Genomic DNA, 70,457 nt, shown 5'->3' with positions numbered 1-70,457 from the left:
GCCTACATAAATAATGTGGAGAGATCTCACACTAGTGACTTAACAGCACATCTGAAAGCTCTAGAACAAAAGGAATCAAACTCACCCTGTAGATGACAGGAAATAATCAAAATGAGGGCTAAAATCAATAAAATAGAAACAAAGAGAACAATACAAAGAATCAATGAAACAAAGAGTTGGTTTTTTGAGAAAATCAACAAGCCCTTATCCAAACTATCCAAAAGGCAGAGAGAGAATATCCAAATCAACAAAATCAGAAATGAAAACAGGGGGCATAACAGACACTGAAGAAATCCAGAGAATCATTTGATCATACTTCAAAAACATGTACTGCACAAAATTGGAAAATATGAAAGAAAGAAATGGACAATTTTCTGGATAGAAATTTACCACATACCAAAATTAAATCAAGACAAGATAAACAATTTAAATATACCTATAACCTCTAAGGAAATAGAATCAGTCATCAAAAGTCTCCCAACAAAAAAAAAATTCCCAGTACCAGATGGTTTCAGCTCAGAATTCTACCATAATTTCAAAGAAATCTAATATCAGTACTCCTCAAGTTGTTCCACACTATAGAAACAGAAGGAACATTGCCAAACTCTTTTTATGAGGCTACAGTTACCCTGATGCTCAAACCACTAAAAGAAACAACTAAGAAAGAGAATTACAGACTAATCTCCCTCATGAACATTGACACAAAAATACTCAATAAAACACTGGCAAACTGAATCCAAGAACACATTAGAAAAATCATCCACCATGATCAAGTAGGCTTCATCCCAGAAATGCAGGGATGGTTCAACATACAAAAATCTGTAAATGTGGGGCTGGAGAGATGGCTCAGAGGCTAAGAGCACTGACTGCTCTTCCAAAGGTCCTGAGTTCAATTCCCAGCAACCACATGGTGGCTCACAACCATCTGTAGTGAAATCTGGTGCCCTCTTCTGGCCTGCAGGGATATGTGCAGACAGAACACTGTATACATAATAAATAAATAAATCTTTAAAAAAAAAAATCTGTAAATGCAATCCACCATATAGATAAACTGAAAGAAAAAAAACCACATGATCATCTCATTAGATGCTGAAAAAAGCCTTCAACAAAACCCAACCCCTTCATGATAAAAGTCTTGGAAAGATGAGGGATACAAGGAACACACTGAAACATAATAAAGTCAATATACAGCAAGCCAACAGCCAACATCAAACTTAATGGAAAAAAAACTCAAAGTGATTCCACTAAAATCAGGAACAAGACAAGGCTGTCTGCTCTCTCCATATCTATTCAATATAATATTCATAGTTCTAGGTAGAGCAATAGGACAACAAAAAGAGATCAAGGGGATACAAATTGGAAAGGAAGAAGTCAAACTTTTGCTAATTGCAGATGATATGATAGTATATATATAAATGACCACAAAAATTCTAACAGGGAACTCCTACAGATGATAAACACCTTCAGTAATGTGGTGGTATACAAGATTAACTCAAAAAAATCAGTAGCCCTCCTATGTACAAATGATAAACGGGCTGAGAAAGAAATCAGAGAAACATCATACATTACAACAGCCATAAACAACATAAAATACCTTGGGGTAACTCTAAATAAGCAAGTAAAAGACCTGTATGACAAGAACTTCAAGTCTTTCAAGAAAGAAATTGAAGAAGATATCAGAAAATGGAAAGATCTCCCATGCTCTTGGATAGGTAGGATCAACATAGTAAAAATGGCAATCTTACCAAAAGCAATCTACAGATTCAATGCAATCTCCATCAAAATCCCAACATAATTATTGAAAGAATAATACTCAACTTCGTATGGAAAAACAAAAAACCCAGGATAGCCAAAACAATCCTGTACCATAAAAGAACTTTCAGAGGCATCACCATCCCTGACTTCAAGCTCTACTGTAGAGCTATAGTATAGTCCAGTGGTTTCTCCCATCCTGCCTGGCCCTGCAGTCCTGAAACCACTAATAAAATAATCATTTAGAGGCTTAATATTATTTACAAACTATATGGTCTATGGCAAACCCCGTGTTAGTTAGCTCTTATATCTTAAATTAACCCATTTCTATTAATCTATGTTTTGCTATGTGTTCTGTGGCTTTACTGGTCTGTTGGCATCTTGTTTTTCCTTCAGTGATGGCTGCTGTCTCCCTAGATTCCACCTCCCCCACCTCTTTTTTTCTCTCTTTGGATTTCCTAACTGTCTCTAAGTTGCCTTGCCACGGCCAAAGCAGCTTATTTATTAACCAATGGGAACAACATATATTTACAATGTACAGAAAAATATCCCCTAGCACTAAAGTATTAAAAAAAAAGCTTAGTATTGGCATTAAAACAGACATGTGGATCAATGGAAATGAATTGAAGACTCTGACATTAATCCAAACACCTATGAACAACTGATTTTTGAAAAAGAAGCTAAAATTATGTAATAAAAAACCAAAAGCATCTTCAACAAATGATGCTGGCATAACTGGATGTCAACATGTAGAAGATTGCAAATAGATCCATATCTGTCACCATGTACAAAACTCAAGTCCAAGAGGATCAAAGACCTCAATATAAATCCAGATACACTGAACCTGATAGAAGAGAAAGTAAAAGGTGGTCTCAAATGCATTGGCACAGGAAACTACTTCCTAAATAAAACACCAGTAGCACAGACACTGAGAACAACAATTAACACATGGAACCTCCTGAAACTGAAAAGCTTCTGTAAGACAAAGGACATGGTCCACAAGACAAAACAGCAGCCTACAGAATGGGAAAAGATCTTCAGCAACCCCACATGTGACAGAGGGCTGATTTCCAAAATATATAAAAGAACTCAAGAAACTAGACATCAAAATACCAAATAATCCAATTAAAAGTAGAGTACAGAGCTAAACAGAGAATTCTCAACAGAAGAATATCAAATGGCTAAGACATTTAAGGAATTGCTCAACATCCTTAGTCATCAGGGAAATGCAAATCAAAATGACTCTGAGATACCATCTTATACCTGTCAGAATGATTAAGATCAAAACACTGATGACAGCTTATGTTGAAGAGGATGTAGAGTAAGGGGAACACTCCTACACGGTTGGTGGGAGTGCAAACTTATACAGCAATGTTGGAAATCAGTATGGCAGTTTCTCAGAAAATTGAGAATCAATCTACCTCAAGACCCAGCAATACCACTATTGAGCGTGTACTCAAACGATGCTCATACCACAAGGACACATGCTCAACCATGTCATAGCAGAATTATTGTAATTATTTGTAATAGCCAGAACCGGGAAACAACCTAGATGCCCCTCACCTGAAGAATGGATAAGGAAAATGTGGTACATTTACACAATGGAGTATTACTCAGTGGTTAAAAAAACAAAAAACAAAAAAGAATGACATCATGAAATTTGAAGGCAAATGGATAGAACTAGAAACAATCATCCCGAGTGAGGTAACTCAGACCCAGAAAGACACACACAGTATGTACTCACTCTTAAATGGATATTAGATGCAAAACAAAGGATAACCAGGCTACAGTCCACAACCCCAGAGAAGCTAGGTAAAAAGGACCCTAAGAGGGACACACATGGAGAGCCCCAAGAAAGGAAAATAGTTAAGATTTCCTGGGTAAACTGGGAGGGAGGTTAGATGGAAAGGGATAGTGGATGGGAACAGGAGTGACTGAGATGGCCAAGTGGAGGGAGGGACAGAGAGGGAGCACAATGAAAGAGATATCCTGGTAGAGGGAACCATTAGGGGGTTAGGGAGAAACCTGGTACTGGAGAAATTCCCAGAAATTCACAAGGATGACTCCAGCTAAAACTCCTAGCTATAATGGAGAGGGTACCTGAACTTATCTTCCCTTATAATCAGATTAGTGACTACCCTAATTGTCATCACAGAACTACATCCAGTAACAGATGGAAGCAGATACAGTGATCCACAACCAAGCACTGGGCTGAGCTCCTTGACTTCAATTGAAGAGAGGGAGGAGAGATCTCAGGAGCAAGTGAGGTCAAGATCATGATGTGGAAAACCATAGAGACAGGTGACTCAAGCTGGTAGGAGCTCATGGACAGCTGGGGAACATGCATGGGGCCTAAATAGGCTCTCTGAATGTGGCCAACAGTTAGGTGGCTAGATCTGTTTAGAGAGCCCCTGGCAGTGGGATCAGAACTTATCCCAGGTGCATGAAATGGCTTTTTCAAACACATTCCCTAGGGTGGGATACCTTGCTCAGCCTTGATACAGGAGGAAGGGGCTTGGTCCAGCCTCAACGTAGTATGCCAGACTTTTTTGACTCCCCAACAGAAGCCTTACCCTGTCTGAGGAATGGAATGGTGGAATGGGGGGGATGGGGAAAGATGGAGGTAGAGTGGGAGAAGGAGAGGGAGAGTGAACTGGAACTGGTATGTAAAATGAAAAACAATGTAAAGACAGAGAGAAAGAGAGATAGAGAGGAAGGAAGGGAGGGAGGGAGAGAGGGAAACAGGGAGGGAGGGAAACAGGGAGGGAGGGAGGAAGGAAGAAAATACAAAAGTCCTTGAAAATTACAAGATCTTATGAAAAGAAAAATGAGTAGTGAGGAATAAACAGCATAAATTTGGTAAACTAGGTTCAGGTTTTGTTTGAAATTTCTTTCTTTGGTTTATAAATCAGATTTTTATTAAAATCTGTGACTTTGCTAGTTTATTTTTCCTGTAGGTATTCTTTAATACATATGTAACACACTGGGCAAATACTGAATCTAAAACCTAAGCAATAACTGATTCTAGACCCAGGTACAATGCTGACTAAATACATGACTTATAAATCAGATCGTTTTTTCATAGTTTTTACTTTAGCATAGGAATTATAATACTACCTGTATTTTCCTTGTAAGGATTTTTAATTTAAATTTTTATGTTTTTGAGAATATCATGCATGAGAACTGTAATTACATCATTTGTCTCTTCAGTCTTCTCCCCAACTCTTCCCACACCCCCTACTCCCTTTCAAATGACCTTTTTTTTTCCCCATGGATATGCCAGTTTTTATTTATTTTTTTTATTAAGAGATTTTCTATTTATTTTACATATCAACCACAGATTCACCTGCCCTCCTTCCTCCCACCCTCCCAGCCTTCCCCCCAAACAACCCCCCATTCCCACCTCCTCCAAGGCAAGGTCTCCCATGGGAGTCAGCAGAGCCTGGTACATTCAGTTGAGGCAGGTGCAAGCCCCTCCTCCCTGCACCAAGGCTGCGCAAAGTGTATCACCAAAGGCACTAGGCTCCAAAAAGCCAGCTCATGCACTAAGGTCAGGTCCTGATCCCACTGCCTGGGGGCCTCCTAAACAGTTCAAGCTAAACAACTGTTTCGCTTATCCAGAGGGCCTAGTCCAATACCATGGGGGCTTCTCAGCTATTGGTCCACAGTTCATGTGTTTCCACTAGTTTGGCTAGTTGTCTCTGTACTTTTTCCAATCATGGTCTCAATATCTCTTGCTCATAGAATCTGTCCTCTCTCTCATTGATTGGAGCTCTGCCTGGAACCTGGCCGTGGATCTCTGTATCTGCTTGCATCAGTCACTGGATGAGGGTTCTATGATGACAGTTAGGGTATTCAGCTATCTGATCACCAGGGTAGGTCATCTCAGGCACCCTCTTGATCATTGCTAGTAGTCTATGGTGGAGACATCTTTGTGGATTCTTGGGAACCTCCCTAGCACTCTGCTTCTCCCTATTCCCATGGTGCCTTCATTTATCATGGTATATCTTTCCTTGCTCTCCCACTCTGTTCCTGTTCCAGCTTGAACCTCCTGCTCCCCTAAGTTCTCATCCCCGTCCCTTGCCCTCCATTACCCTCCTCATCTCCAGTTTGCTCATGTAGATCTCATCCATTTCTCCATCACTAGGCAATCCATGTGTCCTTCCTAGGGTCCTCTTTACGAGCTAGCCTCCCTGGAGCTGTGGGTTGCAGTCTGGCTGTCCTTTGCTTTACATCTAGTATCCATTTATGAGTGAGTATATACCATGTTTGTCTTTCTGAGTCTAGGTTACCTCACTCAGGATATTTTCTAGTTCCATCCATTTGCCTGCAAACCTCATGATGTCATTGTTTTTCTCTGCTGAGTAGTACTCCATTTGTATATGTAACACATTTTCTTTATTCATTCTTCAGTTGAGGGGTATCTAGGTTGTTTCCATATTCTGGCTATTACAAATAATGCTGCTATGAAAATAGTTGAGCATGTGTCCTTGTGGTATGATTGAGCATTCCTTGGGTATATGCCCCAAGAGTGGTGTAGCTGGGTCTTGAGGAAGATTGATTCTCAATTTTCTGAGAAACTGCCATACTGATTTCCAAAGTGGTTGTACAAATTTGCATTTTGCACCAACAGTGGAGGAGTGTTCCCCTTGCTCTGCATCCTCTCCAACATAAGCTGTCTTCAGTGTTTTTGATCTTAGCCATTCTGACAGGTATAAGATGGTATCTCAGAGTCATTTTGATTTGCATTTCCCTGATGACTAAGGATGTTGAGCAATTCTTTAAATGTCTTAAGCCATTTGAGATTCTTCTGTTGAGAATTCTCTGTTTAGCTCTGTACCCTATTTTTTAATTGGATTATTTGGTATTTTGATGTCTAGTTTCTTGAATTCTTTATATATTTTGGAGATCAGTCATCTGTTGGATGTGGGATTGGTGAAGATCTTTTCCCATTCTGTAGGCTGTCGTTTTGTCTTATTGACTGTGTGTTTTGCCCTACAAAAGCTTCTCAGTTTCAAGAGGCCCCATTTATTAATTGTTGCTCTCAGTGTCTGTGCTACTGGTGTTATATTTAGGAAGTGATCTCCAGTGCCAATGCATTCAAGTCTACTTTCTACTTTCTCTTCTATCAGGTTCAGAGTAACTGGATTTATGTTGAGGTTTTGATCCACTTGGACTTAAGTTTTGTGCATGGTGACAGATATGGATCTATTTGCAATCTTCTACATGTTGACATCCATTGTATGCCAGCACCATTTGTTGAAGATACTTTCTTTTTTCCATTGTGCAGTTTTGGCTTCTTTGTCAAAAATTAGGTGTTCATATGTGTGTGGATTAATGTCAAGGTTTTCAATTCATTTCCATTGGTTCACACGTTGGTTTTTATGCTGGTGCCAAGTTGTTTTTATTACTGTAGCTCTATAGTAGAGCTTGAAGTCAGGGATCATGATGCCTCCAGAGGTTGCTTTATAGTACAGTATTCTTTTAGCTATCCTGGGTTTTTTTGTTTTTCCATATGGAGTTGAGTATTATTCTTTCCAGGTCTGTGAAGAATTGTGTTGGGATTTTGATGGGGAATGCATTGAATCTATAGATTGCTTTTGGTAAGATTGCCATTTTTACTATGTTGATCCTTCCTATCCATGAGCATGGGAGATCTTTCCATTTTCTGATATCTTCTTCAATTTCTTTCTTGGAAGACTTAAAGTTCTTGTCATACAGGTCTTTTACTTGCTTATTTAGAGTTACCCCAAGGTATTTTATGTTGTTTATGGCTGTTGTAATGTATGATGTTCCTCTGATTTCTTTCTCAGCCCATTTATCATTTATACATGGGAGGGCTACTGATTTTTTTGAGTTAATCTTGTATACCACCACATTTACTGAACGTGTTTATCATCTTTAGGAGTTCCTTGGTTGAATTTTTGGGGTCACTTATGTATACTATCATATCATCTGCAAATAGTGAAAGTTTGACTTCTTCCTTTCCAATTTGTATCCCCTTGATCTCCTTTTGTTGTCTTATTGCTCTAGCTAGAACTTCAAGTACTATATGGAATAAATATGGGGAGAGTGGACAGCCTTGTCTTGTCCAAACTAACCAAAAGGCAGAGAGAGAACATCCAAACTAACAAAATCAGAAATGAAAAGGGAGACATAACAACTGACAATGAGGAAATCCAGAGAATCTTCAGGTCATACTTCAAAAACCTGTACTCCACAAAATTGGAAAATCTAAAAGAAATGGACAATTTTCTGGATAGGTACCACAAACTTAAGTTAAATCAAGACCAGATAAACTATTTAAACAGACCAATAACCCCTAAGGACATAGAAACAGTCATTAAAAGTTTCCCAACCAAAAAAAACCCCTAGGACCAGATGGTTTCAATGCAGAATTCTACCAGATTTTCAAAGAAGAGTTAATACCAATACTCCTTAAATTGTTCCACACAATAGAAACAGAAGAAACATTACCAAACTCCTTTTATGAGGCTACAGTTACTCTGATTCTCAAGCCAAACAAAGATGCAACAAAGAAAGAGAATTACAGACCAATTTCCCTCATGAACATTGATGCAAAAATACTCCATAAAATATTGTCAAACAGACTCCAAACACACATCAAAAAAATTATCCACCATGATCAAGTAGGCTTCATCCCAGAGATGCAAGGTTGGTTCAACATAAGAAAGTCTGTCAATGTAATACACCATATACACAAATTGAAAGAAAAAAAAAAAAACACATGATCATGTCATTAGATGCTGAAAAGGCCTGTGACGAAATCCAACATCCCTTCATGATAAAGGTCTTGGAGTGATCAGGAATACAGGGAACATTCCTAAAACATAATAAAGGCAATTTACAGCAAGCCAACACACAACATCAAATTAAATGGAGAGAAACTCAAAGTGATTCCTCTAAAATCATGACCTCTTCTTTATTATTGTAGCATACAAAGGACTCATCATATATAAATGTGAATATATAAAACATACTGATATGTATATATTTGTACTGTATATGCACAATTCATTTGTATTGTGTTAAAAAAATAAAAACAGCATGTTATTGGCTCAAAAACATACATGTTGACCAATGGAATCATTGAAGATCCAGACGCATATCCACACACCTATAAACACTTGATTTTTAAGAAAGTCTGAAATACATGCTGGAGAACTTGAGTAAATGGTACTGGTCAAACTGGATGGCTGTATGTAGAACAATGAAAATAGATCCATACTTATGACCTTGCACAAGACTCAACTCCATGTGGATCGAACTCATCAACATAAAACCAGATATACTGAACCTAACAGAAGAGAAAGTGGGGAATAGTCTTGAACTCAGGCATGGGAAAGGACTTCCTGAACAAAACACCAATAGCATAGTCACTAAAAACAATAATTAATAAGTGGAACCTCATGGAACTGAAAAGCTTCTGTTTGGCAAAGGACACCATCACTGGGACAAAGTGACAACCTATAGAATGGGGAAAGATTTTTTACCAACTACACACATAATAGATGGATAGTATCTAAAATATGTAAAGAATTAAAAAAACTGGACATCAAGAAAACAATTAATCCAGTTAAAGATCATCCCATTTAGGCTATCATGAGGAAGATGAGGCTGTTCAAACACAGTGGGACCTAAGTTGTCTTGCAGGTCAATGGCACTAACAGATGTCACAGGCCAGTTATATTTGACAGAGGTGTCCAACAAACAATATTTGTAGATAAATAAAAAAATAAGTCTATTGTTGCCTTTTTTAAGATCAGTAGTACTTGGTTTTACCCTAGGTCTCTGGACTATCCAGTCTCTGGTTCTTGGCCATCCAACCAGTGTTGGGTACAGGTTCTGTTTCTTAGAATGGGCCTTAAATCCAACAGATATTGTTGGTTACTCCCACAGCTTTGTGCCACCATTGCACTAGAATAACTTGCAGGCAGGACATCATTGTAGATCAAAGAGTTTGTAGTTGGGTTGATGTTTACATTTGTCTTTTGGTAGCATGCAGAGTAACTTCCTGTGTCAAAGACTCTAGAATGTAGGGGTGAAGGCTCTATGTAGACACTAGCTTTACTTCTCAATGTTCTGTGAGTTGTGTAAGTGTTGTCTCCAGCAATGCAGCCTTGCCATCAGTTAGTGGAGAGCAACCTGTAGTCTTGGCAACAGCCTGGCTTGTTTGGAGATTCCCATAGGATCCCTTTGGCCACAACTCAATTAGATGTAACCCAATACTCAGATGAGAAACTTCATTTGGTGACAAGAGATGTCTATTTGAGGCTCTGACTTCTCATTATTTGGCAATTTCAGTTAAGATTGCCTTCATATATGTCTATATTTTAGGAAGCTTCTACTGTATTAGGTTTCCACATTAACCCTCAAATGGCCCTTAAATTTTATCTATCTCTCCCTGTATTCTATCCCTTGTGCTCCTCTTCGCTCTTTCTCCCCACTTAATCCTTTCATTCCAGCTTCCATGTCCATCCATAATTATTTATTTCCCTTTCCTAAGAGGAACAGGTGCGCGGGTGGGTGGCCCGGTGGGCAGGAGCCGCGCGGGGACATCGGCGCGGCCAGCGCGTTACCGAGTTCGGAAGTGTCAGGCAGAGCCACTCAAGCATGGCCTGAGGCTGGGCAGGCAAGAAAGAGGGCCGTTTCCTGCGTGCTGCCGGACTTGGTGAAATTTCCTACTTGCAGTCACTACCAATTAGGAAGAAGGGCCGGTAGTGTTTAAACTATGTACGGTGTGTAGGAATGCAGCCGTCACCCGTGATAAGTCTGCTCTCCTCCATGCAGCTCCCAGGTTTGACCAGCTTGAAGGGCTTATCTAGGCTAGGACCCCAGAATTCCACCAGTGTGACCAGCCGCTCCCAAACACAGCTACTCTGAACAGTTATGGGAAATGGGACAAACTCCCAACGTTTTGTTTCTTATGTTTAAATTTATTGTAAATACAGTCGAAGAGCCTAGATTCAGAAACTTCTGATCCTTCCGCCTCCGCCTCCCAAGTGCTCTGATTACTGGCCGGAGGGTAACTCATCTCTACCCGGCGCAAACTGGAATACAGAAGCTGGAGGTTCTCAGAGACTAGGAAACATGCAACTTTAAACTGCAACATGGTAACTTTGAGAAATGTGAGGGCCTTTGGGGGAAAGCAGAATACCGCTTCAGCCAGTCTTGAAAGGTTAGTGTAAGTTAGTTATCTCAAGGTGACCCGGTGATGTTTGCAAGGATACAGATCTGGAAGTGACTTCTCCAGCGAGACTGGAGGAGCTGGAGCTGCACTTAGCTGAGGCCACAGCAGGTAGGAGGTGAGTCACACCCCACAAGATGGAATTGAAGTGCTGCCGGGATCCCTTGGAACAACGGCATTGTAAGCATGGGAGCCTGGGGGTAAAACGAAGTGTGGGAGCCAGGTATGTTTGTGGAGTAGTAATGGTGGGCAGGGCCATGATGCCCGGAAATAACGCCCGGTAGGGGAGCTGGGAACACAGGAAAAGGAGCCCTACTGGGGGGAGTCAAGAGTCAAGGACTTTGTGAAGTCTCAGCAAGTAGCAGGCAGCTGGGGAGGGGGGGGGGGTTGGAGCAAGCTGGGCAAGAATGACTTACAATGGTTAACTACCGGGTCTCTGTGCAGAGCAGGAACTGGACCATCCCCTCAGGCAGCAATAGGTGACTGCTTTTGCTTTGGGGACAGGATGAGCAGTGGTTTGTGCTTCCCCTAGATTCACTACCAGCTCCCCAGCTGCCCAGCAGCGTCCTTGGGGGCCTGAGGGTTGGTTCTAAGGCGGGTGAGTCCTGCACCTCTATGCCAATCAGGGTACTGCGGGTGACCAGGAGGAGGGCATGCCATCTCCTCTGGCTCTCTGGAGCCTGCTCTGAGTAGTGCTGGGTAGTGCTCAGGGATGTGCTATGCCTTCCTGGAGGAAGCAGCAAACCCCACCCCCACCCAGGCTCCACCTGTCTATCCTGTACCCTGGGAGCCTCTCTGGGAGATCTGTGCTGCTGTCACACTAGTGTTGAAGGAAATGGTGTTCAAAGCCAGGTCCTGCCCCGAAGATCTGCTTTCCAGATCCTAGACTGACGGCCAGACTGAGGACCGTCGACCCAGGCCTTGCAGCTGTGAGCTCTAGCTGAGGTAGTGGGCAACCAGACTTGTTCCAAACGAGGAGCCGTGGACTAAGGAACTGAGATTGGAATGCTGCCTGGGTTTGGAGCCTTGTTGGGGACCATGAAGCAGCCTATTTGTCATCAAGACAGGGTTTCTCTGTGTAGCCCTGTCTGTCTTGGAACTCGCTCTGTAGACCAGGCTGGCCTCGAACTCACAGAGATCCACCTGCCTCTGCCTCCCGAGTGCTGGGATTAAAGGCGTGTGCCGCCACACCTGGCAGGCTATCACTTTTTGACTGTGAGCCTAAGCTGAAGAGATTGGGTGTAAACTGCAGTGGTTCTCTGGGGCCAGAGGAGGGAGTTGGTTTTACTGTCGTCATTTCCTGGACATCGTTTGAGACTTTCCTTTGTGTGTATGAGCGCATGTGCATGTATGGGAGCCCAAGGACACACTTGGGTGTGCTTCCTCCGGTGCTGTCCATTTTCTTGCTTTAATGTTTAGTGTGTGTGTGTGTGTGTGTGTGTGTGTGTGTGTGTGTGTGTGTGTGTGTATCCACCATTCTCGGTGACCAGGGTGAGAAAGCATGTGATTGTCATAGGTGGCCATTCCCTCATCTACCGCCTCCCATGGAAAGTGTGTCAGGATTTTTTTTTTTAAATTAGAGATTATAACTCTTGATAAACGAACAATGCAGAAGTCATCCCAGGTCCTGAACAGAACTGCATGAGGTGCTGTCTAGCGGCGTCTCCGTGGTACCCATCATAGAGTGGCAGGGCCTGATAGGGAAGGTGTTTGACTTGTGAATGTTTAGACTAAGAGTGAGCTCCCCACATAGAAAGGGGTTCATTGTCCATGGGGCTTGGGGAACCCCAGGCGTTTCCTTTCTTGGAGCTGAGTTGGGTGGGCAGGAGTAAACACGGGCTTCTACAGTGTGTATGTGTGGGGTTGCTTCTGAGCACCTGGGGCCTGCTTGTCACCACTCCTTACTGCCAGAACTCTTCCTCGTGCTCCCCACTTCACCTTCTTGCCTTGTGGAGCACCCTCTTTCCTGACTCTAGGTTAGCAAATACCCCTCATCCCTGTCCACAATACTGTCTCTGCCTTAGCTATGTGAGGAGTGACCTTGTTGCTTCTTCCCCTTGGGCATCTCTCTTGTCTGCTTCCTTCCCCCTTTCCCCTCAGGCTTAAGGAATGCTTACAGTAATGTGAGATGGAGTGAGATGTGACAGAGAAAAAGTGGCTGGTTGCATGCAGCTATCTTAGTGGGGGCACATCTGTCAGCATAGCTGGTCAGCGCTGGATGAGACTGTGGAGTGGACTCCCATTTCATGGTGTCCTGTAGACAGACAGACCTCTCTCCAGACATTTGAATTTTGTGTGTAGCCACTGCTCAGCAGCTGTTGGAGGGCCTCACACCAAGCCCTGTTCTGGTGGGTTAGAATGAGAGAACAAATCATTCATCGTGAGAGAGATCATTCTAGAGAGTTACCACTGTACCGCCCCCAAGACCACTAAATGTCGCAGAAATGCCAACTGCTGTCCCTCGGAGATTGGCTGGATCCACTGTTCCCCACCAAGGGGTGATCAGGCAACCCTGGTGTCCTGGGGTGCTCCATGAGCCAGCCCCCTTGGGGCAGAGTCCTTAGGGGAACAGTGTGCTCAGAGTTTCATAGAGCCAGCAGCTTGAGAAGTAGCACAGCCTCTCCCATGCTGCCCTGGATCAGGACTGCGTCAAGTGGTCTCTATAAAACACGGACAGGCCAGGCGGAGGTGGCGCACGCCTTTAATTCCAGCACTCGGGAGGCAGAGCGAGGCGGATTTCAGTGAGTTGGGGGCCAGCCTGGTCTACAGCGCGAGATCCAGGACAGGCACCAAAACTACATGGAGAAACTCTGTCTCGAAAAACAAAACAAACAAACAAACAAACAACAAAACCATGCACAGTGTGGCACTGGGGTGAAATGGGAGGAGTCAGCAGTGGTCTTGCCAGGATGGCCGGACAGATGGCCAGACAGCTGCTTCCCTTTGCCTTTCAGTTGTTCCATGTTGCCAGGAAGCTTCTGGGGCAGAGGATGTTCGACAGACTAATGAAGATAACCGTCTATGGCCATTTTGTGGCTGGCGAGGACCAGGAGTCTATCAGGCCTCTGATCCAGCACAACAAAGCCTTCGGTGTTGGCTCCATACTGGACTATGGATTGGAGGAAGACCTGAGCCCTGAGGAGGCAGAGCGCAAGGAGATGGAGTAAGGCCTGTCTTTCTGGTGTTATAAGGCCCAGCTGTAACCCTGAGGTGCACCAGGCTGTGGGGGCCTCAGCTAGGTGGTGGCCAAGACTTGGAGAGCCTTTGGTCTGATTGCCAGCAGCCCTCATGGGCTGTGCCTAGCTAGAGTTCTTCTTTCTTGCAGACCAGAGTGCTGTGCTTTTGTGAGCCTGTACCAGAAGAGGGCTGAGCGATAGATCTGCAAACTGGCCCTTGGCATGTCCAGCTCATCACATAGTACTGAGGCTATAGTTTTACATTTTGAGTGGTTGAAACTATCAGGACAAGAACTATATTTTGTGATACAAAACTAGTTAAAATTCAGATTGCCTTTGCAACTTGCAAGGGCAGAGTGGTGTAAGTGTGTGGCCTCTAAGGCTGAGACTTAGCCATTCACAGAAACATTTGGTGGTGCCCGGCTTCCTGCTCTGCTACAGTCTACAATCTCTCTTTCCAAGGATTCCCGACTCACTGACTGGACCTGCAGGTTCCAACTAGTCCTCAAATAGTTTCCTAATCTGCAGATGGCTGTGCCTGCAGGGTGTAGAGCTTTGCAGACTGGGCCTAGCCAGACACTCATGGTCAGTAGAACTGTAGCAGGAAGCAGTGTGGTGTGACAGGCAGCTTGGAGTATCCTGCTGGCACCAACTTGCCTCAGGGACTTTCCCCAGGCCATGAGTAGAAAGCACAGCTCACAGACTGCCCCCTTGGCAGCAGGACAGAGTGGCCTTATTCTGCCCCCGGGGTGGCAGCTGACTCTCTGGAGGCCTGTACCCTCCCTAACGGGCCCTTGCTTGGGTTTTGGGTCCTAGGTCTCTGGCTGCAGGGGTTCCACACGTGTGAAGCTCAGGATGGGCCTTGTCAGGCCTTTGACTCTACCCTGCTCCTCCCCAGGTGGCTAGCAGGAGGGGCTGGCGAAAGGCAGTCATGTGAGGCTGCTGGCCCAGAGAACAGAATGTCCAAGCCTGGCCTCAGCCTGGGAGCCCAGCCCCGGCTTAGTGATTGGCCATTCTGAAGGCGGGGTGACCCAGCCCCTGCATCCCCTGTGAACCTCAGGATTTGGCTGCAGGCCTTTACTAAGGCTGCTGGTGAATAACTAAATGGATTCCACGGCCTCAGCCTAGATAGAGTGAGCACTGAGTGCTCTCACCCAAGCGGCCTTGTTGTGAGATTGGGTGGCAGGCCCGCCCTCCCTGCCTGTCTGTGCATGTCCATTGGCTGCTCAGCTTGTCATGGCTGCTTGTCTCCGGGAGCTTTGCTTGGGCTCCGGGACATCAGAAATAGACCTTTCCTGACCTAACAGTGCCCACCCTCCAGTGCCAACAAGTGGTGGGGATGTGGGTCCAGCTCTGCTGCTGGTGTCTGTGCCTTCAAAGTACTAACAAGAGGGTGAAATGCCACTCTGACAGTGTTCTGAGTCTGTAACAGGGAGGCTGGCAATCTCCACATGCTGCCTCCCAGCAGGGCAAAGAGCTCACAGGGCCCACTGGTTGCACCTGACCAGAAGTGAGCAGCCCTACAGACCCAGAGATGAGGCCTGTCCCTAGCGAATGGAAAAAGGCACAGGAAGCGTGGAGACCAGACCATCTAAACTCTGGGCTGTGGGGCTGTTTAACCAACCTCCCATCAGGGGTCATTGAGCAGCCAACTCTCCTTCCTTGACAGCGATTCTGCTCGGGAATCCCTGCGCCTGCCTCCCTGCACTGATAGCCCTGGGACTTTTGTCTGGTTGACCTACACTGCTCTTAGGGAACCCATATCCTCCAGGGACCTTGGCTGTCTGTCTCTGAGGGAAGGTGACGCATGGGGACTGTCTGCCTCCTCATTACAGACTCAGAACACTGTTACAAATGGCATTTCACCCTCTTTCTTGTTACATCTTGTCAGCATGGGGTAGATGGAGCAGTAGCTGTCTGCCTAGCTTCTGTCCCCTGGGCTGTGGCCTTGTGGGCTGAGGGGCTTGTGGGGAGCCCCAGACACCCAAGGACACGGCCTCCCCCCCCCCCATAGTTTCTGGCTCAAAACATCTGAATAAGGGTCCTGGGACTTGAGAGGAGGGCCCAGGACAAGACTTCTTGGCACGTTGCTTGGTGGCCCAGATTTGCTCGAGTAGTGAGGTTCCTTGATGAAGCAGTGTTCTGCCCTGTGATGTGCCTCGGCACCCTGCCCTGTGGAGGACTTGATGTCCCTGAGTGTGATGGGGACTGGGGAGGTTTCCAATGACGTGATATTAAGGTCTCATTTACATCTTCTAAGAAAATTTCTGGTCGCTATTTGGAAAATAAGCCTAAGCGTCTTAGTAGAGACTGGGGCCATAGGGTGAGAGTAGCTGGGGTGTGTGGGACTCTATCTGGAGACCATAGATGTTAGGGGTGCAGGCCAGAGCAAGGGGCATTGTTGCTGGAACGGAGGAGCCCTTGTACAGGGTGGCCCCTGTTCCTCTCCTTGCCTGGCCTCATCAGTAAGGAAGGCTCTACCCACAGGCAGCCTGGGCATCCTCTCTCTGGCCCAGGTGGTCATGCCAGGCCTGAGGAAGGGCTGGGTTAACTCAAGTTGGTCTGTTTACTTGAGTCAGTCTTCCATCAGGTTCATGGTCTAGTCCAAGGCTCAGCTGCCTCCTGGTGACCTGACCTTTGCCTCCTCCTCTGTCCTGCAGGTCATGTACTTCTGAAGCAGAGAGAGACAGCAGTGGTGAGTTTAGGAACGGGTACTCTCCTCACGCCAGCGCACAGTCTGGTGGCCCAGGAGGCACCTGGGCTTCCGGCTTGGGCCAGCCTTTGGGCAGGAGTCAAAGCCAGAGACTGCATCCTGTGGACAGAGCTATGGTCCTGGCTCTGTACCCGACCCACCTGAGGGCTCCTAGTGAGATACAGGCTCCTGGTATTTTTAACAGTTCTAGGAAGGCTCAGTCACCTTGGCCTTCAGCAGGCCACCGTCCAAGCCTTTGCCATGGAGGCTCTACTTTCCTGGCCTGATCTGCTGCATCACGAGGTTTAGCCGGGGGACCCAAGTGGCAAAGGCATTCGGGCTGTCAGGAGGGCAGCTTCAGGCTGCTCAGCAAGGCCTGTTTGGAGCCCGTCTGGAGGGTTGCAGCGCTGGGATGTTGGCCTATGCTGGGATGGGCAGGACATTGAAGAGGAAGTTCTGAACCAGGATAGCATCTCTAAAAAGGCCATGTCTCTACCTTCCCAGGCACAAATAAGAGGGAGAAACAATATCAGGTCCACCCTGCCTTTGGAGACCACAGAGATGGGGTCATCTGTGCCCGCACCTACTTCTATGCCAACGAAGCCAAGTGTGACAACTACATGGAGCGTTTACTGCAAACCATCGAGGCCTCAGGTGGGGTCCCTGCTTCGCTAGCTGCTCGGCAGAGCCTTGTGGAGGAGGTCAGGGCTGCAGTGAAGGGTCCTGACAGCTCCTGGGGGACCCCCTGACAAGCCCATGTTCCTGTGCACGTTCCTGCCCCTGGGCCTGCACCTGCATATGGTGTCCTGACACTGAGTTCTGGAATCCGCACCCCTCAGGTTGAGGGTCAGATCTGGGAGCTGATGACCCAGCCTCTGTGACTGCAGCTCCTCCTTGTAAGAGGATTGGGGATGGGAAGGCCAGTGAAGTCATGGGGCCATCGAGCCCTCGGGCCCCAGGGGTCCTGCTCGTGTGGTAGCGGGGCCCCACACCTTTAAATGCATCGCACTCCACAGGGTGTAACACTGGTAAGCAGTTACCTCACGGCAGGGTGGCCTGTGTGATCATGGCACTCTGGCGTCTTGGCATTTTGGTGAGAGGCATCCACTTGTCCTCTGACTGTTCTCCCTGGGGTTCTGTGCAGTCCCTGTTCCACTTGGCATTTCTGTGCTCTGTGGCCCATACATGGATGGCCTACAGTACTGAAGGGTAAGGAAGAAACAGCCAAGGAGGTCGCCGGCAGTACAGATCCCTTGGGCTTCTTTGCCTGGTGTCTTCTTGCAGTTCCAAGGCTGTTTTGTTTCATCAGCCCTCTCCACCTCTGTAGCACTGTCCTTGGAGCAGCCATGGGCAAGGGCATTTGGGGGACTGGGTCTCACTATGGGTGGGAGCTGGCTACAGGGCTGGTTTTAAAGGCCAGGGAACTGCAAGGTGTACTTGGTCCCTCTGACTCAGTCATCCGTCTCCCTGGAGACACTCAGGGTTCTTCCTTTGCTTCTGACAGGTGGAGCCAGTGACGGTGGTTTCTCGGCCATTAAGCTCACTGCACTGGGAAGACCGCAGTTTCTGGTAAGTGGTGGCACATTGGATCTGCAGAGGCTTTGAGACCTGGGGCTGCTAGGTGCACGGAGAGGCTCAGATTGGTAGCTGCGATCTGGGGCCACAGAGGTGGCCCCAGGACTGGATGGAGGAGCTGGGCACTTGCTGCAATGGGGCTCACACCTGCACTGGCAGCTGCAGTTCTCAGATGTGCTGACCAGGTGGAGACGGTTCTTTCATCAAGTGGCTGCAGAACAGGGACAGTCTGGGCGTGCTGCTGTAGACACGAAGCTGGAGGTGGTGGTGCTCCAGGTGAGCAGCCCTTCCCCTTCCCCTGGAACTGTGCAGTGGTCTAAGGTGGGGTCTTGGAGATGTTTGGAGGTGTAGCCGGGGCAGTAGCGGGGAAAATGGGGGAACAGTGCTGTGGTAGGAACTCTGGACGGCTCCACTGTCGACAAAGTATATGGCTATGGGGGTAGGGAGTTGGCTCAGCAGATAGCTGATGTGGGAAACGGCAAAGATGGAAAAGGTACCACAGCCACCAGGAACAGAAATGACCCTGAAATGAGTCCTGTTATCAGAGATGATGTGACACTCTCAGAGTCGTGGTGGGGATGGGTGTTAATGGACTGCGAGAGACGCCAACTGACTCTGCCTTCTCCATTCTCAAGGAAAGCATCGCAAAGATGGGCATCGCGTCCAGGGCTGAGATCAAGGGGTGGTTCACACCAGAGACGCTGGGAGTGTCTGGGTAAGAGCTGACATCCACCCCGGTACAGTCATGGTCTCAGCCGAGCCCCAGTGGCTTCTATTCCTGGTCACCTTCCAGGAAAGGATGAGCCATGGGAATGACAGTGTCAGGGGTCCTACTGACAGGAACTGATAGTGAGCTGGGAGTCCTGGGGGACAGGCAGCATGGGCACAAGGCTCTTAGAAAACAACCCTGGTCCCAGAGCATCTTCCTAAGAGCCACACTGGCGGGTGAAGTCAGCACCTCATGTCCCATCCCTAGGGACAGAGGCTGGGACTAATGTCACCAGGAGTCCCAAGTCAAGTCAGAATGCTGGCTTGAGGTAGAGCTACTGGCTCTCAGGTGCCCTTGGCTAGCCCTGCCCATTGGCATCTCCAGCCCCCTGAAGTGACATCTGCATCCTGCCTAGCCTTACACTGTTGGCTCTTAAGCCTGACCTGGCTGTGGAATTCTCTGTATACTTTGTGTTTTTACTGATACTGACACATTGGAAAAATGGTCATGATTTGGTTTTAATTTTTTTTTAAATCGAGAGAAGTATTTAGTCTTTAAAATCAAACACTGGGGTGGGCTTTGTGAAGGCTGAGTTTGGAAGTAGTCATTTGAGGAATGGGCTGGTGTGTGTCAGACCCCCAAACAACCCTAGTACTTGGGAGTATAGCCAGGTGGTTGGACCCAGAATTTCTGGCTGCTTGCTCTGCTGATGTACCTCATCCCTCAGCACTGTGGACTTGCTGAACTGGAACAGCCTCATTGACAGCAGGACCCAGCTCTCCAGGCACCTGGTGGTCCCCAATGTGCAGGTATCCCCCAGTTCCATGTGTCTGCCCACCCAGGGGACTCACTGTGATTGAGGTGCCATTCTTTCTCACCCTACCACAAAGACAAACCCAGGGTCCACAGTGCTCAGTGGACCTCTACACACAAGGAGAGGATGGATGTCTTGAGAAGGTCTTCCCCAGCCCACCTAGTCTTGTGTGTTGGGTCACCACAAGTCTTTAGGGCTGAACAGGGTCCAGCTGGGTAGCTCTCATCTGGGGTCTCCTAGTCACTTGTACTCAGAGGGTGGCAGGCAGGGACAGGTCATGGAGGTACCCTGCACACGTGTGGAAGGTGGTGCTGACCGCCACCTGGGCTTTCTTCCAAACATGGTGGCTGGGTTCCCAGAGTGAGTGTCCCCTGAGATGAAGGCCAGGCAGAAGCTGCATTGACTTTTGCAACCTGGCCTTAGAAGTCACGCCAAGTTCAGCTTGGCAAAGTAAGTTGCTAGTGTGGCCTGAATTCAGGGGGAAAGTGTTGTGTGGAATACCCCTGCTCTGGGTTCTGAAGGAGGAACGGCAGTAGCAGCCAAGGGACCTGCGGTTGTTTCTTCTGTTGTGTTCCCAGCCCCTGAGACTGAGGGTCAACCCCAAACTTTGAGCCACTGTCCTGGAACCTCAGGGTGCAGCGTGTTCATGACGTCTCCGCTCCAAGGTCACCGACAGACTTTGGCACATGCTGTTTGTGCTCAGTGTGCTGCTGGGATCAGTGAACGGATGGCTTATTAGCATTGCAGGAGCATCCTGGGCTGGGGCTGCAGGAGGAGGGGCAGACCTAGAGTTTCTGGTGCATCCTGCCAGTTCTCACCAGTCCACCAATGACCTGTTCGGCTCCTTGAAAGCCACATTTTGGTCCCAGGCGGCAAGTTAGTAGTAACCCATAGCCAATGGCTCCTCCTCTCGAGACTTTTCTATCCCCATGGAGCCTTCTGGTTGACTGGGGTCAAGGTTCTCTTCCTCTGCCTTTTTTTTGCATGGTTCCCTACTGATCTCAGGATTGAAGGGAGCCATAGAAATAAACTCCTGGGGATACAGGTCTAGGCCTGGTGCGGCTTACACAGGCACAGCTTTCCTCACATAGGACAGTGAGTGGGCTGGCTCTCAGTTTGGGCCATTTTGTCATTGTATCTAACTGGTTTAAGGCAAGGTACTGAGAGGTACTCTGGTCCCCGACAGGGCAGGAGGGTGGGCAGAAGACAGCATTGCTCCAATGTGACTCGCCTCAGGTGGAGCATTGTGGCCCACAGTGGCCTGACTTCTGCTGTAACTCTCAGACAGGCCAGCTAGAGCCTCTGCTGTCACGTTTCACCGAGGAGGAGGAGCAGCAGATGAAGAGGATGCTGCAGAGGATGGACGTGCTGGCCAAGGTGTGAGCAGCTGTGTGTGTGTGTGTGTGTGTGTGTGTGTGTGTGTGTGTGTAGGATGGACGTGCTGGCCAAGGTGTGAGCAGCTGTGTGTGTGGTGGGGAGGATGGACGTGCTGGCCAAGGTGTGAGCAGCTGTCTGTGTGGTGGGGAGGATGGATGTGCTGGCCAAGGTGTGAGCAGCTGTGTGTGTGTGTGTGTGTGTGTGTGTGTGTGTGGTGGTGGGGAGGATGGATGTGCTGGCCAAGGTGTGATCAATTCCCTGTGTGTGTATGGGAGGGAGCGTAGGGGAGGATGGGGACGATGGATGTGCTGGCCAAGGTGTGAGCAGCCCTACCAGTGTGTGTGTGTGGTAGTGGTGGGGGATACAGAGCATTAGGGGCCCCAGCACCCGAGCAGAGGGAAGGCATCACCAACCTTCAACCATAGATTCTTCCTCCCTATGTGCCTCTCAGAAAGCCAGAGATTCAGGCGTGCGGCTAATGATAGATGCTGAGCAGAGCTACTTCCAGCCGGCCATCAGCCGCCTGACCCTGGAGATGCAGCGCAGGTTCAATGTGGATAAGCCGCTCATCTTCAACACATTCCAGTGCTACCTCAAGGTACAGCCATTCGCCTCCTGCCTCCTAGCTCCCTGCCTGTTTCCAGTGTCTGACTGCGGTGCTGAGACCCTCTCAGGTGGTGCGACCCACCACCTCGCAGGGATCTGCCTTTCTATGGCGCCATGCAGTATCTGATTGGCCCTGCTTTGTGCAGAGGCCAGAGCAGCAGAGGTAAAGGAATGCGCAGGCTGCTAACCCTAGACTGAGTTCAGCTGTGTAGGAAACAGGCCCTGCCCAGTGGCCACACCCAGGCTTGCAGGAGAGGTTGGGTTGGTGCCAGTTGCAAAGGAGGAAACAAGACTACCTGGGACCCTGTCCAGGACCCAGTCAAGAGTGTACGTGTGGTCTGGCAAGATGACTCAATGAAAACGTTTGCTATGCAAGCCTGCCAGCCTGAGTTTGAACCCTAGATCCATGGTGAATGGAGAGAGCCAGTTTCTAAGTTTCCCTTGATTTCCACATGTGCATGACAGTGCCCTGCAGACCACCTTCCCACAGTACTAACACAAAATGCAAACAAAAGTGCATGAGGACAGAGGACAAGGATGTTCCTGGGCTCCTTGGAAGACTCATAGCTGACTGCCATTATTAGCACAGGATCCTCTTAAGAATCTGAAAAAATCACCAGACTCCCCTGGAAGATTGACAGGGCTGAAGTAGATCTGGGAGCCCAGAAAAACCCCAAGTCGAGCCTGGCAGCCTGAGGTTCCTAAGTTGCTGGGCACCAAGAGGACATAGTGTATGTGGGGGCAGTCCCAGACAGGTGGCAATTTGCTCCTAACTGGCCAAGGTGACTCTGAAATACACGGTAACTCCAGGCATCTGGGTTGGCACCCACAAGAGCCATCTCAGGCTACACAGAGGAGGCTTAGATGGCCCCACTGTCCATCACCTTTCCTTGGGGTTGGAGGTTGGAGGCCCAGCTTCATCCACATCTGTCTCCCAGATGCTTTGAGGGGTGCGTCCCTCAGGTAACCCCTGGCTGGCCTGGGCGCTTTAAGCTGAGTCACACATGAAGCAGGCAGTCCCAGTGCTGAGTGGGGCTCCCTGTGACTTTTGAGCTTGGCCTTGCAGGATGCCTATGACAATGTGACCATGGATATGGAACTGGCTCGCCGTGAGGGCTGGTGTTTTGGGGCCAAGCTGGTACGCGGTGCATACATGGCCCAAGAGCGTGCCAGGGCTGTGGAGATCGGCTATGAGGACCCCGTCAACCCTACATATGAGGCCACCAATGCCATGTACCACAGGTGAGAGGGCCTTCTGTGCCTTCTTGGAACGATGCAAGAGAACCTTGGCCCCGAGTGTGATGGTCCCATTCAGGCAGAGCCAGTTTCCGGAGGGCAAAGGTGCTATTTCTGCTACTGTAACCATTTTTCCAGAACATCAGATTTTTCCTCTTTTGAATATGGATAAGTAAGTACTGGCCTCTGTGCCTCCAGTTGGCTTCTGCTGACACTTGAAACAACTGATACAGCTCATGTAGCAGGGTGCTTGCCTAACATGCCTGAAGCCCTGGGTTTGAACCCCAGCACCACATAAACCAGGCCTGATTGATTGTGGACACCTTTAATCCCAGCACTTGGGAGGAGGAGGAGGAGGCAGGAAGATCAGTAGTTCAAAGTCATGCTTGAATGAGAGAGGGGAGGGGGTAAGGAGAAAGAGATCCATCCTAGGTGCCTGGCTTGCCCCACGTGGCAGGCTCCACCTGTCAGCTTTTCAGCTCAGCATGGCAGTCAGGGGCGGTGGCACACCCGTTCTTTCTGCCGGTTCTGACTGGGGTCTCTTGTGCAGTTGTTCTGGACGTTATGAAGAATGATCTAGGCTAGCTGTGCCTTCAGTTCTGGATGGGTTTATTAAGTGTACAGCAAGCAAAAGTAAAAGGATTAACGGAGAGAAGCAGCAGATAGTGAACATTACCGAGTCATGGGCCCATAAGGTCAAGCAGACAGCTGGAGTGTCGGGGTAGCCCCACCCAGACAGACAGTCATGCCGGAGCTCCTGATGGGGAGTCCGGGACAGCTGTCTGCTCCGCAGGACCAGCTTTTTGCCTTTCCTACTGGAAACATTTTGTGAGATAAACAATGTCAACTTTTGGATTTTTGACATCTAGCTGTTAAAGATGTCCCCACTGCTCGTCGCTCTCATGGTGACAGAACCAAGGGGCTAGCCTGACGTAATGGGTGTGGGTGAGTGTGGACTTCAGACAGAATACGCTGTGATCTGGAGTGTGGGGGCAACCCCACTTCTAGGGCCAGCGTCTCAAGGAACTCAAACAGCACGTGACCGCTTACCCACATAACCTATACTGCCGGTGCATGCAGTCCAGCTTCACGTGAAGCCCCTCCCCCAGGCTCTGCTTGCTTATTGCAAACCTTGGGTTCCAGCTCCTTCCTGTTCCATTTCAAGAGTCTGCTGCACATCCAGGCAGGGCCACATGCCAATGTTTACGCTGCACACGCTGCCCTCTGCCCCTTGCCTCTTAATGACTCCATCTCCTATTTCAGCACAGACGCCAGGACAGGACACCCAAGGCTATGTTCAGGCCCATGGCCTTTTCTGGGTATCGTACTGGACTCATTGACCATCCTGCCCTCCTGCTGTAAGCACGTGCAGTCATAGGGCACAGCTGGGGGATGTTCCTAGAAACTGACCTCTGGTCAGAGAGCACGTGTCTGGTGCTCAGGGATACCCACCCTACCTGAGGCCTCCACGAGTGTGCTATAGGGCCCTGCCCAGAAGCCAAGCCACAGTTCAGCCCTGGTAGGATCCTATCAGTCCTTCCTTTTCAGAGCACTACTGCTGCGGAGATGTGAACTAATGATTCCCGATAGAACACCCAGGACGGATTGGTACCATCCAAATCTAGTGTAGTTAACCGATGGAATATATGGGCGTTACATGATGGGGGCGACTCACGCAGTGGCATCAGTGAAAAGCTCACCCCAGCAGAGGGGACAGTTCAATAGAAGCTGCATCCCTGGAGCTCCCTAACCGCCCTGCAGGCAGTTCCACGGAGTCTCTGCCCCAGCAGTTGCTTACCTTACCGCTTTTATGCTTTTCTATCTGTGGGAGTGGCTTGTCAATCTAACGTCTGGGTTTCCTACACTGAGCAGTGAGTTCCTATGCAGATGTCCTTATCTTCTTGAACCTTAGGAGCCTCCCTCCTTCCAGGCAGGAAGGTTTCACAATCACCACCTAGGGAGGCCCTCCTTTCTGAGGCTCTGGCCCTGGCCACAGCTGCAACCATGGCCTGCAGAGCCACGAGGGGTTCAGGGGGTGGTTGGCCTGGAGCCAAGCTTAGGTGGGGCCGTCCCTGTCCCAGGTGCCTGAACTACGTCCTGGAGGAGCTGAAGCGCAGCCCCAGGGCAGAGGTGATGGTGGCTTCCCACAATGAAGACACAGTACGCTTCACACTCCGTAGGTGGGTTCTGCCAGCTGGACTTAGGGGCTTCTCGGTGGCTTGTGGGTGGCAGGTGGTACCGGGCTGAGGGAACACACGCGACCTGTTGAGTGTGCCGAGTGTCTGGGGGGTGGTAACGTGTGGAATGAGCGGACACAGATGAAGCCTATAGATGCCGATAGGCACCAGGCTTGTCCGTCATTCTTGACCTTTCCCTCTACGAGGTTCCTACTCTAGTTTTTGAAACACCAATTATCAAGTTCAAAAATAAATTTTGTTAGGTGACAAAAAAATGGCTAAGAGACAGATCCAGGGGTAGGTCCCAGGGCCCTGGGAAGCCTTGCCAAGTGTGGCCTTCCTGTTTACCAAGTTTCCTGTAGCATTTTAAACTGCATTGGAATTTAATGTAATCTTTTTTTCTCTTTGAATACTTATCCCAAGGAGTGCAACTTTGGTAGAGTTCTAACAAGTCAAATACAGAAATAAGTAAAGTCTTGGAGAGTCTAGTACATTTCCTGTAATTACCAGGGCCCCAATAACCCCCATTCCCCATCTCCATGTTTCTGGATTTGGATGCATAAAATCTGGTAGACCCTGTACAGTGGTCTTGCTGAGTCAGCCCAGGAATCAGGCTCAGGCTCCACGGCACAGTGGGCTAGCCTACACCCGGGCCGGGCCACCCTGTGGGGCTTCCTAAAGGAGCAATGAAGCTGAAAGGCTGGGCTGGGCAGTGGGTCGGGGAGACTCCTACCTGCCAGCTCTAACGTCATCTGGGGGCCTTGTATGCAGTCTGCTCAGGATGGTGCTTCTCACAGCCTGACATCACAAAGCCCCTCAGCTGTCCGGAGATAGCGGTGAGGGAGAGGTCAGCAGGCCTCTGCACACACTCCACGGCCACCTAAGATGTGGACAGTGGAGCCTGGTTTGGGGAGAAAGACCTGGGAGAGCAGTCCCCTGCAGAGCTCTGCCATGCTCCAGCCAGCCTGGGACAGGGTCAGGACTGAGATGATGTGAACCAACTCAGTGTGAGGGGAAGGGATGGAAATCCCAGACCTTGCCATGAATAGGTGCGGGGAGACCCAGGGTCCTATGTCCTGAGGTGGGGCCCTGAGTTCAGGAATGTGCTCAATGTGCTGCCTGGAGCTAGGAAGCTGGAGATGAGATGAGGTAGTTATCACCGTGCAGACATTTAAACTAGGAATATGCAGTCAGATCCTGCGGAGACAACTGCCCCACCTTCCAGTCGAGCACAAGTGACTTCCCAGGGCTTGACGTGTGAGCATGAGGACTGTGGCTTGATTCACAGAGCCCATGTAAGAAAGCCGGGTGTGGGGTAAGAACTTGTAACCTCAGCACTGGGAGCCAGACACAGGAGGAACAGTCAAAGTGGTGAGCCCTGGGATGATGAGACTGTCTCAAAAATCAATGGATGGCTCCTGAGGAACATTACCCAAGTGGTCCTCTAGTCACATGCATGTACACGCATGAACACTAAGCACACGTACATGTAATGCAATGTAATCCATAGTCATAACTGGATTTTCTAGTAGGCAAGTTAAAAATGATTTTATTTTTTGAGTCAACATGTTGATAGCATGTGATAGCCGTAGTACATCTCTGCTTTCCATTCAGACCAAAGGAGAGCTGTGCACCCAGCAGGGGAGAATGAAGTGCCAGTCACTAGAGCGGGGAAGGCTCAAAGCACTACAGGGGGCACTGGAGGTGGAGAAGGGGTGTCGGAGGTGGGTGGGTGGGGTGGGATGGCTCTCCCTGTGGGAAAGACCTAGATAGGTAGAGCAGAGCCCACATCCCTGCCCCAGCCCACTGGAGACAGGCTAGAATGTCGGTGAAGAGGGGCTCAGAGCTACATCAGGGTGCCTGTGTCCTGGGGTGGGTCCTCACCAGCATGGCCCCCTTCACAGGATGGAGGAGTTAGGCCTGCATCCTGATGATGGCCAGGTGAGCTTCGGACAGCTGCTGGGGATGTGCGACCAAATTAGCTTCCCACTAGGTGAGCTGGGTTGTCCTGGGTGTGTGCAGGGGGGTGGGAGGCATCGTGAGCGTGGGCGTTCATAGCTGTGTGTGTGCAGGCCAGGCAGGATTTCCCGTGTACAAGTATGTACCCTATGGTCCCGTGATGGAGGTGCTGCCCTACCTGTCCCGCCGTGCCCTGGAGAACAGCAGCATCATGAAAGGCGCCCAGCGAGAGAGGCAGCTGCTGTGGCAGGAACTCCGCAGGCGGCTGCGCACTGGCCACCTCTTCCACCACCCGGCCTAGTCACTGCAGGAACCATGCCCACACCTCCGCCACTCAACCTGTTAGCTCTGGGGCCTCAGGCAGGGCACGGCTTTGGGTGGGCTGGGATTCCTTAGCCTAACCTACCCCAACAGGGTTCACCTTCTATCCAAGTCTTTGAGGTGCTGAGGTGGGGGCTGCCCCCGGGACATCCTGCACCTCCAGGAGCAGACACTCAGGTATGGGGTTGGCCAGAGCCACTGGGAGCCGCCCCACTATTCTGAGTGGGCACTGATCACCTCCGCAGGCCACAGAGCCCCAGTCCAGAATACCTGCCAGGGTCTAACCCATCTTCCAAGACCCCGCGGTGGGTGGAGAGCAGAAGCCTGTTTAGTCAATAAATCATGCTGTAACTGAGAACATTGCCTTCCGTTAGTGACTGCACATGAAGTCAGCTCTGAGCAGCAGAGGGGCTGGCCTGGACGGAACATTTCTTACCTGTAGTTCCAGAGGCCACTCTAATCCAGACACTGGGGACACCCGACCTCCTGCATTCCAGGCTGTGGATGAATGTAGGCAGCACACAGAGGCCGAGGCCCAGCTCCCCTCTCCTCCTGTCCCTCTGCCCTTCACTCCAGAAACTCAAGCCCTAGCTGGCTCTGTGGCAGGTCCCCCACCTCCTGCTAAAGCTCTCCAGTTTCACGCAGCAGCTTGGAGGTGGGTTCTTGACAGTGAAAGGCATAAGGGCTTGACTGGGTATCTCAGAAGGCCACTGCCCATGGTCTCTGCCTCTTTGCTGGCTCCAGCATGGCCAGAGCCACTAGGAGAGGATCCTAGCTAGCGTGGGCACAAAGCATGTGCTGGAGTCTTTATTTTTTTAGGCCACACACGACTTGGGCTCCGGAGCTTCTACCCAGAGCTGGGGCCACACCAGAACAAGCAAAAGCCAAGCCTGGAGGGAATGTGGGTATGCCCAGAGGGGAAGGCTCAACATTCAGTCATGGGACCTTCTCGCGATACCATTCCTGTTGCTTGGACCCCTCCTCCAAATCTGGACTGAGGACAGCTGCAGGTGCAGCCAGCATCTAACCAGCGTCTCCTCACCAAGACAGACCTGTTGACAGCTGGCAGCGTCCTGGCAACTGTGACAAGGCAGTGCTGCCAGCTGTCCCAGGCAGTGGAGGACAGCAGGGCCCTCCTGGTCACAGGGCTGCCTTCCCCACCTGGCAGTCCCTCTGCTGCAGCTTCCTGATGAGTTCCAACAGGTTCATCTGCAGCGTCAGCTCCTGGGATGTAAGAGAGGCCCTGTAAGGGCCAACCCGACACCCCATGCCCTTTCGTCTAGGCCTGAGATATACAAGGGCCTAGAAGACGTCAGGCAGTAAGGCTAAGGGGAAGGTGGCTATGGCCAGGCAGAGGGAGAATCTGGCCCTTGGCACCTAGGGCAGCAGTCTCTGACTGGCTTCCTTAGAGTGGCCACGGGAGGCTAGCATGCAGGAGGTAGGTGGAAGCCTCTGCAAGGCTGGACAGGTGGGCATTACCTCCACGCCCTTCCCAGGGCCTTCCACCTCACCTCTGCCCACCAGTAACTAAGCTTCATGAAGAACCAATGTGCCAAGACTCCAGGGACTTGGTGTATTAACATATGCCTGTATTCCCATGCTTAGAAGCCAGGGCAGGAGGACTTCAGGTTCAAGGCCAGCGTGAGCAGTACAGCAGACCTTGTCCCCCAAAAGTGTAAATAAATACAAACAAAACAAGCAATACACCAACAAAACAAGCTCCAGGTAGAACCGAACCTTCAGGGGCCAGGGACACAGGCTTCAGTAGGGCCGGCCTAGGTGCTGACCTGAGGATTCGTGGTCACGTAGAAACCAGCTACCCCTGCCTTCTCCAGTGTGCTCTGCTGGTCAGCAACCTTCCGGTCCAGTTCCAGGACAATCTTGCGGTCCATGGCCTGCTGCTCCTCCCGGATTCGATGCTCCATGGCCTGCCATGTCTTGAGTGAGGGTGGCTCCTGCTAGGGCTTCCGCCCAGGGATGCCTCAAACATCCCTGCCTGCTCCTTCTTCCTGGCTACCCTGCCCACCCAAGGTGGTTCTGGTTCCAGGGCCACGGCATCCTTGCTTGTGGCTCAGCAGAGGGGCTCCATAAGGCTACCCAACAGTCCCAGCCCCTTGGGGCCACCACTCTAACGCCATGGCCTGTTGGCCTGTGGGTCTACAGCTGACCCCAGATCCTCCCCGACTGCTCTGGCCATCCAGCCACTGCACTTCAGCACCCTGACTCAGTGACTGCTTATGTAGGCTCCAGTCCACAGAGATGCTTGTTGGGAGGAACAGGAGTGACAGATGGGCTGGGACTCCTCTCAGCTAGGGTATCTCAGTCCCCATGGGGAGAAGCCATGAGCTGGACCTCACCAAGCCTCCAGCAAGCCATGAGCTCCGCTCCTGAACCCCCCTCCGCCCCTCCACGGAGCCAGGCCCAGCTCTCCCGCCCCAGCTCCTACCTCCAGCTCGCACTGCTGAGCTGTCTGGAGAACTGGCAAGTTGTGGGGCCGGCAGGTCTGCTGGGCTTCCAGATGCTTCTGCCTCAGAGCCTGCCTGAGCACTAGGAGGGAAAGAGAGTTGTCAGCAAGAGAGGTGGTGGGAAGAGGGGGCAGGGTTAGAGGCCTAGTCTAAGAAGTCCTTCGCCTCCAGGGTGCTAAGAGAGGGCTGCAGGTTAGGCAGGGATGGCAATGACCTCAGAGCTCAGTACACCCAGGGCAGGGACAGGAGGCACACAGGTGCCTGAGGCAGCCAGTCGCTGGATTCAGGCGGCACAGTTCTAGCTGTGCTGTCCTCAACACCATCCACAGGACATCACCCAAGGACACCTACGGAAGTACTAAAGAGCCAGAAAGAAGCCCATAAGAGAAGGAAGGGGCTCTGTCTGCCAGTGGTGCTGCTGGGTCAAATCAAGCTTGGTGCTGCCCTATAGGTGAGCAGAGCAGCCACTGCCCAGCAGCCAGCAGAGGTGAAGGGTGTGCACAGGCTCATACTGTGAGCCAGCAGGGTCCTGCACTGGAAGTCTGTTGTTTTACCCTCTACCAGCAGGCAAAGTACCTGGTCCCTGATCAACTGTGCCACACGTATGGACATGTACAAACTACATGCCCTGATGGGAACAGTGACAGACAGACATGGAATTGCCATCACAAAGTGGAACGTACCACACCAGTCTGCACATAAAATGGGAGTGTGGCTGGCTGGCCCTGAGAAAACTCAAAACCTAACACTCCTACTCCTAGAGGAGATTCACAGGACAGCTCTCTTCAGGGAGGCGCCTTGAGTCTGAGCCTCTACAGTGCCCTCGTTCTGTACGTTTTGTACGTATTTCAATGACATCGTTGTTGTTTGAAAATGAGGGGCACCTCAATATAAGTACCAACACAAGGACAGGAAAGAGGCCGCCTGATTATCTGGTTGCAGCGAACAAGAGGTAGACACACGGCTTGTGGCAACGGGCACGTGCATGACACGTCCCTCAGTCACTCAGCCAACACTGCTACAAGTCCCAGGCCAATCCCCAGAGTCCATTCTGGCCACTCGCTCAGGAGGGGCCTGGGCATGGTAATGACCAAGGGAATCAAGGTGCCCATCCCATCACCACCTTCTGGATCTGGCTGAAGGCCGCGGAGGCTCCCACTGCCAGGTGCACCTGTGCCTGGGCCAAGCCTTCTGAAAGACAAATGGCGAAGGCCTGAGGCAGGTACCAAAACATTCCAGATAAAGGGGCTCCGCAGAGTAATGGCCAATTCCAGATCAAGTCGGGGGAGAACAATTAAAAGTAAGAGTGGAGGTCTTTCCTTTCTGGTACCAGAAGGAAAGTGCTGGAAGAATGATGGATGTAAGAGAAGGAGCCAGGCAAAGCCTCCTACTGGTCACACAAGGCAGTCAGGACACTGAAAACAGTGAGCAAAGCAGGGCCTGGCCCAGACTTGGCATCCCAGCACTGGAGACGCTGAGGCAGGAGGACTGCCAATTCTAGACTACACTGTCTTAGTAAACCAAGAAAGCAAAGAAAATAATGAACTGAGTCATGTACTTATGAACTAGATACACCATATACCTCTATCAAAACATTAACAAAAAGACACAGCCACTCCAACATTTGGTGAAGAAATAAAACTCTTGGAAAACTGAAGAGACTTCTAAATCATTCTGAGGCAAGCATTATCTTCATACCCACAAAAATATTACAAAAAAATTGGAAAGGTTGTTGTCTATCAGGAATGAGGCAAAACGCCTAAGATTCTCATGAATCAAATTCAACAGACCAAGATGGGAAGTGACTCAGTCAATAAATGAGCCCCCATGTCAAGAGCTGGGCACAGCAGCGTGCTCTGTAGGCTCAGCACTGGGGAGGCAGGGACAGGCTGCTCCCTATAGTTCAATGGCCAGCCACAGGATCAAATCTGTGAGCTCCAGGTTTGGTGTAAAAAAATAAGGCGGCGAGAAACAGAGGAAGACATTTGTTGCTGTGTGGTTAGTTCCAAGACAGGGTTTCTCTGTGTAGCTTTGTGCCTTTCCTGGAACTCACTCTGTAGCCCAGGCTGGCCTCGAACTTACAGAGATCCACCTGCCTCTGCCTCCTGAGTGCTGGGATCAAAGGCGTGCACCACTACCCGGCTTTACTTTTATGTCAATTTGACACAAGCTAAAGTCATCTGAGAGAAGGAAGCCTTGATTAAGACAATGTCTTCATAGGACTGGGCTGTGGACAAGCCTGTAGGGCATTTTCTTAATTGGTGATTGATGGGGGAGGGAGAACCCCATTGTGGATGGTGCCATCTCTGGTGCCACCAGAACCTGGTGGTTCTGGGTTCTGTAAGAAAGCAGACCAAACAACCCATGAGGAGCAAGCCAATAAGCAGCACCCCTCCATGGCCTCTGCATCTGCTCCTGTCCCCAAGACCTGCCCTGACTTCCTTCGATGATGAACAGTGATGCTTAAGTGTAAGACAAACCCTTTCCTCAAGTGGCTTTTGGTCCTGGTGTTTCATCACAGCAATAGTAACCCTACCTGGGACATCATGCCTACCTCTGGCCTCCACATGCATGAGCACACATATACGTGGACACACCCACATGAACACTACACACAGACCTACACACAATTTAAAAAACAACATACAGAAAAGAAAAATACATCATGGCTATACAGAACGGATTTCCAGGATGCAGTTCATGTCAGGAATTTAGAAAAATCATTGTCACTCACTGTAGTAACAGAAAAGCCACCTGATCATCTCCATAGGAACTGCAAAGGTTTTAACAAAATGCAACACACATTTCTTTTTCTTTTTTTTTTTTTTCTTTTTCTTTTTTTTTTTGGTTTTTCGAGACAGGGTTTCTCTGTGTAGCTTTGTGCCTTTCCTGGAACTCACTTGGTAGCACAGGCTGGCCTCGAACTCACAGAGATCCGCCTGCCTCTGCCTCCCGAGTGCTGGGATTAAAGGCGTGCACCACCACCGCCGCCCGCAACACACATTTCTAATGGGGGAACTCCTGTCTGGCAGCACACAGACACGACCTGTCCCAGAAAGGCTGGGAATGTTTGCATGTAAATGTAACTCAATACAGAAAACTTGATTAGCATGTTGAGAGGCCCTGGGTTCAGTCCTCAGTATCAAAATCCAAAGTAATAACAAAGCCCAAAGATCTAGAGCGAAGTATTAGTGGAGAGCACGGGGACACTGTCACACTAGGCCTTCATCTTTCCTACACTGTGTGAACCGAGTCAAGCTCGGATCAAATAAAATGGGAGGGAGACCTGAAGGTACAACGGGAGCAGCCTAGTATAATTTATAGGAAGGAGCTACGAATAACCGGCTGCTATCTAACCGGTACCACAGACCTGTCAACAGACCTACAAGCAGCAAGGCCCATCCTGTCTAGGAGAATGCGGGGACCTGGGGACCCAAGTAAGAAGTTTCTGAGCAGCGGGCTAAAAGGGCAAGCATAGACGGGCTCTGCACCACCCAATGCTTCTGCGACCAGAGACGCCCTGGGAAGGTCCCTCCCACACACACACCTCGGTGTTCGTTCTGCAGTCGCAGTCGCTGGTTATACAGGCTCTTCTCGGTGAGGTGCTGGATCTCCAGAAGCCCCTGCACGATCTCGAACACAGTGCCATCGAGCAGTGCCAGGGCCAAGTCGCTGAGCGTGGTGTAAGACAGGCGCTGCTGAAAGGAGCTGCGGGCAGACCGCCGGGTGAGCGCGGCGCCCGCCCCCGCTCCGGCCCCTAACCCGGACCCCCGCCCCCGCTCCGGCCCCTAACCCGGACCCCCGCCCCCGCTCCGGCCCCTAACCCGGACCCCCGCCCCCGCTCCGGCCCCTAACCCGGACCCCCGCCCCCGCTCCGGCCCCTAACCCGGACCCCCGCCTACGCTCCGACCCCCAACCCGGACCCCGGCTCCTGCTCCGGCTCACGGCCCCTAACCCTCCGTCCCCGCCTCCCACCCCGGTCCCCTCCTCCCGGCCCCCGTTCCCCGCCCCCCCGCCCACCTCCCTTCGGTCCCCGGCCTCCGCTCCCCGGCCCCCGATCCCCCCAGCCTCCGCTCCCCGGCCCCCGCCCCCCGGGCTCCCCCCTCGGCCTCCGCTCCCCGTTCCCCGCCCCCCGCCCACCTCCCTTCGGTCCCCGGCCTCCGCTCCCCGGTCCCCGATAACCCCAGCCGCCCGGCCCCTGGTCCACGCCCCCCGCCCCTGGCCGACGGCCCCCGGCCCGGCCCCGAACCTGGGCAGTTCCTTGACCAGGCTCTGCAGCGCTGACAGCAGCTGGTAGTGCCGCTCCTGCTGCCGGGCCCGGTCCGCAGCCTCGTCCCCGGCGCCCGCGTAGCGGTCCATAGCCCGGCCGCCCGCCGCCCCCCAGTCCGCCTCTCCCGGACGCTCCGGCGAGCCCCGCCCCCTACGTCAAGCTCCGGCGCGGATGACGCATGCGCCCCGCCCCTCCGGTAAGTGTGGGCTCTCCGCGCCGTGCGTCACGCTCGGTAAGACCCGCCCCTCCCCTCCAGAGGCTGCTGGACGCGCTCGGTCGGAGCGAGGGGAGTGGGGTGGAGCTGGGGCTCGCTGGGCTCCCGTAGGGACCTGACCTCGGAGGTGCACGACCTGACCTCTGCATCCCGGTGTTTTAAAGAAGCGGGTCCGGCCAGCACGGAGTGTGCGCGGACTCAGGCCGCTGGAGGCCGGACGCTGGCCGGACTGTTGTCCTCCACCCTGGAGACTGCAGGAGAACCATACAGCGGAAATCCAGCTTCCCTTTTTAGCCTCATTCATAAAATAATTTAAGAATGAACTCACATGGAAGCACAAGGACAATTTTATTAGAGCTTAAAAGAAGCCCCACCCCACAGACAAGCTGTAAACCACAGCAACAGTCTACAACTGGAGAATGGAAAAGAAAAGGGTGTTGGGAGTTGAACTCGCGCTTGCTCAGCAGGTTTTTTACCCACTAAGCCATCTCCCCAGCCCCTGGCAGTGTCAAAATTCTTAGCTTGCAGCATGAGTAAGAGGAATGACACCTTCCTAAAGCAGGGTTTCTTACACTATGCCACTGCAGAAAGGCTGACACTTTTACAGTTACATTCCATGCAGTGTCATCTATATCTCTATTTCTATCTATCTGTCTGTCTGTCTGTCTATCTATCTGTATGTCGTTGAAGCGTCTGGTTGCATTCTTTTTATCTTCTCGGGCCACGATAAGCTCTGAAGTAGTGAATTCAGATCTGAATAACTTAAAATGACAGTGAAGAAACCTTTTAGTGGTTTGAATGAAAATGGACCCATAGGCTCATACATTTGAATACTTGGTCCTCGGTTGGTGGGACTATTTGGGAAGGATTAGGAGGTGTGGCCTTGTAGGAGGAGATGTGTCACCGGGGGCTGGTGCACCCCCCCTCCCTGCACCCCATCACTACATCATGCTTATGGATCAAGGTGTAAGCTACCAGCTACTGCCTCAGGGCCTTGCCTGCCTGTCGGATGCCATGCTCCCCACTATGATGGTCATGGACTCACCTTCTGAAACGAAGACCCTGATAACCCCTTCTATAAGTTGCCTTGGTCGTAGTGGCTGCACAGCAATAGAAAAGTCACTAAGACACCTGTACATGAAGAAGTAATTGGCATGAATAAATATACTCCAAAGTAACTGTAATTTAATGTTGACAGTATACCAAATTATGATGAATCATTTAAATCATACACTTAAAAGTCATCTGCAGCTGGAGATTGTCTGTTAAGAGTTTCCATTGCTGCAACAAAACACCACGATCAAAAACTAAGGTGGAGAGGAAAGGATTTATTAGGCTTACACTTCAGCATTGCTGTTCATCACTGAAGAAAGTCAGGACAGGAACTCAAACGTGGCCAGAACCTGGAGGCAGGAGCTGATGCAGAGGCCATGGGGGAGAGCTGCTTACTGGCTTGCTTCCCCTGGTTTTCTCAGCCTGCTTTCTTACAGAACCCAGTACCACCAGCCCAGGGATGGCACCACCCACCATGGGTTGGGCCCTCCCTCGTTCATCACTAACTGAGAAAATGCCTTACAGCTGGGTCTCATGGAGGCATTTCCTCAACTGAGGGTCCTTCCTCTCTGATGACTCTAGCTTGTGCCAAGTTGACACACAAAAGCAGCCAGTGCAGGGATGTCGCTCAGTTGGTAGAGCGCTTGCCTACTCTGCATGATGCACCGGGGTTCTATCTGCAGCACCACAGAAAGCGGGCATGGTGGTGCCCCCCTGTAATCCCAGTACTCGGTAACTGGAGGCTCAATCAGGAGCTCAGGGTCATCTCTGTCATAGTGAGTTCCAGGCTGGCCTGAGATACGTGAGACTTTGGCCCTAAAAAAATGAAATGTTCACGTACTCAACTCTGGATATTGGAGTGTGAGCAATTCTTAACTGTCTCTTTAACACACTGATTAAGACACAAACTAACAGACCCCAACAGGGACACATGGCTGAGACACAATATTACTGTGTTCCTTACGAGGCCCCCTGAAAGCTGAGAGCTAAGGCACATTGCTTCCCTAACATTTACACCCTATGACAGCCGAGAGGGATGGAGACTGGAATATCACCATGGTGCCGCCATGCCGCCTGTGATATCATATGACAGCTCATGGAAGATACATATCTCTACATATCATGTCACTAAGTCATAAGATGTCATATGACATCTGGGAGAGGAAATGGTGACTGAGCCACATTACATCATGATGTCACACAGTCATCCAGAGGAGAACAGAGCATCACATCAGGCCACTGTGCATAGACGGTACCTTAAGATGGTCAGGAATGGAGGCTGGAGTTACAGTTTTTCACCTTTTTGCTTAATATGACAGTCCAGAGACAGTATGCAGATCGTGAGCCACAGTCTCTCACACAGGTGATGGGACATCATCTGTGACATTAATGCGATGTGCCAGGGCTGCAATCTGTCCTCATATCAGGTGTGAGTCTTCACTCTACGTTATGTAAAATGTCATGTACAAGATGAGCTGGGATGCGGACCTGAGATACATTAGATATGCATAAATGGAATGTATCGGTTGAGAGGAGAGAGGTACCAGCCACGTGCCACATGGTACTATGTGACAACGGAGGGCTTAGATTGTCTTACACTGTGTCACATAAGATATATGACAACTGTAGGGGGCACACATTTTTGTCACTTTGGGTAACTACATAATAGACCTAATATCTAATGTTTATCTAATAATTATAAGACAAGCCAAAGAGGGACCAGCCCTTGATTCACAGTATGTCACGATGTTCCTGAGGGTGTCATGTCATCAAAGACCACAAAGCTCAGCTGCATCATGTCACAATGGAATATGCTGAACCCTGCAGTGACTCAAAGAGGGGACACACACCTTATTCATGTATGTGTGCATCATGGTGTCACGTGTGTATCACACAGCAAACCGGAGAGGATGCAGTCACTGCTCACCCTCCGTTGTGTTGTCGCTGGACAGCAGGCAGGTACGTTGTGACACTGTGAGAAGTGGGGCAGCTGCTGACTGGAATGAGGAGACTAAAGGCACATTCAGTCCCTGCATGTTATGAAATACCATACAGCAGTCAAAGTGGGCGAAAATACCAGTAATGCTGTGTTGATAGGTTATGCGCATATGAGTAGTCTCTGGACTGACAACATCAGGTCCTGAACTACTGAGTGCAGGTTAAACCTATGAACCACTGTATTCAGCAGTGTTCATATAGTGTGTGCAGGATGCTGATCACTGATATTTATCTCTAGTCTGTGTTTAAGTAGGCAGGGGCAGGAGTGATTGAGATGAGCAGTATACAGCAGGTGGACACTCTTCACAGGGGCTGCCAGCTCCTGGTGGCCTTCAGGCCAAGCTGGGGATAGTGCTCAGCCCCTTGGTGTCTCAGTTTCCTGTTCTTCAACATAGAACTGCCACCAGACCTGCTTGCTAGTATTTCGTTATTTTGAAAATAAACAGAAAAAAAAAACATGAAGAAAAATGTCTGGTACTTCGTAAGTGCTACCTAAAAAATCTTCAGTCATGTGTCTGGAAGAATTAACAGGACCTGGTGTCACGGTGACTTCAGTAGGGCACTTGGTCACAGCTCCTGGAAAAGCCAGTGGTGTGATGTGATGCAGGGTGTGGCGGTGAGGGACCATGACTTCTACCTTATGATTGAGCACACTGCAGCTTAGATAACTGGATTCCCCCAGCACGCCACAGGGCAGTAATGACTGCAGGGCAGAAAAACCTGTTCAGAGATTCCTGACCCTCAGAGATCTCTGGGTCATGCCATGGATAGCAAGCCTAGGACTTATCATCATTTTCCCAAATCCTCCTAACTCAAGATGGCGATGGCGAAATGATTGGTTTCCTTGAAAAGGGCCCTGGCCCGAATCCTGAGTCAACTCTGGGCTATTTCACCCTCTGAGCTGACAGACATGGTCTTTCCTCTGGGTGAAGCCCTATTAAACTCCAGGGGCCCAGATGCCCACGGCCCACCAGCACCACCCTGAGGGCCAGTGGTCTGCTGAATTGCCAACTGGCTCAGAACTCAGAGCATTCCAAACCAACCGCCTACCCGGCAGCAGTTGCATAGATAATTAGCCTCTCCCTAACTGACCATGTCTGGAGACAAGCACTTAAGCCCAAAGAAGCAGCAAGGTGGCTGCTTGGCTTCAGATGTCTCAGGGAAAGGCTTTTGGGTCTTCGTTGACTAAAGTCTGACCGAGCGGCTGAGCATGGGGACAGAGGCCAGGCTGGGAGCTGCCAGCAGCTCCCTTCTCCTTTTTGCTGTCCAGCAGACAGCCTTTGCTCACAGTCTCAGTACTGATATGCAAATAGCAGTCAGTGGCGAGCGCCTGCTAGACCTGCAGAGGGGAGGGTCAGTGTCCACTCTGGTGTTTCCCAGGTGCACTTGGGAGGCTGCAGGCCCTGCTGGCACAGACGCAAGCGTTCCTAGCCTGGGGCCTCAGTTTCTGGTGTGTCTTACGGTCGAATGTTTTAGTGTCTTTGCTTCTTAATCCACAGTCTTAGAAAACAGATTTAAAACGGGTGACCGTTGACACACCGGTGGCTGAAGGCCATAAGAAATTATAGTTTTCAGGTTCCTGGTTCTCCTGTTCTTGACCTCCAGGGTCCAGACGAGTCAATGCAAGACTTAGGAAGAAGGGTCTCTCAGTGTGCTGGGAATTTAACGCTTATGTGAGGCTGATGGCAGGACATGGCTCTCCCCGAGAGGAGGCAATACAGTGACCAGAGCCTGGGCGTGGTTGCTGGCTAGCCTGTACGCAGGTCCCCCGTGAGCCACGTGACACGGGGAAGATGCTTCACTTTCTGTCCTCAGTTCCTGCTCTGTGATACTGGAATGTTCTTAGGGCCTACTTACTAGTGCTATGTTGTGAGGTGTAGTATAAAACCTCAGACAAAGCCTGAAGAAGAGCGGTTGCTGCATTTGTGGTGTGCCTAAGCTGGAGGCATCATGGGCCCAGAGCGTGAGCCAGATGTGAGAAGTGGCTGTATCTTGCAAGGAAATGTGGGTGGAAGATGATACATGGAAGATAAGTCCCTACCCAGGGTTCCCGTGGGCCTGGTGCCTGGGAGCTTATGCAGAGGATCTGTTATCACCACATGGACCTTGCGGGGGAGTTGTGTGTGAGTTGAGCAGTGGTTGGACCCACTGTTGTAGCTGGACAGGGAGAGCGGGCTCAAGATGTGAAACATTGGTTCACAAGAGTCCTCTGATCGGAGGCGAGGGCCTCCTTCATTTCCTTCCCCAAATTTTGTCAGCCCCAAGGGGCTATGGAGATAGTAGATGTATGAGGCCTGAGACAAGAAAACGGTCAAGTCCGGATCAATCCTGACCAAATAAGCTATGCCATTTTCCCTTTGCAGAAACCAGGGCAGCCCACTTCAGGTCTCTCTTCCCCAGCATCTTTACCTATCGGCTTCCTCCTGGAGGTCAGACAACTGACTCCCTGAGGAGCTAGTGGGTCCTCTGGCTCCAAAGTGGCTCAGATCTCAGGCCTTTTCCAAACCACTTACAGAACACTCTCGCAGTGAATAAGCTTGGATTTAACTGGACAGGCCTAGATGAAATGTTACTGCTAGTTTTTAGAGATGAACTGGCCCAACAGAGGCTAGTTGAGGAAGCTGCCACATGCCCATGTGTGGTCACTACTGATCTGACAGCAGGTGGAGGAAGACCTGGCTGAGAACAGACAGCATCTGCACCCAATAAGTGCTCCTTCCCAGCCTCCTCCCTCTCCATCAGAACCTACTCCCACAGCCTGTTGACCAGCCCAGATGCTGTGGTCCAGGGCTGGAGACATCGCTCCTCTTTAAAAGCCCCCTTGATAGCCACTCCACCAGAGAACCCTCCTTGCAGACTATCTAGGCCCTGCCTCAGTGAAATGCCTACTGTTCCTCCTCCTTACTCTCAGTGCCCAACAGAGGGATCATGTTCTCATCAGCCCCCTGAGCATCTTACCCTGGAATCTTAAGTTTCTTCTCTTTCCGAACATCTCTGATAGATGTCAATGGTTGGCATTAGATTTGGCAAATCTGGTCAGGCACATTTGGTCTGTAATTCACCTTTCCCATGGTGTTTACTGTTGATCCAAAGAGAACAGTGTGGCAAAGGTTCTTCCTCCCAGATCCATGCTCTGTAGGAGAGGGCATCATTTCTGTCTGAAATATTGGGTAGAATTCAGATGTAGCTCCCTGGCATGAAGCATGCTTTATTGAAAAATGTACCTTTCTACTGTTTTAATTGATACTAGTTATTCCACAGTATGACTAGTTATGGAATATCAATCCCTATAAATTTATACACCTACTGTCAATACCCTGGGCGTTGTAGTTAATCTACTCAGTCACGATGGCAGTCTCCTGTGGGTGGAACAATAATGTCTAACTTGAAAGGTTCCAAGAGCAAAGTGAGTTAGGACTGAGCATTCTGAGCACATTAGCACGAACGGGGCAAGAGGCTGAGTTCGATGTTTCCCAGGGCTTTCTGCTGTGGAGCTGACATGCCAAAACTTGGCAACTGTGCTCACAAAATTCACTATGGTCTGCCTTGTGTGGGCTGCTTGTACTTTGATGTATATTTTCAACAACAGTAGATATATCTGGCTTAAGGTTAAAACCTCCAACTTTAAATATGCAACATGTTTCTGAGGCTAGTTCCAAAGCTACACAGTTAAAAGGTAAACGATCATGGGTTTGGTCTGGTAAGAGGACAAGATGGTTCCTGTCCTCTGACTTCAGGCTTGATGGGAATGTCTCAGTTTGGGGACCTCACTCTGAGCATCTGTAGCACAGGGGGACACCGTGGAGATTAGGGAGCAGAGCCACCTTGTGGGGAAGCTGTATAGGACTCCAGGCCTCCTCAGCCCTAGGAGGTGACCTTGGGCACCAAGGCCAGACTTCTTTTTTCGAATAAGGACATCGTGGCTACCAGCCTTTAGGTTTAGGGAAGGGCCTGGTTCACACAAAAGGTTTATGAGACAGCATGGCAGTCTAAAAGCTTCAGCCATGTAGGGGGACCACAGTATATTCTTTTAGTCTCAGGGAATGATGGAGGAGTGGGGTGCTGTTGTACCTGGAGGAAGTAGGCCCGAGGTCTGCTGACATCATCTAACTAGGTTGACAGCTTGGGCTGTGCCAGGTGTTTAGCAAGTTCTTAGGGCATTTCTGGACAAGCATTCGGGAAATCCCACAAAACAGTGGGCTAACTAATGGAATTTTCCTCGCTTCCTACAACCTTCTCTTTTAGCTCTCTGCTACCTGGAAGGCCTGTTTCCAGGAAGAAAAGTGTCCCCCCTGCAGTAAACAGCCTCTCAGGAGCACACCTCCTCAGCCTCCATCTGGGTGGGCTCACTCCGATGAAAGTGAGCCCTACCGCTGAAGAGGTTGTTCCAGCCTTGGGATGGAAAGGGCTCAGCTCCATCAGGCACCCTGAGGAGCAGGGGCCCTGCTGACCATGGTGGAGCCACGCCCTGCACTGTGAACATGGGCAGCTTCCGGGAGTTCTTTCCTTTTCCTGAAAATAATTATTTTTTCCATTGCCATCAAACCTTGTCTGTGCCTTTCAATAGAAGCAATTATGCTGTGGTAGTTTATATATATACATGTCTTCAAGTATTTCAGTATAATAATGAAATGCCACTTAAAATAGAATAAATCCAAGTAGACTTATGTCAGCACAAAAAAAGTGAAAGGAACACATGTAATTCATGGTCCTGTCCTCAATACAACCCGAACTGAAGGTGCCATGGCTTTACTTTGAGCTCTTAATTGTGCTTTGCTTATTACACACATATGAAAAGTCTATAGAACCCAGTACCTTCAGTGCCACGAGGTCTCCCCAGAGCCACACAGGCTCCACTGAGGCTGAAGACCCCAGAACTCACACACCTCCCAGCTGTCTTGGAGGCCACAGGCAACCCTCACGGGATCACTGAATCTGCTCAGCACCCATGGGAATTGCCATGTTGGAGCAAGTCTTACCCTACTCGATACTTTTCTCTACTCCGATTTCCCCGAGTAGCCGGAGAGAAGGTGGTCAAGGTCGCCTCAGCCCTGCGCAGCGCACTCCGTGGCCCGGAGTGTGCGTGCTGGCTTTACCATCTTCTCTCATTATACCCTCCTTCCTTCTGTTGATGCCCACCGACATCCTCACTGCTCTCTGTGGATTCCAAAAAGGAGAATAATGATGATGAGTGCCCAGAGTCCCAGTGCAGGAGAGCTGGGGTGGGGGCAGGGTGTGCACAGAGCGCAGGAGCTGAGCCCAGATGTTGCAACCCACAACCTAGTTCCTCAGGATTGCTCAGCACCGTTGTTCAGCAATATGAAAACCTAAGAAGAGGTTCTGGAGGGAGCCCTTTTCAGACAGGGAGGTCCCATGGACCTCAGCTGTGTGGAGGAGACTCAGGAAAGTGCAAAGGGGATAGGGAGGAGCAGAAACAGGAGGCCACGAGGGAAGCGGCCAAAGCGGAAGCAATGGCATGCTTTTTCCTTCACAGTTCACAAAGTCAGTGGAGGCAATGACATGCTTTTTGTTTCTCAGTTTTGGCTGGCACAGAGCAGTGGCACCAATGGGGTAGCCATGGGAAATGAGTGTTTCAGTCGTGGTGATTATCTTGGGTCAGCCTTAAAAGTTTAATCCTCACACCAGCTCTGTGCATTCGGAGGCATCAGAGATAACAAACCCAAGGTTAGACATGTCAGGACTTGTTCAACCCCCTTACTCGGCAGGTAAGGGAAGGAGCTAGAGTCCTGACAGCTGGTGCTGGAGTTTCTGATGCCCTGAAGGACTGGAAGGGGGTGTATCTGACAGCCACGAGGGTGTTGGAACTTGGGAGCTCGGTAGCATTGTGCTTCGCGCAGTGGGTCTCAGAGGACAGGAAACCCCCGCCCCTGCTTCCCAGAGGCCAATGGCTATCCCTTCCCGCACCTTTTCTGGGATCCTGCCTGGCCACAGAGAGAGGGGTTCTAGGAAAGATGGACACAGACCTCACATAAGTGAGCAAGTTGAAATAAAGTTGGGTGAGTGGTAGAGGCCAACACGAGCTCAGTTACGTGTCTTCCTCATTGCACTAGGATTCTGGGGCACACATAGCAATCTCAGGGGAGACCTTCTTGTTCTCATCGGCTCTATAGGATCCAGAGAAGGAGGTTATTAAGTATATAGTAAGCAAAGGAAAAGATATATACCAGGGAATGGATAGTTGGATGGTGATAGATAAATAGGGGAAATCCTTCAATAGGGTCCTCAAATCATCCAGGGGAAATCAGCTCGGAAGTGGAGGCAGTCAACTAGAGTTCCTGATTGAGATTTCTCTCCATGGCTGAACTTCCAACTTTCTACTTCTCTTTCCCGTTTCAGGCATTTTTTGTTTGTTTGTTTTGTTTTATCGAGACAGGGTTTCTCTGTGTAGCCCTGGCTCTCCTGGAACTCACTCTGTAGACCAGGCTGGCCCAGAACTCACAGATCCGCCTGCCTCTGCCTCCCAAGTGCTGGAATTAAAGGTGTGTGCCACCACCACCCAACTTCCCACTGCAGGCATTTTTATATCATGAAGTAAACAGTAGTAACTTCTGTTGGAAATGGTTCCACCTTCTAGCTGTTCTCAAGGGCACAGTGTGTTTCTTTTTGGGCTGTTTTGCTGTTCTCTGCTCCCTGTCACAGAGTTAGTGGCGCCATCCCCAGACAAAGGACTCTGGAGGACAATTTGAGGCAAACATGCTTAGGTCTGAAATCAGGGGTCCACCTTGACTTCCAAAGCCAGCTTTTCAGTGAGTTCAAGCAACCCATACAATTTATCAGTATCATGTACATTGCACCACTCAGGGCTGCTGGCCTGCCCTGTAACCTACAAGTGCTGAAAGTGAAGAGAGAGGGGGTCAACTTCCCATCTCCACTTGGCATATGTGAGGGCTGCTGTCAGCAGGTTCATAGGATTGAGCCTGTGAGCAAATCCTGTCCCAGCAGCTTCCTCTCATGGGTCCACATTGTGCATCTCTTGCACACAGTTCCCAGGGGGTGCTACCAGCACAGCTAAAGGATTTGAGATTTGCTGTGGCAAAGGTGGGAAAGATACCCTCCCGGGGAAAAACCACCTTTAAACACCAGAGCGAGAGAGGAGGACTGTACAGCCAGCGCCAGCCCACTCCACGCCAGACTATTGGAATATGCAGATGACAAGCAGATTCCTGCATACCTTTCCTTTTTAATGTTCAGTGGGTGGCACCTGACTGCTCTTGACACTGTCTTTCACTGGGCCCTACCTGGAGAACTGTCCCTGCCTGAGAGTCTTTGTTCTCATTTTGGAGTCCAGGTGCTCAGTGAAGCTCCTTTTCAGGCTCACAACCAGAAGCAGTAAGTTAGTAGTGACTGGTGCTCCTCTGCCTGCACCTGTTAAGATCACCGTGGCTCTCACAGCACCCTGGCTCCTTCCTCAGGACTGTTTGGTTCATACTCTGAGTCTGTCCAGTCAGAGGTCTTTCACAAGACACTACAAACAGTTGTAAACTTTAAGATGAGGAAGAGGAGCCATCTTAAAGCAAGCCTGTGGAAACCTCACTTTCTCATCGCCATCGGGTCATTACCGCTCCAACTCCAGCCGCACCACCCTGAGGTTCCACTGCGGCAGACAGGCCTTTGCATTAGGTGAGCTTGGAAAGCATGCCATGGCAGAAGTTGAGTCAGAAACACCAGCAGGTGCCCAAGCAGAGAACGTGTTCTTGATCATCAGTGGCGTGTAGCTCTATGGGGCATCTGAGACGGGGCAAGTGTGGCTAAAGGATTAGATTCTATTTAATTCCTTAATGAAACGCATGAATTACTAAAGCACATTTATGCAGTGGCCATACTGGATAGCACTGACTTCTAGACTCCGAGGAAGAGGAAGATGGGATTTTCTGTTCTGGGGCTTCCCTTGTGGAAGAGTTGGCTACTGGATGGGGTCACTCATTTATGGGTACATGCACTCTGTGAGGCCCTGGGGGTGTTGAAATAATGAAGGCCACATCTAGGTCCAGAGAAAGCCCGGCAGGGAATGTACACCAGGGTGGGAGAAGCCTGCAAACACTCCATCAACACAGCAGAGTCGCCGGAGATGGAGGGCAGGGCGTGGTCACTGGGACCCCACCCTCCTGTCCCCTAGCCCTGTGTTGGAGCCGGGGGCAGGTATATGAACGGGTGTGACCCAGCACACTGGACAGGGTGAGGAGTAAACTTTCACATAACTGAGGGAGATCCCAGCCAAGGAGAACACTGATCAGAAACTCCTGGGGGAAAACTGTGCAGGGCTGAGCACAGTCATGAGAGAACTGAGAACTCCAGGCACCGATCCTGCACTAGAGGAACACCTAGGACCAAGATCCCTCTATCTGTGAACAGCACACAGAGTGTGGAACTGACAATCTTAACCCATGTCAGAGATGCTGTCAAGATGACATCCTCAGGGCCACACAAGGGAACAACAGGGGCCACTGTGAGACCAGCTCCATCAGTGTATGAAGTGTGTGCTGCCCTGGGGCCCTATATTCCCTGCAACTAGCAGGCTCTGCAACTGTGCTAGTGAAGTGGCCCCATGTGGCTTTCTGTTTAAATGTGGTCCTGGGCAGAACAACCGTCTCAGAGGTAGAGGTGACTTCCAAAAGCAGAGAAAAACAGGGGCTGGGCCACGTCTTGGCTTCAGGAAAACCAGGCTGTGGAGCCCCTCTGTCTGTCTGTCCTTCACCACTGCCCCATCCCCCTCTGTCTGTTCTGACACTGCCCCATCCTTCACCGTCTGTTTTTGCAGTCTAGGTCTGAGGAATAGAAACCTGCCTCCTATCCTGCCTCCCACCAGATACCACAAAGGAAGGTGCCTGGCACACCATAGCAACTGAAGAAGTGGAACAGGGGAGTGACCACATCTCCTTGGGTATCTCAGAAGAGACCCACCCTGTGCAGAGATTTCAACCATGGCCCCTGTGTCCTGCTCATTCCCATGTGGAAGCAGTGCAGACATAAAATGGCCACGGCTAGACTCCTTGGTGAGCTCCACCTACCTGACGGTTACATAGTGTCCGCTCTACATCTGTCTCCTTCCTAGGTTCAACCCCAGCCCAAGCTTGCCTCCCTTGTGGAATACTGTCCAACCGCAAAGTGGGGTTTGTGGCTTTGACTCAGAAAGGAATTTCAGGACTAGCCATTAGAAAGCAGAGTCCAGGTTTAATGAAGATTTTAATATAGACTCAAGGATGAGGACTAAGAGAAACCGGTGATGTTCAGAAACAAGTAAGACACGTCTAAGAGCACAGACCTGGGCGTCTGGGAGAATCCACATCGTTGTCTTCCAATAGCTGTATGCAGGACTTTGGTGGGGTGTGAAGCTGTCATCCAAGTGTGGCCCTGCTCTAAATGGGGGGAGCACAGGGTGGTTCCTGAGGGCCCCTGACAGGATTACAGTTGATAAGGTTAAAGTCTAGACCAGGGATGCAGAAAGTGGATATTTTCACTGTAAACAAAAGTAGCAGTCTGAGATTCTCAGTAAATGTCGGGGAAGAAGAGAGAGGCCCTTCCCAAGGTCATAAGGCCCTTTTTGTTACTTTAACATGAGCCTATGTAAGCGAGGAATGTGAATTCTTGTTGGGGCCTTTGCAGCAAAGTTATTTGTGCTGGGATTCCTACTTCTCACCTGGGGAGGAGCTTTAACCAGACTCCAGGGCAAGGGTCTCTTTCCCAGTCCTGTGTCTTCATGATTTCCTCCTTCTATCTTGCTCTACTTTCCTTTTGTTCTTGTGGTGGGAAACTATTGGCACCAACAAAGCGATCCAGTTCTGTTAGGGAACAGCACACTTCACCATCTGAGAGACTTGCCCCGTTTTTTATTTGCATTTTCATAAATATCATGACATGCATTCTTAGGAGAGCACTCCAAAGCAACCTAGAATGTATTTCAAGTTTTCTTTGGAAGCATGTGAGGGGGTGCTCTTCCACCCCACCACTGAGCTTCCTTCGGCCCACCTTGCAGCACAGCCTACGTTTTTCCCAGTAAGGGAAGCCCGTGCCCGCACTCAGCCCTGGAGGATGTCTTCCTGATCTTTTCAGTCCACACAGTGTGTGTTGTCCAGAGCACAGCTGTGAAGGAGACAGGAGTCCCATCTAGAAACCGTATCTGAGGGGAATGGAAAGACAGAAGAGCTGGAATGAAATTGCTGTGACTGGAGTCTTCTAGGAGTGGCAGGTGGCAGCACCTGGGGCTCACAGCCATAGCAGGAAGGGCTGCCCCGCACTCCTTGCTATAAAGGTGGGCTGAGGATTAATGATGAGGCTTCTGGTCATGGAAAGACATTGGGAATGCAGACGGGGCCAGCAATGGAGCACCAGTGAAGAGACAGCCCCTGAGATGATTGAAATTGTGGAGCAAGCAAGGTGTATTTGCACCTTCAGACTCTGTCCTGGAGAATCGCATCTCCAGAGGGTCACGACTGATGCAGAATCTCCCCCAGGAAGTAGAGTATTAGAAATGGGTCTGGGGTCTCAAGAAAGTTACCACACAATCCAAGTATTTCAGGGGAAAATGTTTTCCGATGAAGGATATGTATGTAGCCATGTCAAATCAAGCAGGCAAGTGTTATTCTTAGTGCAAAGGGGTCCTGTGTCTCTGAGTGCTCAGAGCTTGGCTTCACACGCTTATGCTACTGGATAACTATGAACAAAGTCTTTTGATCTTAGAACAGTGCTGACTGGGGAAGGGATTTTTGCATATAGTGTTCATAAAACAAATTTCTTTAAAAATGGAATTTCTTTTGATTCTTTTAAGCCTCTGATAGGAAAGACAACACATTTCATTTATATCTCCATAATTTCCCCCCTTTCACAGTACATTTTCATTCTTTAAATTCAATTAACATCGTCTGACTTTCCTGTTTGAAGTAGGGAACATATGTGATAAGATGCAAGAACTGCACTAGTTAATTGGCATTTTAATTAGTTGTTGCATGCAATTATTGTATGCATGGGAATTACACAGCATCCTGCTATAACCATGACTCCTACCTCCACAACAAGAGAAGTCAAGACCCCTTTCTATTTTTTAAACCATCATTCCTTAAGCTTAGAAAAAGAGTCACTTATTCCTGAATTTTCAGATGACTCATTGGATAAAACGGTCATGACGAGCCCTCATAGTGGTGCCTGCCTCCCATCACACAGCTCCTGGTCTGCTAACACCTTGTGTAGTTAGTCTGCTTTCCCATGCTGTTCGTCTTAGTTACTTTTCTATTGCTGGGATAACACAGTGGCAAAGGCAATTTATAAAAGAAAGCATTTAATTGGCTTACACTTTCAGTGGGCTGGAGTCCGTGATGGGAAGCAAAGGAAGATCTGAGAGCTCACATCTTCATCCAAAACCATAAGGCAGAGAAAGAGACATAGACTGGGAATGACAGGAGTCTTCTGGAACCTCAGAGCCCACCCCCCTGATACATCTCCTCCAACAAGACCACACCTCTCAATCCTTCCCAAACAGTTCTTCCAAGTGGGGACCACGCAGTCAAACATGAGCCTACGGGGCCATTCCCATTCAAACCATCATAACCTTTGACCTGCCATAGCGTCCCCAGTGTAGTTCACAACTCTGTTGGGATTTACATTTCACTTATGGTAGACCACTAATCAAATTCTGCTGCTATTTGGTTCTTAAGCTTAAACTCACCAGGACCTCAGCTCAGCATGCTGATGGAATCTAGATAAAGTCATGTGGCCCCCGGAGCCAGAAGCTTCTTCTTTCAATGAGACAGCTGCCGGTGACCTTGGCTAGGCTGATGACGGGCAGTCCTGAGAGAGCTAGCCGACTGAGCCAAAGCACAGGTCCCATTCCAGCCGCCCTGTGATATTTGGAGTCACGGTTCCCCACGACACCACCCACCCTCTACCCTGAAAATGCTTAGGCTACAGCGGTGTCCTATCTCCACAGAGGCACAGAGGCCATGACATCCAGACGAGTCTTCCAAGAATTCGAGTTCCTCCCTCCACCTTTCCAGGCAGGAAGCAGAACTAGTTCTGAGCAAGGGGATTCTAATTGTTCCAAGAGCCGAGGGTGTCTTTGCCTCAGCCCCACAACCCCGACAGCCACTCTTACTTAATGCACAGATGTGTTTGATCCATTCCAGCTGTGCCTTCATTTCCCTGTGCCATGTCAGCCTCGACAGCATCTCTTAAAAATTTAAGTTTTACTGCTTGTACTATTTTGTCAAGCCTAGGAATCTCTGGCTTTGAAAATGTTTACAGGATGAGATTAGATAGCCATCAGATTGAATGGTTAGTGTGGAGGGTTTCTTTCTTCTTCTTTTTTTTAAAAGTGATATAATCAAGTTTCCCCATAATAGACTAAAAATAGTTATTTTTAAATCTTAATTTCAAATGTCTCCTAGACTTAAGATTGTCCATTTTCCCTGAGTCCGGTCGTCAGCACTTTTGGGGTGTGTGTAATGTGTCTAAACTCTCTCAGCTGTCTGAGCCTTGGTTTTACTGATTTACAGCCCGGTCCATTCCAGTTAGTTCTCTTCCCAGCTTTTTTACTAACATTTGGTTCCTAAGCTGGAAAGAATGGTCTAGCAATTAGAGTCCGGGGTCTGGGGAGAAGGCTCTGTAACCCAAAAGAAAGAGTGTAGGAGAGACCACACATAATTGATTATTAGTTTCCATGAAAGGAAGGTTGACGACCCTTTCCAGGCATGGCAATCAATACAGCATCTCAAAGATGGTGTCTCACTCATTGCTCTACTGCTGTGAAGAGACATCATGACCAAGGCAACTTTTAGAAAAGAAAGTTAGGGGCTGGCTTACAGTTTCAGAGGCTTAGTCTATTATTATCATACTAGAGAACACGGTGGCAGGCAGGCGTGGTGCTTTCCAGGCATCACAAGACATACAGCATTTCATAGGAGTACCTGGGGACAGTGCGGCTCTAAGCAAGGTTACGGGCAAACACTTGATCCAAGGCAGTGCGGTGTCTAGAATTGGCTTAGTGGGTGCCAAGGAGTGTGACGGATGTTCAGGTTAATATGTAACCTTTTCACCATTCCTCTCAGTACTGTGGGGATGAAGTGGGCACCATGGCCTTAATCTGTATTTTCTATTAAGCCAATCATGGCACAACTGGTTCTAAGATAACCATAATCACATTACCAGCAGTAGCATCTGGAAGGGCACCACCCAAGGAGGTGGTCCACTATCGTCAGTAAATAGTTCAGGTTTTCTACCTAAAGTATTTCTGTCAAGCCCACCTGGATGCTTTTCAAGGTTCCTGTAAACAAGCTTTCTCGAATGTAGTTGTGCTTTCCTTTGGGGACCGCCAGCCCCCCAAAATGACATGGAGACTTATTATTAAATGTGAAAGCTTGGCTTTTAGCTTAGGCTTGTTTACAACTAGCTCTTCTAACTTAATTAACCCATATTTTCTAATCTACATTCTGCCACGTGGCTTGGTTACCTCTCCTCAGTACGGCATGTCTGACTTGCTCCAATTCTACTGGCAAAGTCTGTGTACCTAGACTCCTCCTCTTCCTCTTTCTCCCAGGAAATCCCGCCTATTCCTCTCCTATCTAGCTATTGGCCATTCAGCTCTTCATTAAACCAATCAGGAGGTGCCTTGGCTTTTTGCTTTTCTTTCTTTTTTTTTTTTTTTTTTTGGTTTTTTGAGACAGGGTTTCTCTGTGTAGTTTTGGTGCCTGTCCTGGATCTCACTCTGTAGACCAGGCTGGCCTGAAACTCACAGAGATCCACCTGCCTCTGCCTCCTAAGTGCTGGGATTAAAGGTGTGTGCCACCACCACCCGGCTAAAGACTTATCTTCACAGTGTACAAAAAGATCCCCTGGTCAGGAGGCTCTCATCTGAGGTTTGTTTTCTTACTTACCATCTTTTTGTTTGTGACCTGAGAAGTAATACATGCCCACACATTTTCAACAGTGTAGAGCCCCCACAATGGTAACTTTTGTGTCACAACACACATGGCCTGAGGTCCCCAGTGACCTTCTCACGAGGTGTGTACGAGTGTGATTAGTTACTTTTCTGTTGCTGTCAGAAAACATCATGACCAGGACAACTTACAGAAGTACGAGTTCATTTGGCTTGCAATTCCAGAGGGCTAGAGTCCATAACGGTGGGGACAGCATGGTGGAGGGTAGGATGCGTAGTGGCTGCAGCGGGCAGTTGAAAGTTCACATCCTTTACCATAAGCATGAAGCAGAGAGAGTGGAGCTACAAGCAGTCAAGGCTTTTTCCTTAAAGCCTGTCCTCAATGGCATACTTCCTCCAGCAAAGCTGCACCACCCCAAATGATGTCACCAACTAGGGACTAAGTATTCAAGTGCCTGAGACTATGGGGACATATTGGCTGTCCTTTTCCCACCAACCTATACTCATTGGTGTGGGCTTCCAGGCTTTGATAGTGAATACACACAAGGGTGGCTTCACCAGTCATATAATTTTAACATCTGTGTAACTTTTAGATAAAATAACTCAATGTTTAAAATAGATATTGGTTTTGTTAAGACTCAGTTTCCCTAATGGTTAGAGCCTAACAAAGTTAGCAAACATAATTATCTTGATTGGACATTCATCCTTGTTCTTTTATCTGATTCTCATAAATGTCTCTGTGATCAGCATAAACCTCACTCATTTCAAAACCTTTTGTCTTTGAACATGAGTCATCCTTAAGGCTCATCATCTTCAAACCTTATATAACTTATTAAGACCGTCTTTGACTTGGCTTTAAAAAATCCATCCTTATCTACACTATTCTCTTTTTAACCCTTTTAACCAAAAATATAAAGTGATACTCTCATATTTTTTAACAGATTTCTCTCACATTTACTATTTTTTCCTTATGCTCATCATCTGTTCTAATCGAATTTGTATAAAATTGTATAAAAACTTGTAGAAATGCATAAAATGAGAATCTCTGAATTAATGATTATCAGAGACAACGGGCACCACTCTGCTCAGCTTGAGAAACAGGTCATCAGTAGTTTGTTCCTGGAGTATTGACACCCGAGCTCACAAATGGCAAACAGAATGTCTCACAAGGACATTATATCTGTGCCCATTCTACTCAAGAGAATCTGACCTACTTCCAAGTTGCCAGTCCTTGGTATCAGGGCTTCCCAGGAAACCATAGTGTTGATGCTTTTCTGAATTTCACGTTTCATAAAGCAATCGGGCACTCTTCACCAAGCAGGAGTTCTTCTACCTATGTATGACAGTTGAGTAGCTTGGTCTATCTGTGGAACTCCTAGCAGTGGGATCAGGGCCTGTCTCTAATGATTGAGTTAGTTTCTAGGAAACCATTCCTCATACTGGGTTGCCTCACCCAGCCTTAATACAAGGGGAGGAGCTTAGTCCTACCTCAACTGGATATGCCATGCTTTGTTGACACTCACAGGAGGCCTGCCCCTTTCTGAACAGAAACAGAGGAGTGGATTGGGAGGGGCAGAGGGTAGGTGGGGGAGGAAAAAGTAGGAGAGGAGGGAAGGGAAACTGTGGTTGGGATGTAAAATAAATGAAAAAAATTAATTAATAAAAAAAGAAAACCTGATGCAACAAGGTAGTGGGATGCAACTCCCAGGATGGGGATCAGTCCCCCAAACCCTTGGTCATGGAAAGTACCTCATAGGTGTACCTAATGAGTGCACCTAATCTGAGAAGTGGGTCTGGGGTCAAAAAAAATCCACATGATCTGAAATAACTTGACAAGGAGTGTCGGGAGTCCATCTGGGGGGCTGGGGGAGTCACTCTGAGTGGTCAGAATTAAGCCTCATGTTCTTACATGATTGACTAAGACAGTTTCTGTTTCTATTGCTGTGAAGAGATACTATAACCATGGCAACTCCTGGGGTGGCTTACAGTTTCAGCTGTTTAGTCCGTTTTATCATGGTGGGACATGGTAGCATGTGGGCAGACATGCTGGAGAAGGAGCTGAGGGTTCTACATCTTGATCTGCAGGCAGCAGCTGGGGCGTGGCTTGAGCACAGCAGACCTCAAAGCCCACCCCCACAGTGACACATTTCCTCCAAGACAAGGCCACGCCTCCTAATAGTGCCACTCCCTATGGGGGCCATTTTTCCTTCAGACCACCACAGCTGCCTTGGAGTGGTGCAGTTGAAGAGCAGAGCACCCCTTTGGAAAACGGGACACAACCTTAAGCACATGCTTTGACCTTAGGAAAACATTGAGGCAGGGAAAGGATTTTCGCCAGATGGCATCTTTACAACACTTCCTTAAAGATGGAGACTCCTTTCTCTCATTTGACAGAAGAGACAGCGCATTTCAGTTACATTTCCACATAGAGGAGGGAAATGCATGGGATCCGATATGCCTGGTCTCTCCACTACCCCCTTTCCTCATGAGTCAAATTAACAAATTAAATTATGGGCTATTTTCTTGTGTCTGATCAATCAAAATCCCATGGAAGGAATGTGAAGGTCAACTTGGAGGTGAGCTTTACCCTTGGAATTCCTCCTGCTGCTGTAACAGGATCCTGAGACACCATCCGTCCACTGTGAACAGGTCCCTCAGGGCAGCAAGAGGGCTTGTGGGGAAAAGCACTTGCCGGAAGTCTGACAGTCTGAACTCAGTCCTTGGAACCCACCGCAGACCCAGGGGACTGAGTCTAGAAAGTTGTTCCCTGACTTGCACATACACACTGTGGCATGGACACATGTGTGTGCACACGCAGTAATAATGACAACGATTAACATCATAATTTAAAATCCTTTTCTGGAGCTGGAGAGATGGCTCAGAGAACATGCAGCTCTTGCAGAGGACCTGAGTTCAGTTCACAACCACCTGTAACTCAAGTTCCATGAAGACCCAACGCCTCTGGTCCTCATGGGCACCTGCGCTCATGTGTGCACAAGCACACGCATGCTCACACACACATGTACACACACATAATTTAAAATTTTAAAAATTAAAAAAAAATCCTAATTTCCTAAATGATAGTATAGTCCCGTCCTTGTATGTGGATGTGGACTTTGTACAAAATTTAAAATTTGACAGATTTTGACATAGGTACCACAGTATACTAATGTATGTGGTCACTGTCCTCAGTCCTGGCCACAGAACTTCAAAACCTTAGCATTTCCTGTTTAGCAGGATTGCCTTCGCTATGCAAATGAAGCCAGGGACAGTTAGGGGCCCCGAGGGAAAGGCCAGCCTCATCACTTGGTGAACAGAGGCAGGGGACTGGGTTCAGTCATGTGGCCAGTTTTTGACACTCATGTGATGAAGCACCAGTGAAGGTCAGCCTCCGTGAAACGTGCTGGGCGGCTATAAGGTCTCCAGCTCAGGACCTGTAGCTCCCGGAAGTGCCTATTTAACATATCACAGCAGACTCTGGCCCCCAGTCTCCCTCAGTCCCTACCATTAGTCATCCTGGCTGGCATGCCCCATGCCCACCTTCAACCCCCAGCCCCCTGATCTTCACTGCCCTTCCCCCAGCTGCTCACCACAATATAACCCAACCATTTGGGACAGGCAGTCTCTCTTGGTGAGCTCTTCTCCTGGATCTCTTGGTCCTCTTACCCCCACCCTCTCTCGTTCACGTGGCCTGGTCCAGTCTGCTGGCCATGGTCAGGTGCCTCTGGCTGTGCTCCCCCTTTGTCTGTAATAAACCTTCTCCACACTACCTAGGAGCTGTCATGTCCTCCTTTTTGTTTTGTTTTTCATTTAGTGGTAACGACTAATAAGCTGGGAGCCTAAGACACTTCAAGAAAGGGCAGGAAGCTGTGAGTTGGGACAGTTGGATGTTGTAATTACAGACAGGGTGCTTTCCTTGGTGTGTAGTGATTTCTGGTGAGTTGTTAAGCCCGAGGAGATGGGGGAACTGTTTGATGCAAACCTAGGCTACAGTTGTGAGAAGCAAAGGCGTAAAACAGCGCAGCATGAAAAAAGGGCTTATCCACTCTTATCAGGCAGAGAGAGGCTGAGACACCGAATCAAGTGCTGGCCCTGCTCTTGTTAGGGGCTGGCATTTATATGGGAGTCCAGGGAGAGGTGGTGGTGGTGGTGGTGGTGGTGGTGGTGTTTGTGTATGTATGTGTGTATGCTGGGGGGTTGTGCAAATCTGGCCGCTGGATGGAAAATTATATGACGGTTGCAGATGTGGCTTTTTAAGTCGGTCAAAGTTCACAGAGTTCTGCAAAACAGGGGGTCCATTTTATTCAGTGGTGTGGTTGTGGGGTTCTGTGTTTGGCCTTTGCAAACAGTTTGTTCAGAAAACTCACCGAGCAGTTCATGGTACTTTCCATATAATTAAGATCTGTTCAGAAACCAGAACAAGAGAACCATCTAGATTTAGGAGCCGTTTTAATTTAGGAGCCATTTTTGTATTAGTCCTTTCAGGGCATTCAAATACACAGCCTGTGTCTGAAGTTTGGGTCACTCAGAGGATCGTGAATTGAACAGCTGACTGATGTGAGGTCAGTCTTTACCTTCAGCTTGTAGAATTGAATCCTAGCACGGTGCTGGTAACACAGGTGTACTGTAGTTTCCCCTGCTAGTGGGAAATGGACCACTTGATGTCTGGCTGTGGGATTCTTTGAAACAATCTGGATTAAACTTCTACTGTTTAACATATGAGAAAATGGAAGGCAGGCATAGTGGTGCACACCTTTAATCCTAGCACTGGGGAGACATAGGCAGTGAGGTCTCTGCGCTTTCCAAGCCAGCCAGGGCTACATAGTGAAGTCCTGTTTCAAAACACCAACACACACACACACACACACACACACACACACACACACACACACACACATAACCCTATGCAAAATTAACTCCAGATAGAACATCTTGACACCCTGAAACTGATACGGGAAAAATTAGAGAAAATGTTTCCAGATATAGATGCAGAAAAGGACTTCAGCTGCTCAGAAACAAGCCAATAGCTGACAAATCTTATGAAATTAAAAGACGTCTGTCCAGCAAAGGAAGCCTTGGAATGAAGAGTTGGCTCACAGAGTGGAAGAAAGTTTTGCAAGCTGAACCTCTGACAGAGGGTTACCATCTAGAGTACATAGCAATCAAAGAACTCAAAATGACGAACAGCCATGGTTGGAGAGATGTTTAATAGCACTTGTTGCTCCTGCAGAGGACCTAGGTTAGTAAACACCTAGTACTTACATGGTGTTTACAATCATCCATAATTCAGTTCCAGAACATCCAATACCCACTTTGGGATCTGACACCTTCTTTTGACCTCTGTGGGCACCAGGTAGTCATGTGATACACTCACATGCATTCAGACAAAACACTCATACACATAAAATAAATCTAAACAATGAAATCAAACAACCTAATTGGTAACTTGGTTAATGAAATGAACAGTTTGCAAACAAAGAAATACAAATGGCCAATAAACATATGAAGAAATGTTCAATCTCACTAGCAAATTAAAACTATATCGAGCCGGGCGGTGGTGGTGCACGCCTTTAATCCCAGCACTCGGGAGGCAGAGGCAGGCGGATCTCTGTGAGTTCGAGGCCAGCCTGGGCTACCAAGTGAGTCCCAGGAAAGGTGCAAAGCTACACAGAGAAACCTTGCCTTGAAAAACCAAAAAAAAAAAAAAAAAAAAAAAAAAAAAAAATTATATCGAGATTCCTTCTGTCCTACCCCAGTAAGAAAACCTAACAGAGAGAAGCACCCAAAGATATTCCTCCCTCTGGCGTGGAGTACATCCCTTGCCCTGCATTTGATTTCTGTGTGGATCCTTATACACCAGAGGGTTAAAACCCTAGAATCTCTTGTATGGTCATGCTTTAAAGTAGTCCCCTAAGGGTTTGGGGTAATATAACTGCCATATTTATTGAAAGCATTTTAATAATACCACAGATCATGCTAAATGTAGAATTAAAAACATGATCAGAAGTCAGGGGGTGGTGACACACACCTTTAGTCCCAGCACTCGGGAGACAGAGTCTAGAGGTTCTCTGAGTTCGAAGCTATACTCGCCTATAGAACGAGTTCCAGGACAAACAGGGCTACACAGAAACCCTCTCTTGAAAAAACAAACAAGCAAAAAACAAAAAACAAAAAATAAAAAACAAACACAAAAAACAAAAACAAACAAAAAAAACAAAAAACAACCAACCAACCAATCAAACAAACAACAACAGCAACAACAACAAAACCCTGAGCATTTCTTAGGTTAGAGAAGAGGTCCCTCAGCTTTGGGAGACAAGATTAAAGCCATGAATTATAAACATAAGAAATGTAGTTGTAGATGTATGGAGGCATACCTCAAGAAAACCAAATGGAAAATTATAAGAAAAAAAATATTCTTGAACCAAAGAAACTAGGACAACACTGTTTATGTCCAAGATAGAGTATGTGTAGAATAAAGGACTTTTGCTTTTATTCAAAACAAAAGTGTTAGATTTCCACCACAATGACAAGTGCCCCCCCCCCCCCCCCCAAGATGTTGACTTCGGAAGGAGAAGTCTATTTTGGCTTACAATCTGGTCAGTGGCAGACTGGCTCGTGGCAAAGTCATGACTGCAGCAAAACAGCACATGGTACCAGAGAGCACCAGGTCACCTTAGGACAGCTGGGCGTCAGAAAGAGGAAGGAAGGCCTACCCTTTTCTGGGTCCCTCCTTGAGCTCCCCAACAACAGTAACTGTCTGGGGACCAAGCCTTCAACACAAGGGCCTTTGGTGGATATCTTGGGTTTGAATGGCAGCAAACAGTGAAAATAAACTAGGGGACTCAGGGGAAGGGAGGAGGGAGGCTTTAGGGTGAAAGAGAGGCCCAGCAGATGCCCGCGCAGGGAAGAGCGAGATGCCAGCAAAGTAGTTACCAAACAAGACCAGTGTCTCTAACCAGGAGGCAAGCTAACGGTGTTGGAAGCAGATAGAGGTGAGCAGGGCTGGCCCGGCCATGTCCTCAGTCTGAGTAAGGCAAGAGCAAGGTTGTCCACGTTAAGTTACAGCCTAAGAGTAAGAAAAATGGCAGAGTGTGTCAGTTCTGCGCTACCCCGTGTTACACATTGTACAAAGGACGGCCATAGTGAGCCCGTCCACGAGAAGAGGAGGGCAAAGCAAAAGCTGGAGCTGCAATAACTATGAACAGAATGTTGCTTGTACAAAATTTCAATGGATTTGACCTGAGTCCAAACCGAAGACTGTCTAGAAGACACACCTACACACTGGTATAGACAGATGTCTCAGTAAATGCTGGCAATCGTGTCTGAGCAGTGAAAAGAGTGACCGTGAAGCTTACTTCTAAGTAGCAGGCTGAACATGCTTGCAGACAAAACACACCATTTTGTCCTCAGAAAGTTGGTCCCTAACGGTAAATTTCAAAGAAAAATGCTATGATTCTCAGCCCTGACAATGACTAGCTGTGTGACTCCCCTCAATGGACCTAGAGTAGCTCTGTGATTTAATAAGAACATGGAACACTTGGTTGTGATGGGAGTTAAGGGTAATCCCATATGTGATTTAAGTCTTTCACGCATGTGGGCTTCTGTGATTCTCAGTGGGCTCTGCTGGTGCAGGGAAGTATCCCCTCCTCTGCCTCGCTCCTAAGACCTTGCTCAGTGCTGGACACACGGGAGCAGCATACGTGACTAAACGGATTGAATCTCCACTCCGAGAGCTGTTCGCTCTCCCCACCATGTGTTCCCATTTCTGTCGTGGCTGGGTGGGGTCAGACTAGCAGCCTTGGGGCCCATTGTGCTGAGTCTGGACTCTTTGCCTCTGGTCTAGGCCAGGGTGGCAGAGCTCAGGGCAATCCTTGTGCTTACATCTAAGTGAGAGACAAGGCTGGGAAGAAGTGAACAGTAGCTACTTCCCCAGGACGCTTTTCTCTTAGGCTCACACTCTCTTCATGTCCTCTGCAGAAGTAGGTCCTGACCCAGAGGAAGATGGTCTCTGTGGACAGCAGTGTTTTGGACAAGGGTCTCTGAGGCTAGGACCCTGCTGACCCAGGAAACATAATGGTTAGGGTTTGAGGTCTGCATGGACTTGGGTCTGAAAGCAGCCTTGCTTGCTCTGATCTGGGCCCTGGAATAGAAAGTAAGGTTTCTGTGGGAAGGGGCTCGAGAACTAAAGGATGGGGCAACACTGGCTCCAAACATTGGGTTATTTTTTGTGTAGGGAGGACCCCCTGATCCTGACTCAGGTACTGTAACTGAAAGGCCAGTTCTGAGGCCCTTGTCTTTCCCCAGCAACATGCACAGTGCTCCACTGCCAATGCCCATTCTGTTGTGATACTGGGTGACCCAAACACTGGGCTCAGCCCATGGGGCCATCCCTCTCCAATCAAGCCCACCGGTACTGCTAAAACTGCCAACCTTGAGGGGGTAGGTTGTGCCCATGGCAGCGCTGAGCCGCACTGGCCACGGCTGGGCCAGATACTGAGCATGTGGTTGGCAGCTAGCTGTAGACCCAGAAGCAGTGGGTGCGGGGTTCCTGGAGAGAAGATAGCAAAGGAAAGCTAGGGGCTTCCTTAAGTAGCTGAGGTGGCATGTGTGAGTAACAAACTCAAGTCATACTTGGGTTGTGCTGCCTGGGATAAAGGTAGGGCCAGAGATGAGGTGAAGCTGCCAGACCCCAAACTGAAGAGGCCTTTGGAGGTGGAGCTTCATGCAGCTTTCTGTTAAGACCTCACTTGTGGGCTAAGCTGTGTCTCCAGGGCTAAGGAGAAACTTCACAGTTGCTGTGGAGCAGCATAAACTCCTGGCAGGCGGTGGGAAGCCAGTCATGCCTAAAGTCAGGCATGCCTAAAGTCAGAGGGGCCGGACAGGACAAAAGGAGCTGGATCTGCAGCAAACCCTGGGGGAGAGACTGAGAAGGCAGACTAAGGTCCACTAGGGGATCCCAACTTCACATGCTGTCTGGGGAGGAAGCCAAGCCTACAGATATGCTGATGGATGGGCTGGAACTCAGGGCAGAGGCAGTGATTGTCCCGAGGGGAGAGGGACACTGATATTCCAAGAGAAAGGAGTTCTCTGAGAGGAAAAGGCGGGAGAGCTCACACAGGAACAGAGGACTCTGCTTTGAAGACTTTGGGGCAGTGTGGGAGGCATTTCTGGTACTTGCTGCTGCTGCTCCTGCTGCTGCTGCTGCTTCAGCTGTGGCTGCGGCTGCAGCTGCGGCTCTAGGATGTAGAGCCTGATTCTTCCTCCTCATTCCGAGGCCCCCCACATGGCTTTGACAGGAAGGGGTAATGAACAGGCAAGGGAAGAGTCGGCCCTGTGATGTTATCCTAGTGCAGGTGTTGCAAGCCCCCTCTCTCGATAAATGTCAGTGAGGTGATAGGGCCGAGGGCTAGGAGAGAGATGCAGCTCTGAGAGGGAATGGGTAGGCAGGGGAGCCATACTTCTTCTCAGACACGAGACACCCTGAAGCAGCCAGTACGGTGGGTTCCAGGAGACCCGATGTCCAGGCACCCTCTTCCTCCTGTACCCCTCCTCTCCCCCACTTCCTGCTGGCCATTGGAGGCAGCAGGTAGAGGAGCCACCTTTTGGACAGAGCAGAAGGGCAGAGTCTCACTGCAGTGCTTGTGACTCTTGATGCTCTGAGATGCCACCTGCCTTTCCCTGTCTTGGTGCTGTGCTGGATGGTGACCACACAGCTCCAGGGTGGAGGCAGCTTTGCAGGGTTCCTTCGCCCACTTGGAGGGCAGCAGAGGAATCTTGTCCATTTGCCATCTAGAACGGTGATGCATGCCCATTTCCTCCACCTGTCCTTGTATGGCATCTGCCATCTCCCCTGAATTTTCCTCTGGGAATTGGCAGAAGATGAAAGGGCACTGGGGCCATTCAAACTCTCTTCCTTTTTTAAAAAATTATTATTATTTTTTTTATGGTTCTGGGAATCAAAGCTAGGGCAGGGCAATGCTCCGCTACTGAGTGTTGTCCCCAGCCTCACTCACTTTGAGGACCTGAGATTGTCACAGACAGGGATGAGGCTAGACCTCATCTGCAGCCATAGGAAACCTTGGGTGAGGCCGAGTCCACTTTGGTGGGAACTCCTAACAGAGGTCTGGGAGTTCTTGTTTGAAGCCCATGGGTTTTACATTAACCCAGCTGGCTCTTAGCTATTTAGGCCCCGATACCTGTGCTATGATACCCCATAGAAGACCTCTGGTAGTAATGTCCCCTCAGTGCCTTCTGGGGAAGTCCTAAACAGACACTGATACAAGCTAGGACAGACAGTGTGACAGTATGTGTTAACTCGGCACTTAGTATATGCCATTAAGACGGAGAGGGAAAGAGGAGCAGGAAGAGGTTGCTTCATAACCTAGTCTGCACTTAGGGCATGCTCCTCTGATGTCTTTTATATTGCAGGCCAAGGTTTTTTTTTTGTTTGTTTTTTTTTTTTTTTTTACGTCCCCGCCCCTCAGGCCAAGTTTTAAAGCAATTAGTAGCAAGTGACTTCTTCAGAGTAAAAACATCCAACACCAAACACAGAACAAATGCACTCACAGAACAGAACTGGCCTCTGCAACTGGAACATTACCTAGTACTGCTGTGTACAAGGCAAAGGCCTAAGGGTGACTTCTGACATTTGACCTGGTGTGTAAGTCAGCTTGCTTAAGTTCCTTTGAGTCCCAGAATCACAGGCCACTGTCCCCACAGAGGGCAGTGCTCCCAGGGACAGGGCTACTGGGACACAGAGCTGGGGAAGGAATGAGTCGCGGAGAAGAGTGTGCAAAAACAATTTATGCAGGTCAGAGAGAATGGAGAAGAGCCGGGAGGGTTTATCAGTAAGAAACTGACTGTAAAAGACACACAGAGTTCTTTGCTGGTCCCCACGACCTAATCCTCAGAATCTGTGAAATGGGCTTCTACATGTACAAAGGAGGTGGTGAGGGCAGCGTGGCCTGGGAAAGGGACGGAGTTCAAAGTTCAGTGGGGAGCGGGTCCTGGTGCTGGGTGTCCTGCCCTCAGAACTCAACTCCTGCTCGCCTCTGAGCTCCTGTCACAGGGCCTCATCACTCACCTCCGTGAGGAAAGGGTGTGGAGTCTCCAAGGCTCTTTTTCAGCCCAGATCCCTTCACTGGACTGAAGAAGCCCAAATTCTTCTCATTGTTCTGAGAGAGAGCCTCAGTCTTTATGGCCCCCTCTGTGGTATACTGACCTCCTTCCACACTCCTCTCCACATTGCCTGTCTCTTCCTTTCTCCTTGTCAGCCTCCCACCATCAAAGATTTCATGTGAAAACACTGGTGGGAAGACCAAGGCCATGCTGCCAATCCCCCGGGTCATGAGCTAACCCATAACTGTCCACCCAAACCAAAGAGAACCTGTATGCTTAGGGTTGTGTTGTGCCCTGTGAGAGAGAATTTCCTGGGCCCGGGACCCCCTGGGGGTTCTTAGCACTTGCCTAGCTGGCTAGTGATGACAGCACATTAGCCGTGAAGCCACTTATACATAGCTCCCTATTTTGTGTGTAAAGCCTACACGGGATGTAGGCTTTTACATGGCCATGTAAAAATCATTAGGACCTATCAAGGTGTTCACCAAATGGGAAGGAAGGGACATGACAGGACAGGGTGAGGGTTTGGACCAGTACAGGGTCTGGCTGGACCACTGTGACAAGAAGCCACAATCCATGTTTCCCAGAAGCTCCACTGTTGCGTCTAGATGTCTACAGACACAGCCGAGGTGACTGGGTGACTACTTCCCACGTGTCCTTGTTTGTGCTCTGCTGTGGATGGGCCTAAGGGGCAGCAGGACACAGGCTGCACAAGGAGACGAGGCTTACTCATAGTTCCATGATCTGAGGATTGGGTGAAAAGTGTGTGTGTGTGTGGGGGGGTGCGGGTGGGGGCGCTTGTCACCTCTCATCTCTAGAAGGACCATGTGCAGGAAGACCTGTAGAGGAGCATCCTTCAGCTCGCCCATTCTGGCAGGGTCCTCAAAACCAGGAGTGGACAGTAAAGACAGAAGACAGTGTGACACGTGAGGTCTGAAGTGGGTGGGTGGCTATGCTCTGTCACTGGCACCTTCCGTGTGGGACGATGCCCCAAACCCAAATCAGGCCTCTCGAGCACACCTCCCAACAGATCCCAACCTATCAGGCATGATGCCCTGAGGCTGAGAAGCTTGTGTTTCAGTGGCAAGGGAAAGGCCGGCCAGCCTCCACCACTGTGGGTATGCACTGAATGGGAAAGAGCTGGCCTTTCCTCTAGTCTGTGCTCCTGCTTCGGTCTTAGAGTAGCAGGCTTACCTCGCTCCCTCCTCCCCAGAAAACACTCCCACTGGATATGGCACACCTGATGGATGACCCAGGGGTTTCCCCACCTGAAATCTTCATTGGAATCCCATTGCACATGATCCCGTCTTCAGATACACAAACACCAATAGAGAGTCATTCGAGAGTACTCACCCATGGCTACACCAGTGTAGGTCAGGATGGGTGCTTTTGTTTGGCTGTGCTTTGTACCCCAAAGGGTCATGTGCTGGAGACTTGGTCCTCGTTGTGACAATATTGAAAGATGGTGAAATCCCCAAGGAGGAGTTCTAGTAGATGGTGGGAAGGCCCTGGAGCACTCGCATAAGAAGGGAATAACTGCATTTTCTCAGAACCTCGATCGTTCTTAGATCTCTGGCTTACATGCCCCACCATGATTTCATCCTTTATCCAGGAGGACCTTTACCAAAGCCAGGACTAGTGCCGTGCTGGTCAGTCCAGAATGGCGAGCTGAAGGCGCCTTTGCTCGTGAAGTACCAGCCTCAGGTATTTTGTTCTAGCAACAGAAAACAGACTAAGACAGTGGGGTCACACAGGATCACCATGCTCTGGTCATACTCCGACATCTGAGTTTTCAATCCTCCCCTGGACTCTGTGGACTTCAGGCCTTCAACAGTCACTGAAAACAATTGCAAGTCAAAGTGACGAGTTGAAGCAATACCTTTCAACATTTCACTCCACACTCACACCAATCTGTGAGGTATACACTGTGGTGTGTGTGAGTTCAGTCGGTTCTGAGCAGGCTTTCAACAGCTACTACCCTCAGAGCGTGCTGTGAGGATGGGACATTCTCTCTGTGTAGTTCAACGTGAGTTATTAACTGCTTGAAGGGTGGCTGGTATGGGCAGGTTCTAAGAGTTTTCATTCTTTAAATACATTCAGCCCTGTCTGTTCAGTGGCTGCCACGCTGGCTAGCAAAGGCCCAGAGAGCCAAAGGTGAGGAAGACATGACCTCGCTCCTCGGTGCTGCCTTGCAGAGGAATTGAAGGCCAGATCCAATGGCTCCTTTGTGTGCACTCGCTTGGAATGTGCAGCAGGTCCCTGCAACTCAGGAGGCAGGCCCTGCTGATGTGAACACTGTGAAGTCAACCCTCAGCCTAGAAATCTATCCGGCATAGCCACGATTGTGCATGTCTATTCACGTTTATGTCCAGCAGGGCTTCAGTAACCAAGTCTAGCCAGTCACACAGCAAGAGTAGAAGGAGGGCCACCATGCTGTCTTCAGGAGCCCACATTTATGACCCCACCGTGGACCAGAGCCTGAGCAGCCTCCACCTGTCATGTGGGGGGCACTGGAGAGGTTACTATGAAAACCTTTATACATCTGAGCGAGATTCCAGACCAGGCCAAGCTCTCATCACAAGCTGCTCAGTACTGAGTTTCACAGTGAGGAGACTCAAGGAGGACGTGGCTCCTGCCATGACTGTGACTTGCCAGGCCAGGGCTCTTCTGTCCTTGAGTGGGAAGACACAGAAAGCATTTGGTACGGATGATCCTAAGGCCCGTCAGAGACGCTCCACATGAAGGAGCAGTGAGGACGACTTAGGCAGAGGATCAGCAACCCCCTCCCCACTGTGCTGAGCTTTCCCTGTCTGAACTTCGCACGGCCATTCATACACCTGCCCAGCACCTAGAACGTGCTGTGGGCCTCCCTCCAGCTTCCTCGTGACAAGCACCTGTCAGCAATGCCTACACCAGTGGCAGCTGCCAGGCAACTTCTAGCAACTGGCTGTGAGTAGAAATTGATCCTGGTTCCAGCCCTGCTAAGGCCTGGGCAGCTGATATCCACTTTCAGACTCATGTCCTGGCAGTCTGAGCTGAGGAAGAGAGCCATCGACTCCTGATCTCTGCCGGTCCGCTACCAACTCCAACGTACGTGGCTGCCACGCTGCTTCTGCCAACCCCGATGGTTCTCACTCAGAAGGGGACCCAGCATGCCTGACTTACCCTGGGGACTGGCGACATTTCTGCTGACTTCAGGGCTGCCCCCTCCCCTTGCAGGATGTCCTTCCCGTAGTCCTTCCGCCACTGGAAATGTGTTATTTGCCCTGTGCACATAATAAAAAAGAGTGAGGCAAACAGAATAAATGTTACAATTTACCTCGTAGCCAAAACAGAGGCTTTCACGTGGGATGAAGGTTATAAACAATTGGCTTTGGGGATAACTTCATGCCATACAGTGTATGAATTAGGGACCCTAGTGTAATAGTTTTCAAATTATTAGGTTTATGAACAAAGAAAAAAGAAAGAAAGAAATACTGTGCCTCTGGAAGCCACTAAACTTCTGCCCGTGGGTTGCTGGACTCAGAATGTTGGAAGTGCTGGGTTCGATTTCTAATCAGATGAAACAGGGTGTCTTCGTTAGGGTTACTATTGCTGTCAAGAAGCACCATGACCAAAGCGACTCGGAAAGGAAAGGGTTTGTTTGTCTTACCCTTCAACATCACAGTTCATCACTGAAGGAAGTCAGGACAGGATCCTGGAGGTGGGAGCTGATGCAGAGACCATGGAGGGGTGTTTCTTACTGGCTTGCTCCCCGTGGCTTGTTCAGCCTGCTTTCTTATAGAACCCAGGACCACCAGCCCAGGGGTGGTCTGGCCCCTCCCCCATCAAGCACTAGTTAAGAAATGCCCTACAGGCTTGCCTACAGCCCAATCGTATGAAGGCATTTTCTCAATTGAGGCTCCCTCCTCTCAGATGACTTTAGCTTGTATCAAGTTGATATAAAACTAGCCAACACACAGGGTCTCCTCTAGAACCCCTGGAAAACTGTACCCCGGGGACTCAAAACTTCTAGGACAATTGCATCTCAAGTGCAGTTTCTGGGGTACATAGTGACATGTTTAAACCTAGAACTCTTTTTCTTTTGTGGGAAAAATATACCAAAGCATAATTAAACTTTACTAAAATACAGTGCATCCCCTAGAAAGCACGCTCCAAAGAATACTTAAGGACTGAAGGGTTCATCTCAATGGTGAGGGCTGGCCTAGTGAGCAAGAAACCCTGGGGGTGCAGTTCAGTGGTGAGGGTCTGACTACCATTCCCAAAGCCCTGGGTTCCACACCTAACACCACATAAATGCCATGGTGGTACATACCTACAATCCCAGAAGTTGGGAGGTAGAGGCCTCCCAGGAGGACCACAAGTTCAAGGTCATCCTTAGCTACATAGTGGATTCAAGACCAGCCCAGGCTACATGAGACTGCCTTAAACACAGAAAAAAACAAAGACTACTCAAAGCACAATTTGGCTCAATTTATCCTCACTTAGACATAAAGGAACTATATTGGCCTGTTAACTCGAAAAGGGTTGCAGCAGAAGCTGGAATCTGTTCCAACTGGTCATTCAGACGGCAACATTACAGTCCCCCGTTTGGAGTCCCTGGCTTGCAGTCTACTGCCTACCCTTCATCTTCCTAGGAAGAAGCCACACACTAATCCTGGGGCCTCCCAAGGACACTCTGGCCTCTCTGCTTCTTTTATGGTGTTCCCTGTAAACCTGACTCAGGAGTGGGAGATGGGTTTCCACACCAGCACAGCGTTTCATACACCATCTTAGGGCCAGTAGTGACCTCCTTGGAAAATGGTCTCTGAATCCTGCCAGAATTGGATGTGGCCTCACTGCAAGGGAAGGTCAGCAGCCCGGGCTGAAGATAGGCTCACGGAGGTGAGTCCTGAGGATTTTTGCATGAAAGATGTGATGAGGAAAATCTCAGAAGTATCGCTGGTGAAATGGGGAGAGCTCCGTAGACTGCAGAGAGGTCAGGGGTGCTGTGTCTCTTAGTAGGAAATGTGAAATGCAGTTTTGGCCTTTCAGAGCCCCAAGAACGTTGTCCTAGGTGTTGATGAGACACTTTATGTTGCTTGGAATTTGATTTTTATGCACATCTTTAGTCATTCTGCAGTGGTGATAGTATTGATTTCTTTCTTTAAGTTTATTTTAAATTTTCTTTAAATTTACATTTATTTATTGTGTGTGTGCATATCAAAATGCTTGTAGAGGTCAAAGGACAACTTGCAAAGAGTTGGTTCTCTCCTTCCATCATGTGAATGCCAGGATTTTGAACTCAGGTCATTGGGCTTAGCAGCAAGCCCCCTAACCCACTGAGCCCTTCTTGACAGGCTGCAATTGTCTTATTTTAAGAATGGCAACACTAAGGGCTGAAGAGATACCTCAAAGGTTAAAAGCACTTGCTGCTCTTGGAGAGGACCTGAGTTTAATTCCAAGCACCCATGTGGTAGCTCACAATTATCTGTAACTCCAGTCCTAGGGGATCTGATGCCCTCTTCTGGCCTACACAGGCAGCAGCCAACCTATGGTACATGTACATACGTGCAGACAAGCACTTATGCATAAAAATAAAAATTAAAATCCCCAAAAAAGGTGTACTGAAGAGATAGCTTAGCACTTTGTGAAGTGAAGAGCACTTTGCTGCTCTTTCAAAGAATCTTCGAGTTCAGTTTCCAGCACCCAATCAGGAGGCTCACAATTGCTGGCTTTTGCTGGCACCTGTATACACACACATGCACACACATGGTTTAATATATATGATATATATTATATATATAAATACACTAAAGACCGAGGGTGTATCTCGGTGGTAGAGCACTAATGCATCATGGGCAGGGCTCTGGGATTAGTTCTCAGTACCACAAAATCCTGGCATCTAAGGGATTCTCCATTTAATGAATACAAAAAGAAGCAAAATGTCATGCCCAGGTGCACTCTGAATCAAGCCATGTGGATACAAACATGGTCCCCACTCCATGCTTCCATCTGCACACCGGCAAAACTGAACACAGCTGATTGCAGGCACTGCTGACTACGCTTGCCAGGGACCAAACATGAACCATGGAAAAATACTAGCTAATGAGGTGACCATATGGTTCTGGTCTTTCAGTTTGTATACATGGTTCATTACATTGATTGATTTACCCATGTCTCTAGAATAATGCTAACTTGGTCATGATGGATAATCTTTTTTATGTGCTCTTGAATTTGGTTTTTTAAGTATTTGTTGAGAATTGTTCCAGCTATCTTCATAAGGCTTGCTGGTCTATAATTTCCTTTATTGTTGAGTCTTTGTGTGGTTTAGTTTTCAGGATAATATTGGCTTTATAAAAAGAATTATGTAGTGTTCCTTCAGTTTCTATTTTTTTGTAGTAATTTGAGGAGTAATGGAGTTAATTCTTCTTTAAGGCCTGATAGAATTCTGTGCTGAATTCATCTGTCCATGAACTTTTTTTGGAGTAGGAGACTTTTAATGCTTTTATTTTACTAGGTGTTATTTCACTAGGAGGTCTATATAAATTGCTTATTTGATCTTGATTTTACTTTAGTAGGATATATATATATATATCAAGAAATTCATCTGTTTCTTAGGTTTTCCAGTTTGGTAGAGTACAGAATTTTTAAGGTATGTCCTTATGATTCTCTACGTTTCCTTGGTGTCTGTTGTAATGTTCCCTCTTTTGTTTCTAATTTTATAAATTTTGATCCCCTTCTCTACATTTTAGTTCATTCGGCTAAGGGTTTGTTAATTTTATTGTCTCAAAGAACAACTTCGTTTCATTGATTTTTTTGGTGTGTGTGTGTGTGTGTGTGTGTGTGTGCGCGTGCGCGTGCGTGCGCACGCGTGTGCTTCTATCTCTTCATTTCAGCCATGAGTTGATTATTTTTTGCTGTCTATTCCTTTTGGTTGTTATCTCTTCTCCTCCTCCTCTTCCTCCTCCCTCCTTCTCTTTCTCTTTCTCTTTTTCCTTCTCCTTCTTCTGTTGGTCTTTTTCATTAGGACTGTTAGCTCCCCAATAATGACATAGAAACTTATTTAATTATGAAAGCTCAGCCTATAGCTTAGGCTTGTTTCAAACTAGTTCTTATAATTTAAATTAACCAGTTTCTAGTAGTCTACATCCTGCCATGTGGCTCATATCTCTTACCTCTCCTTCTGCATGTCTTGTTTGTTTCCTGTCTCTCAGCACCTCTGCCCTTCCTCCCATTGTCCTCTGTGCTCCCCAAATTCTGCCTAGCTATTGGCCATTTTAGCTTATTATTAAACCATTCACAGTGACATATCTTCACACAGTGTAATCAAATATCTTGCAACATTTCCCTCTTCTTGGGAAACAAAAAAGAAAGAGTTTTTAACTCTAACATAGTAAAACTATATACAATAAGAACAATTATCAAGTAAGGATTACATTTACAATACCCAGTCCATTTGTATTTGGCAGATTCAAAGAAAATACTCCATTATTAATCCTATCTTGGTGACTCCAAAGTTTTGTACCTAACTTATTTTCTTTCGTAACTAATGAAAAGTATAACTAAAACTATGTAGTCTTCAATTTCATCAAAGACCCCAGAAGGATATACTATTACCCGAGTAAACAGGAAGTGCAGTGCAAGCCACTTCCAAATCTGTAGAAATAACAGACATCTGGCTGCCTGGACAGTCACCCAACATGCCTCTACGATATTGGGTCACCCATCTTCTGCCTACAGTCTATCTGTCAGACTTTTCTATGAATCAGGAATTTTTGAAGGACTGTCCTATCCTGTCTTGGCAAAGTTCAGTAGTTGCTTTTTTGTATGTCCTACTTGTCCAGTTTAGATAGTGTAGTGACAACAG

General features: G+C 48.8%; 2 protein-coding genes and 1 long non-coding RNA gene across 3 annotated transcripts in view; 2 read left to right on the top strand and 1 right to left on the bottom strand.

Annotated features, from left to right (window-relative positions):
- Positions 1 to 13,840: 13,840 nt before the first annotated feature.
- On the top strand, positions 13,841 to 27,960 carry LOC131901865 (proline dehydrogenase 1, mitochondrial-like). Its single transcript, XM_059252926.1, has 13 exons — positions 13,841 to 14,123; positions 16,797 to 16,831; positions 17,333 to 17,482; positions 18,333 to 18,397; positions 18,563 to 18,679; positions 19,039 to 19,118; positions 19,840 to 19,921; positions 21,211 to 21,303; positions 21,755 to 21,901; positions 22,976 to 23,151; positions 25,227 to 25,325; positions 27,227 to 27,315; positions 27,395 to 27,960. Exons 1-13 carry the CDS (start codon positions 13,870 to 13,872, stop codon positions 27,580 to 27,582), a joined length of 1,575 nt encoding a protein of 524 aa, XP_059108909.1. The 5' UTR covers positions 13,841 to 13,869; the 3' UTR covers positions 27,583 to 27,960.
- A 752-nt stretch (positions 27,961 to 28,712) lies between these two features.
- Positions 28,713 to 34,494, bottom strand: LOC131901863 (protein DGCR6-like). Its single transcript, XM_059252925.1, has 5 exons — positions 34,317 to 34,494; positions 33,615 to 33,775; positions 30,049 to 30,149; positions 29,390 to 29,560; positions 28,713 to 28,826 (listed from the first exon to the last, which is right to left on the bottom strand). Exons 1-5 carry the CDS (start codon positions 34,424 to 34,426, stop codon positions 28,743 to 28,745), a joined length of 627 nt encoding a protein of 208 aa, XP_059108908.1. The 5' UTR covers positions 34,427 to 34,494; the 3' UTR covers positions 28,713 to 28,742.
- A 33,983-nt stretch (positions 34,495 to 68,477) lies between these two features.
- LOC131901864 (uncharacterized) overlaps positions 68,478 to 70,457 on the top strand; it is a 13,451-nt gene continuing 11,471 nt past the window's right edge. Inside the window, exons 1-2 of the long non-coding RNA XR_009376921.1 lie at positions 68,478 to 69,125; positions 69,209 to 69,242. This is a non-coding gene — a long non-coding RNA (uncharacterized LOC131901864). The remainder of the gene's footprint in view (positions 69,126 to 69,208; positions 69,243 to 70,457) is intronic.

The sequence above is a fragment of the Peromyscus eremicus genome, unplaced genomic scaffold (assembly GCF_949786415.1).
Source record: "Peromyscus eremicus unplaced genomic scaffold, PerEre_H2_v1 PerEre#2#unplaced_541, whole genome shotgun sequence".
Classification (NCBI taxonomy): Eukaryota; Metazoa; Chordata; class Mammalia; order Rodentia; family Cricetidae; genus Peromyscus; species Peromyscus eremicus.
The sequence above is the reverse complement of the archived record's forward strand: the minus strand, read 5'-3'. Positions and strand labels throughout refer to the sequence as shown.

What these genes read in the sequence shown, in the direction of transcription:
- LOC131901863 (XM_059252925.1), bottom strand. Translation starts at nt 34,426, where the DNA reads ATGGACCGCTACGCGGGCGCCGGGGACGAGGCTGCGGACCGGGCCCGG. An exon ending in ACTGCAGAACGAACACCGAG is followed by an intron (nt 30,150 to 33,614) that starts GTGTGTGTGTGG and finishes TTTCCCTCCTAG; the next exon opens with TGCTCAGGCAGGCTCTGAGG. An exon ending in ACGTGACCACGAATCCTCAG is followed by an intron (nt 28,827 to 29,389) that starts GTCAGCACCTAG and finishes CTTACATCCCAG; the next exon opens with GAGCTGACGCTGCAGATGAA.
- LOC131901865 (XM_059252926.1), top strand. Translation starts at nt 13,870, where the DNA reads ATGGCCGGACAGATGGCCAGACAGCTGCTTCCCTTTGCCTTTCAGTTG. An exon ending in TGGGAAGACCGCAGTTTCTG is followed by an intron (nt 18,398 to 18,562) that starts GTAAGTGGTGGC and finishes CTGCACTGGCAG; the next exon opens with CTGCAGTTCTCAGATGTGCT. An exon ending in GAGACGCTGGGAGTGTCTGG is followed by an intron (nt 19,119 to 19,839) that starts GTAAGAGCTGAC and finishes CTCATCCCTCAG; the next exon opens with CACTGTGGACTTGCTGAACT.